The 72,089-nt window shown below is 36.2% G+C and overlaps 4 protein-coding genes across 4 annotated transcripts; 2 read left to right on the plus strand and 2 right to left on the minus strand.

The window, feature by feature from the left end:
- Positions 1-2,857: 2,857 nt before the first annotated feature.
- On the minus strand, positions 2,858-3,946 carry LOC128984393 (uncharacterized protein DDB_G0271670-like). The gene is made up of 2 exons (XM_054403710.1): positions 3,880-3,946; positions 2,858-3,483 (listed from the first exon to the last, which is right to left on the minus strand). The coding sequence occupies exons 1-2, from the start codon at positions 3,944-3,946 to the stop codon at positions 2,858-2,860; spliced, it is 693 nt and encodes a 230-aa protein (XP_054259685.1).
- Positions 3,947-9,928: 5,982 nt separating this feature from the next.
- LOC128984394 (uncharacterized) lies at positions 9,929-11,611 on the minus strand. Its single transcript, XM_054403711.1, has one exon. The coding sequence runs from the start codon at positions 11,609-11,611 to the stop codon at positions 9,929-9,931; it is 1,683 nt and encodes a 560-aa protein (XP_054259686.1).
- An 18,548-nt stretch (positions 11,612-30,159) lies between these two features.
- Positions 30,160-32,043, plus strand: LOC128984395 (uncharacterized protein K02A2.6-like). Its single transcript, XM_054403712.1, has 2 exons — positions 30,160-30,548; positions 31,413-32,043. The coding sequence occupies exons 1-2, from the start codon at positions 30,160-30,162 to the stop codon at positions 32,041-32,043; spliced, it is 1,020 nt and encodes a 339-aa protein (XP_054259687.1).
- Positions 32,040-34,360, plus strand: LOC128984396 (uncharacterized protein K02A2.6-like). Its single transcript, XM_054403714.1, has 2 exons — positions 32,040-32,128; positions 32,659-34,360. Exons 1-2 carry the CDS (start codon positions 32,040-32,042, stop codon positions 34,358-34,360), a joined length of 1,791 nt encoding a protein of 596 aa, XP_054259689.1.
- Positions 34,361-72,089: the final 37,729 nt, after the last annotated feature.

The following is a 72,089-nucleotide window of genomic DNA, read 5'->3' on the forward strand; positions in this document are numbered from 1 at the left end:
ATAAATCCCTGTTCCCATAGTCCGATCATGCTGGGCAAAACCAAAAATGAAAATAAACCCTAACCGTTTTACAAAGGTTTTACATTGGGTTTCCATGGAAACAACCCATGTTACGATAGTTAGAACTATTTATTCATGATAATGAACTGAAACACACTTGAAAAATCTATGCCAAGATGTATGACTGACTGCTGGAACATTTAGCCGTTCCCACAAAACCCCCATTTATTTTCTCAGCACAGGGATGTTGCTGGTCACCGGGTTGACTGCTATAGTGATTGTAGAAAAAAGGATGAAATACAATAAAAGAGTTGTAGATAACTTTTAACTTTGGTACGTCAAATTCAGACGAGTAGACCGTGTCCACTTGCCATAGCGAATAACGCGATGAAAGTAGAGAATTCTTACCCGTATACCTCAACACATTGTGGTCAGAAGACACACTAGTTAGTTTATTAGTGAATTTCCCCTATAGGGAATAAGTTATTACCGTATTACTCATGGTAAGACCTGGACCCGGGACCGATTTACTTTTTCGTTTTGAGGCCCCAAGAGAAAATTCATATATGTGTCCGTTAGGGCGAGAACTCGACAAAAATCATCCGATTTTGATGAAAATCGGGACAAACGTGTAAACCTACGTCTATTCGAACGAGTTCGCGACCAGCATGATCGGACTATGGGAACAGGGATTTATGGTGGGTTTTATGGGGTAAAAATTGGTTTTTTCGTATTTTTGACCCTATAAACTTAAAATTTAGCGATTTCTTTCCATACCATTTTGTAGAGCTTAAAAAAATAAATAATTTAGTATATTAAAGCGTTGTTATGCGCCTAATGGTTACGGAGAAAATTTCAAAAATCTGTAAATTTAAAATGTTCATTTTATTCTTATGGAGACTAAGTAAACTGTTGTAGTTTGCTTGTTTATGAACATATTTTGATCAAATTTGGAAAATGCATTCATTTCATACCAAATTATTACATTTTACAAAAAAAACACCTTTTTACCCTCCCTGTTGCATCAAACCTAGGTAATCGTTAAACTTTTATTTAAATGGGGAATAAATGTGATATTTCTAAGGGGACATTTTAGTATAAATCCAATCAGGGAAATGGAAATTCGCCTAGTCTGCAGGTTTGCTGTGGCGGGGGTATTTTTAAGTGTGTTTCAGTTTGTTATCATGAATAAATAGTTAAAATTATCGTAACATGGGTTGTTTCCATGGAAACCTAATGTAAAACGGCTGCATTTAGCAATGTTTTTAAATTTTTGTAATTCTGGCCTTTTTTAGTGTGCTCTAGTGGCGAAACGGTTCGTCGTAGAAACAAACAATATATAGGAAACTTGTAGTAAATTTTGTCATCTTTAATTTTACATAGCAGGATTTTCTCAAAAACCCATACTTACAGAGATTTGCCCGAAAAACCAAAAAAAGTGCCAAGATTTTAAGGTTTTTCACAAAAAAAAAAAACAATGTTCCGGGCAAAATATCTGTCAGCAAACCTCATATTCGTGTTCAGCGACCCAAAAAATATAAAGACAAGTGATGATTAGGACTGTACCTAAACTTTCCGCTAACTGCCACTTATATTCCTAATATGCCTAGCCTAAAAGTGTTACACTTAATTTATACAGAATGGCAATGAAGATCTTTGCAAAACACGAGATAAACATAATATATCTTTTAAATGTCCTTAGAATAGTTAATTTTACAATATAGAAAAATGTTGATGTAATATTGGACAACCTGAACAATCAATATGTTTTCTAAAATAACTTTGTCAAAATATTATACACGAAACTTTGGGAACACATTGTTAGGATATGACAAATTTGATTCTAATGTTTTATGAGTAAATTAGATGGAAATCTCTGATTAAAATAATCTATTTCCAAAATCTCAAGGTCACTCTTTAAATGCAAAAATTGGGAACGCATTTGTTAGGCTATAACAAATGCGTTCCCAATTTTTGCATACTAAAGGAGAATTTAGAGGATAATTAAGATCAGTTTGAAACTAAACCAATTTATAATGTTACAGATGCCCATCCCGAAGACCGATCACGAATTATATAGTATCGGTGGGTTGTATTCGGGATGGTCATGCCTCTGGGTAATTTAAGTCGGAACCTGTCATGTCCTTCTCTTAAAATGACTTCACCGTTTGGTGTCATCAGTAGAATTTCGAATTTACGGTTTTTGGGTAGCCTATCAATTCTGGTTTTTTTCGCTTGAATTTGTGGTGGACGACAGGGTCAAGCAAAGCCTGACGTTCGTGGTTGGCTAGGCAAAATCTTGTCTATCACAACAACACGTGAGGTGCTCGGTGTTGGATCAGATGTACAAGATTTTTCCTGAGCCTGGCTTTTGACGATTATTGATGGTCTTTCAAATGACTGAGGATTGGTAGCGACAGGTTTGCTGCTAATAATTTTAGGTTGAGTGGGTACCATCCTGCTTTTCCCCTTAGTGTGGAGGCTGCACACATTAGCATCAGAAAAGCAGGACTTTTCACAACGCTCACCTTTTTTCACCCCTTTTTGGAAAATATAAGAACATTGTGGCTTGGGCTTAAATGCAGCTCGTCGTTTGGCCATGAGTTTTACCAATTTTTCAGAAGGGTTTGAATGGGAGGGAAGGGATTCTTTTGAGGATTCAGTTTTAGTTAAGAGTTTTCTAACAACGGTGGGTGCAGCAGGGAGGGATTTGGGTGGGGGTTTTGGAATGGTAATTTCAGGAGAATCTATGTCAGGCATTTGGTTCGAGGAGGAATTTAAATTAGGAAGAGTTAGGCTATGTGGTTGAGGTTTTGGAGACGGCTTACGTTTGGGAGTGGATGGCTTTTCTGGAGATTTAATAGGAGATAGCAAGGAAGAGAATTATGGGAGAGAGAAGCATGGATAGAGGGGACTTAATTGTTTGATTTTTGGACGATGACGTAGAAGAAGAGGACGAGGACGATGAAGAAGACGAGGAAGATGATGACGAAGAAGAAGAAGAGGAAGACGATGAATCAGACCGTTTCTTCGACGAAGTGTTACCAGAAGAAGATTTCTTCAATCTATCTTCAAACAAAGCAGAAGAAGATCCTGGCTGCGAAAGAGTCTTGGCGGCAAGGGAAGATCCAGGCTCTTGGGAAGATTGAGTTGATATTGTAGTTGTTTTCTTTGCATCGTCAGACAAAGCAGAAGAAGAGGATCCCGGCTGCGACAGAGTCTTGGTGGCAAGGGAAGATCCAGGCTCTTGGGAAGATTGAGTAGATATTGTAGTTGTTTTCTTTGCATCGTCAGACAAAGCAGAAGAAGAGGATCCCGGCTGCGACAGAGTCTTGTTGACAAGGGTTTCAAAAGGAGTTGATGATTTCGTCTTCTTAATACCTCCAGTCAACGCCTCCTGAAGTTTAGATCTTTTGATGCCTGCCACTGGCTTCATTGGCTTGGTAGTCTTTCTTAAGCAGCGGTCCATTGCTTTTCTGCAGGCTGGCAACAGAATGATGTTATTAACCAATATGCTCTCTCATTTATACCCACCCTAAGTGGTGGGGGATATAGATAGACGTAGTGGGGGAAGATATGAGTGTGGTAAAGAGGTGGGGGAATAAGTACATCTAAAAGGAGGAGTTGCATGTGGGCAGAGAAACTATTTGGGTGCCACTTCAAAAACAACGAGTACCATTTCTCCCCAGGAATTTAGGCGACAAAATGGGTTTATCCTTTACAGGTCTTTCTCAAATTTTGTAACCGACGATATCAGTTGGTCTTTATTTACGGGAAACCCTCGGTAAGCCATCTGAGCCATCCACTGCACTATCAAATTCTCTTCTTCACTGGACAGAACATGTGGTCGACCAGACTTTGCGTGGATACCGTACTTACCTTTGATCTTATCTTGTAGTGAGGACTTGGGTATTCCAAAGGTTTTTACGGCAGCAGCAATTGACATCCCCTCCCGCAGAACCACGTCAAACAAATCAAAATATTACGTCAATCGCAAGACCCCAGAGCAGGTTCATCCAGCGCACATACACTTTCTATAGAAAACAGCCTTACAGGTAACACATTTTTACTGTGATCTTTATTTATATCCATGAGCAGATTTATAATCACGTCTAGTGAATGAAATGTTCGTGTTTGAAGAAGAATTATAAATTATTGTTACAAAATTATAAACTATCATATTATATCCTTTGTATGTAAACTATATAACCCACCTCTTTGTTGTTATCTTGTTTGTTTATAAGGCCTACTAGATCATTAATAATTTTTATACAAATAAGCTCATGCTTATTATAACTAAATTAAATTAAATAATTATATTCCATTTCGTTCATTTTACTTTATATATAATAACAAAATCACGATAAAGATTTTGTTTAATAATAACGTTCTCAAGACTTAATTAATTTATGTTTTATATTTCTAATTCAAGCACACCATGTTGACAATTAAAGTGAATGGAGGTGTTATTTCCTCTCATTTTTTGTATGTACACAAAATCTTTTCATCATAGGCTTACTTGTACCATTGGTATATGCTTCCTCTATAAACTTTGGATTTTCAGGATGTATCTGCCTATAATGTGCATTTAATCCCTAGGACTTATAAAACAAACCAGATAAAGATCATTTAATGATATCTCTCTGCCACTACAACTGGTGAAAAATATCTCGAGCTATAAAAAATACGCTTATATTCCTATGACGACATCCTTTGGTAAATATATCAACTACTGCATTTTTTTCTTCACACATCATATCATTTATAACCACAAGTGTTGGATCTTTGCCTTCAAAGTCTTCTAAATTAGGAAGTCCTTCTATGTAGTTTATTTTGGTAGCGTAAGTATTACCTGCACCGCCTCCAGTACCATAATACCAGGATATCTTAACAAATTTTGTATCGCACATTTCTCTTACATGATCGAAACAAACACTGACTTTCCACTACCTGATAGTCCTGCCACAATGGCAGAGAAAGGATGTGACCACTTCAAACTCTTAGTATTGAGATCAAACACTTTCCTTAAAACTAAAGTATAATTTTGGTTAAGGTACATGTAAATAAATACAACCGATTGCATACGTTATAATGTTACTATGTAATGCTTACAAAAACTATCAAAATGTATAAAGGCTGCATATGTCTAACAGATTCTTGCTTTACATGAAAATATTTAAAAACTCCAATGGTGTGTATCTGCTACCTCCCCGGGCTGCGTGCTTTTCACCAAGCCAAGACGGTCACCAAACCAAGACGGTCACCAAACCCGTTGTTGTAGGGGTCGATTTCTGTATTGCTCAGCGCCAGCGCAGCGTTGAATCGTCTTGGTAGATACGCACGCGGATAAAAGTCGTCTCCGGCTTGACCCTCCAGGATCACAACGACTGTCTCGCCGTATGGAGATTTTACTCCCTCAAACATGGTGATTAAATAAGGTACTTCCATCAACAAGCCGTCAACTCTGGTGTAGGTGGGGTTATTGGACTTGAAGAAGTCGAGTGCGTCTCTGAGATCCATCGGTGCGGCTGATAACATCAATGGAGTGGAAAGCATCGACTCTATAGGCCTAAGTGTATAGGCTTAAAAAAGATCTGCTGCTGCTCAATGTTCTGTGGAATGCCAGTGTCCACCTTTTCGAAGTCTGATCTAATCTGACTGGTGGACTATCCTTACTTTATGGGCATCGATTAAGGATTGAATTAACAAATCCTACCCATACTTGGTTTTCAATTTGTTAAAATTTTTAAGGATACTCAACTGGCCATCTTCACGTATAACCTGGAAGCAAACATTCTTATTGCAGCTGAAAAATGAAAATCCTGAAATACTGGTAGGCAATAATACAACCTTTAACATAAATTACAACAGTATTCCATTTAAATGACAAGTCTTTGAGAATTGGAATCGACCACTTTTAAACCCTTTTACGGGAAAACAGTAAATTTACGCAAAAATAAAACGCCATTATGCAATTTTACTTATAATAATCGATTAGGAAAACATAAAAAAGGTAATTTTCCATTAGGTAACTTAAACTGCAGTAGACTGTACTGGTATTTGTCATATTCAATAAGCTCTCATAAAAGAATGGTGTAAAATATTATCATTAGTTGATGTAGTGTAAGCCTAGGCCTATTCCTATGCTAAGTAAAAGATGAATGAAATGTAGTCCCAGTCAACTACCGATGCGAGTTCAACGAACTGTTTTATGTTGATATTTTTCAAATCTCTGTAAGACACAAATTTAATCTTTTTCTGTTTGACCATTGTATGAGGAACTTTATATGTTCTATTTTTTTGTTCTTTTTTTTCCTAATGTCTTTCGTTTTTTTTTTTTTTTATTTAACTCATTTCTTCTTTTAGTTGGGCCGATAACCAAATTATTATTCTGATAAACCTTTTTCTTTATATTTTTTTTGGAAATGCTATGTTAAAGTAGTACATAAAGCTGTCCAAAAAAATATCAAATTTTTTGTCTACTGGTGCCTGATAAACTTCCAGCCATGATTCATTTTCGAATAATGATTTCAGGGCTGTGCGAATCCAGAAATTTTGGTTCGAATCCGAATCCGAATCATAGCTGTACAGAATTTACCGAATCCGGATCGAATCCGAATACTTAAATTAGTTCCGGGTCGAATCCGAATCTAAAATTTATTGCCATTACCGAATCCGGATCGAATCCGAATCTCAAATTTACAGCTGTTATCGAACCCGGATCGAATCCGAATCTCATATTTACAGCTGTTATCGATTCTGAATATTTTAACCAGTTCCGAAAGACAATGTCTTTCGGAACTCGACAATCTTTAAGACATAATATGTCATCATTTATATTATTTAGAATTTGGTCAAGAGAGGATTCTTGAAATGTTAAGTGCTGTAAAGCAATAACTGTTTGGTTTAAGCTTTGGTTAAGCCTATATTTGAATTTTCAACTAAGGATTCCCAAAGATAGCTTATATATCTTAACTGACCTACTTTTCCAGACTGTACTGTCCACTCTTGTATTAGTTAACCCACAGTCAGCATGTCCTACTTGTTTATTCTCTTTTTAAATATGTATATAGTGGATTATATTTTGACTGTTGGAGTAAACTAATAACGTTTAACATGTAATTATTTGCTCAAGATCTCTCTTCCTTCTAAATGCTAGAGAGTGTAATGTAATTGTGAAAATAAAATACTTAATATAAAGTGTTGTAACTGGAAGACCTCCTGAACAGCTACGGAATATCCTATCTACCACTCTTGGAGAAGATTCGCCCCTTCAAAGACTGTCCGCCCCTGGTGATCTCACTCCACGCTCCAGTCTACAGCCACTCACCAGACATCTCCACCAAACCCACGGACTCAACCATAAGAAACTTTGTATATACTCACTCATCTAATAAATTGGTATTATTCTGACATGTTCCTATATTTTAAGATATATTTTGTAAATTTAAGTATTAATTTCTTTTTCACTCCATAGTAAAATTGTCTCATTCTCCCCTATGAACCCGCCCCCAACAATAACAATATCACAGAATGAGAATGACCAAGATGTTACTATGTTAATAAAATATTACTTCTTAATTGTAGTTTAATATTTTTTATTATTAGGGGTCTGATTTGTAAATAATAAAATAAAAATATAAAATGGTTTTATAATTTATTAATATTATAACATGATGAATTAGAAATATGACATATAAATGTAAAACAAAGAATAAGAATTATAAGAATTGTATGTATGTTTTGTTTTGTTTGCCCAAATCTTCCCTGGCAATTGGCAATAACTAAGATCTATTGGAATAAAAACAACTGAATGATTTATCCTGTACTAAAATGAACTCTTTTATTCATTAATTCTTAAAACAAACAAATATGAATAAGAATAAACATAACTAAAAGTAATTTCTCCTTACTTTTAATTTTACAAGACAAAACCTACTGTAGGATAATAGATTGAAATAAGAGGCTAGGCAAAAGGCCAAAACCAAAGCAAGAAAATAAAAAGTTTAAACTTAATAACATAGTAAGTTAGTAAGTAAGTTAATAACATAGTAAGTTAATAACATAGTGGTAAGTTTAAACTAACCATAGAACATTTTCACGAAGGTTTGACAAATTACATTTATGTGTTAAGTACAGTTAAATATGTTAACCAATTTAATATTAATTACTTTAAGGAGCTGAGATTATATTTCATTCAACCCTTACTTTGATGGTACCAGTACAGTTACCGTAAAACTGCGGTAAAGGACTCACCACACTTCATGTTTGCAACATATGACATATACCTTCGTACAAGTTTGTTTTAATGAAACCTCATGTTAAGATACAAATTTTCGCTGCAATACAGAGCGATAATTCATTCACATCACAAAAAAATGGTCAGTTTACAGAGAATCTATTTTTGTTGTTAATATTACTAACGTTTTATATAAGAATACTGAACAAATATTCTCCATCATATGAAAAAGTATATCATATTTACATATCAATTATTTATATATCCATACAAAACAAACAACAAAAAATTAAATATTGTACAATACAGTACATATAAACAATGTGCAAAAATAAATATAAATTCTTCAAATAAGTAATAATAATAACTGTGTTCTTTGGCAACACAATTGGTATTGGTATTTAAACCTCATGTTCAAATACGAATTTTCACTGCAATACAGAGTGATAATTCATTCACAAAATAAAAACAAAATTGGCCATTTAACAGAGAATCAATTTATGTTGTTAACACTATACTGAACAAATACTCTCCATCATATGAAAAAGTAGCCTATATCATATTTATTTACATATCAATTATTTATAAATCCAAACAAAACAAACAACAAAAATAAATGCAAACAAACAAATGAAATATTGTACAATACAGTACATATAAACAATGTGCAATATTGTTTAAATAAATAAAAAAATTTCAAATAATAATAACTGTGTTCTTTGGCAACGCAAGTGGTATTCAGTACATCGTATTATTTTGAAATAATAATAAATAAAAACTAAATTTTTGGGATCTTTATCTCAAGAGCATTTTTTGAGAGTGTAAAGTTTAGCACATTTCAAAATGTGCCAAGTGAATGAGATAATTTTACATTACTTTAAAAAAACTGTTCTTAATCCGTGTAAATGGAATATTTTAGTCTTTGTCTTTGTTCGATATGAGAGTTAATAGAGAGTAGAAAAAAACAGTGTCACATACCTTTCAATAAGAAAATCCAACACTGGAAAGTAGCAGGGGGAATGGGGATTGGGTGAGCTCACCACGCTGAGAGACACACAAGAAGATCTGGAAGTTCAGATGCACTACACACTTCGAAATGGGGAATTTAGTACTATTATTCACTGATTAAGATATAGAGGTTTTAAAGTTGGGACACTTCCACCACGAGGTGGTCAAAAGACCGAGAGATTGCCAGAAAAACGGCGCGGCGCGGCACATACGTCCGATCGAGGAAGGTTTTAGACGCTAACTGGATAAAATCATGGTGGGGAAATTTGAATTTTCCATGAGAGGGAAAGAGACAGAGATAGATCACGCCATATGACGTAGGCATCGTATGATTTTAAGGAGAATGTGGGGGAGGGGAATTGCCGTGGTGTGTGTGTGTGTGTGTGAGTAGAGTAGAGTACATTTTACAGACTTAAAATAAGTGACTAACACACAAATAAATGTTGAAAACCTATGCACACTGTTAATTAAATGTTAATAAAATTAATGATTGACGATGAGACTACTAATTAACATATTTACAAAACCATACTGAACATACCGGCCGCCTTGAAGCATTGTAGGCTTCAAAAAAAATTATTGTTTACAAGCCGGCATGTCTAAGACACTTAGTCTATAGGAAGAGGGAAGACCTTTGAGACAGGCCTTCGGTATGGTTGGTGCGCACGTAGACTACACGCACTATACCATCGTCTCTGGGATGTGTTGTGGTGATGCGTCCCAGGGGCCACTGAAGGGGGGTGATGACTCCTGAAGTAGGATGAGGTCTCCAACATGAAGATCTGAAGAAGGAGTAGTCCATGTCAAAGTCACAGAAAAACCACCAGGGTCGTAAATCCTGGTGATGTTGCTGAGTAGCTGACGCTTAGTGCAAGCGCCGGAGGGTAGGTCCAAGTGATAGGAGAAGGAATCCGTAGTAGGTGACCAGTGTAGTCCTAAGATGGAGTAATGAGGTTGCTCTGGATCTTGCAAAATGACAGGTGTCTCACGATGATCTTCTGGAACTGCTTCCAGTAGGCGAGGGGAATTTGACGACCACTTCCGGAGTTCGAATCCACCTTTCTTCAGGAGGGCGATGAGTTGACCCTGGAGTTGGAGGGCTGATTCTTCGTCAACGGAGCCTGTGATAATGTCATCAACATAGGAATGAGAGATGATGAATCTGGCTGCGTCAGGGAAAGCTTCACCTTCATCCTTCACCAGTTGTCCCAAGGTCTTTATGGCAAGATAGGGGGAACTATTTAAGCCGTAGGTCACTGTTGTCAACTTGTAGATGTCAAGCTCGTGAGAGGGGTCTTCACGCCATAGGATCAGCTGAAAATTCTGGTCTTCTGGGCGGACTCGAATTTGTCGGTACATTTGCCGTATGTCACAGGTAAAAACAACATTATGGACTCTAAAATTAAGTAAAATGTCACAAATGTCTGTTTGGAGTTTTCGTCCAGTGAGAAGGACGTCATTTAGAGAGATACCTGTGCTAGTCTGTGCACTAGCATCAAAAACTGTGCGTAGCTTTGTGGTACTGCTAGTTTCCTTTAGTACCCCATGGTGAGGGAGGAAATAATGAGGTTGAGATAAGTCAATGGTAGAAACTTTTTCCATGTGACCTGCTAAGAGGTAATCACTCATAAACTCATGATAAAGTTCCGAGAAATTAGGCTGAGATTGGAATTTGTGTTCCAGTGCGCGAAATCTACGCTCCGCAGCAAGCTTAGAAGCTCCAAGAGGGGAGTGAGCCTGTTTGAATGGAAGGCTGACAATATAACGTCCGTCTGAATCTCTAGCGTGAGTGGCGTCAAAATGTTTGTCGCAAAGTTCTTCTTCCGCTGTCCGTTTATTGCATGGAGGTAGTTCTTCCTGCAACCAGAACCTTTGCAACGAGTTATGTAACTCTGTGTCATTGACAGAGAGCATGGATACAGAATAATGTGTTGAAAGAGGAGTGATTGACGTACATGGTGCTTGTCCCATTATGATGAATCCAAAATGGCTGCCTACAGCATGAGGGAGGTTGGGACCAAGCGAATGACTTTCGTTAGTGAGTAACTGTGGGAATAAACTTCCACCTAACAAAACATCTACACTACTAGGTAAGTGGAACGTAGGGTAAGCTAGTGTGTAGGCTTTGGCTTTGTGGAACACTTCCGGGGTCAGTTTTGCTCTGGGTAAATCCTTAGAAATCCTATCTAAAATGAGGAAGGGGTGCTGAGTTACCATGGTGAGGCCTGAGAGAGTGGTTAAGGTCAGGTGTGTCAGTCCTCGGGTAGAGGTAGCCGTTTGAGCAATACCTGTTATTTGAACAGAGGAATGTGTGCGCTTGACACCCAGCAAATGAGCAGCACGCTCAGAAATAAAATTACACATACTTCCCGAGTCTAAGAGAGCCCGGAAGACGTGAGTAGTACCTTAGGGGAGAAGGGGTGCGTGGTTCGTCAATTGGATTCAAAGATTCAATAATGCTTTGAATTTTGATATAAACATCGTTGATATCATCTTGATCAGTAGAGAGTTGTGAGGTTGGAGCTTCTTCAGGGGCCAAACCTTCAAGAACTCTTTGAAGGTTACCTTCAAAGTCAGCACGTTTTTTAGTTATTTCTTTCGCATAACTACTTAAGGTTCTTAAGTTGACCTGGCTGAGAGGAGGGGGTAGATTAGATACAGCTTCTACTGCAGTGAGAATTTTCTCAAACCTTGCTTTGATTAAAGCAGTGGAGCGTTCATAAGTGGAAAACTTGATTGGTCCAGGCATTGTTTAGGTTGTGAATTACCTTACAATAAGTTAAAAAATCTACAATGATGAAACCATAAAATAAAAAAAGTTATAATAAGCATTAAACATGAATAAATGCTAAGCAATGTTGTTAACAAAGAAACGTTAGTTTTAACAATTCATTAACAATATTGGATAAATGTATTACTGTGATGGTTTGTTTTGTATTCAAACGTATTTATACACAGTGGTTAGCCTATAAAATGTTTTTACGTTAGCTTCTTCTATGTACAATCAGTGACAAATAGAAAACATAAATGAAAAATTAACAACTATTTAATATTGTTAAGTGGACACTATTTGTGTTCAAGAGCTGTCAAACGAATATTTAGAGGAGCGAAAATAAAATATCAGAGGATTTATAGAGCTGTACGGCTTTTAAATGGAATGCCGTAGTTCGAGTCGGTTCCGGATGTTCCACAATGAACACCGTCTGGCTTTGCACTAACAGCTGACTATCTGAAACAGCTGACCTAGAGAGGCTATGAACGGAAATCAGCTACGCTCATGATCTCAGTGATCGGTATTACATACATAAAGTGTGCTCTAAATAGATAGATCATAAACTACTTAAATTCAATTAACTAAATAAGTAATTTGACGATAGAACAATAATTAACAAAATATACAAATGTAAAATTAGGTCATTTACAACAGTGAAGTTAAATCAGTTGAGTCCTATTAATTAACTGTTTAACAGAACAACAAAACGCACCTAACAAACAGTATATACTATGATTACTCAGAGACAAGAGAATAAACAAAACAAACAAGAAACGTCAATAGTGAAAGGGCCACTAAATATTGTGTAATTAGCAGTCAAGGATTAAATGTATTACACGAGAGAACAACTAATAATAAACAATTGTTTAAACACAATCAGCATATATGATCACAAGAGGAGTTAGCATATTAATTTGAAATATAATTAAATGAGAAATAAAAACAAATAAAAATTTGCAAAATCAGTAACAAATTACGTTATGATCAATAAATGACAGTAGGCCTAGTATCAACAATAAATCAAAATTCACACATACACTTATAATTAATTAAACTATTGACAAAGGCATATGTGTTGTTGTTATTGTTGTGAGAGGAAGGAGAAAAAAGGAATAACGTTCACATCAATTGCACAGCTGATGCGCTTTGAGTTCGGTCGATCAGCTGATCGATCAGAGGGGGGAGAACGTTCACGATCGATACGATCACCAAACGAAGTTCGCGCAGGCGCGCATATCGTCCAATACAGTTCAAGTTGATTTGCAAAGAGGGGGAAGCGTCGTTTCCCTCGTTCATGTACAACCGACGCAACCAAGAAAAAATGGCGACTCTGCGCCAAAACGAAATAATTAATTTCAATAAGCACTTGTACTACAAAATGTTCAGAGTTTATGGACAGTAAAATTAGTGTTTACCGCACAGAAAATTGTGAGAGAGAGTGTGAGACTTGAGTTCAGTGAAATAATAACGAAAAATAAACATGTGGCTTTTCAAAGGACGCCGAGTCAAAGTTCAAAGTTGCAAAGTGGCAGGTTTCCAAAGCGTGATTCAAAGCACATCCGGCTCGAAGGACCAAAATGTTCGATATGAGGGTTAATAGAGAGTAGAAAAAAAACAGTGTCACATACCTTTCAATAAGAAAATCCAACACTGGAAAGTAGCAGGGGGAATGGGGTTTGGGTGAGCTCACCAGAGGGACACACAAGAAGATCTGGAAGTTCAGATGCACTACACACTTCGAAATGGGGAATTTAGTACTATTATTCACTGATTAAGATATAGAGGTTTTAAAGTGGGGACACTTCCACCACGAGGTGGTCAAAAGACCGAGAGATTGCCAGAAAAACCGGCGCGGCGCGGCACATACGTCCGATCGAGGAAGGTTTTAGACGCTAACTGGATAAAATCATGGTGGGGAAATTTTAATTTTCCATGAGAGGGAAAGAGACAGAGATAGATCACGCCATATGACGTAGGCATCGTATGATTTTAAGGAGAATGTGGGGGAGGGGAATTGCCGTGGTGTGTGTGTGTGTGAGTAGAGTAGAGTACATTTTACAGACTTAAAATAAGTGACTAACACACAAATAAATGTTGAAAACCTATGCACACTGTTAATTAAATGTTAATAAAATTAATGATTGACGATGAGACTACTAATTAACATATTTACAAAACCATACTGAACAGTCTTTATAAACATTAAACAAAAACAGAAACTGTTCAGCATGTTCATGTGTAAGAGATTCTCTTCTCTGCGTAATGATGTTGCCCGCTGCACTAAAGAGTCGTTCGCTACTGGCCAGGGTTGCAGGTATGGGAAGGTAATTTTGCGCCAATTTAGATAGGATGGGATATTTGGAGGAAGCTTGCTCCCACCAAACAAAAGGATTTACTGTTTTCTCAACAAGGCCGTCTTGAAAGTAAGCATTTACTTCCTGAATTCCTGGGCTGAGAGATGGTTGCATTTGTTTGGATGCTGCTTTGTTGAAAGCACTCCAAATGTCATTTTCTTTAGAGCATGAAGGCTGGGTTTCTCTGGAGACATCAGCCTGCTGCACACTTGAATGGTTCATCCGGTTCATCGATTGGTAAATGGTTTCAGCAAGCTGTGCAAGTTTTTTTACAATCAATTTCTTTTCAAGTAAAACACATTTAAACCGAGGATCTAGAGCTGTACAGATTTGATTAATACTGTTATCCTTGTATAGTGGAAATCTTGTTTTCAGGGAATTGAGAAGATTTTTTGCAAATGATACACTTTTTCTTGTACCATTTGATTTGTTGCTTGGGCCCGAAGCAATTATATTTGTTAACTTTGTTTCAATTTTATGTAATACTGGGATAATCATAGAAGACGTAGGATATTTATCGGCAGACATAATTCTTGTGACCACTTCAATTGGTTTGAGAGACTCAATGTAAGCTTCTGCTAAACCCCATTCATCTTGACTTAAAATAGATATTGAGTGATGTGACGTTGCCAGTTCCGTGTTTATCGCAATTTTGAGCTCAACAAGCCTTTCAAGCATTAAGAATTCGGAATTCCATCTGGTGTCTACCATTTGTATTACGTGTTTTGGATTCATTGACAGTTGTTGTTGAATTTTTTTTAATCTTGATGTTGCAGCATTGCTCTTATGGTAATGCCCTACAATAGACCGTGACTTTTGCAGCATTTCTTGAGCTGCTGTGTCACTGTTAACTGCAGATTCCACAACGAGCTGGAGTTTATGTGCGAAACATTCTCTATGAACCCACGAGGTTTGTTTAACCGCATTGACAATATTTTTTCCGCCATCGGTTACCATGTAAATTGGTATTACCTTTTCTCTTCTTTCAGACAATCCCCAATTATACATATCTGTTTTTAGGAAATTAGAGATGTTTTTAGGAAATTAGAGATGTTTTCACCAGTAGCCTTTTCCTCAAACAGTTTATTTCCTAGGCAGAAACTTTTACTATTAAAATCTTTATCTATGTAGTGGCATGTGAGAGAGAAATAAGAGTCACCACTCCTAGATTTCCATCCGTCCGTAGTAAACGCTAGACTTTCTAGGTAGGGTAAGTCTTCATTTATAATTGATTTTACTTTTGTCATCTCTTCGTAGTACAATTTAGGTATTATTGATCTTGAAAATGTTGTTCTGCTATGGTGATTGTATTTTGGAAAACCAGCATTTATAAGACGTTTAAAACCTGGCTCCTCAACAATCGAGTAGGGATGCAGGCCTTGCACAATAAAAGTAGAGACTAGCCCATCAACTTTCTTTTGCTCTTTACAGTCCAAAGGCCACTTAGGAATGCCAATGCCATAGTAGTTTTTGTTGAATTTTTTTGTCTGTTGGTATTTGTAGACTTTTCTTTGATTGCTCTTTATATTTTTATTTTTCGATTGTATAGCTCTCATAACTTTGTTTGTGACTTTTCAAATGTTTGATTAATGAAGATGTCGTTCCACTTGTCCCTTGTTTTAAAATTTTTTGACAAATTTTACATTTTCCTTCAAATTTGTTAGGTTTTTCAAAGTAATTCCATAGAGGATTTGTATTTCTTATCAATTGGATTGGTGGGGATGGGGATTGAATTTGTGAGGTCGATGGGAGGATTTCATTTTCATTAGTACGAGAACATTTATTGATGGAAGTAGAATTAGATTGCTTGGTTTGTGTTATAAAAATCGGAGCAACTTTTTGCTTCTTTTTTTGAAGATTTAGATTTTGTCTATCATCAGCATCTTTTCTCTTGCATTTGTTCTTATTAGAATCTTCATGGTTTTCTATATGGTCACAGTAGTCTGGATCTTCATGAATGTTGTCATAACTGTCTAGGTCTTCAGTAATGTTGTCATAGTCGTCTAGGCCTTCAGGAATGTTGATGCTGTAATAATCATCTAGGTTTTCAGCAATGTTGCCATCATCTTCAGGAATGCTGCCACCATCCATTTTCTGTAGAAAAAGAACCTATGTCAGGCAAGCCGATAAATGATTTTTTTCAAGAAAACGTTGGAAAACCAGGGAAAAGTGGGAAAAAGTTTTTTTGGCGAAATCTGTCATGTGGGAACTAGATTTAATCGGTAGAGCGAGATGAACAAGAATATGCACAAAGTTACGACCTCATAAGCGTCAATACATCAGATCAGGTCTATTTCAACGTTGGTCAGCCGACCTTTTCCTCCAAGAGGTTTACCGTCAGCTAATTTGATTTTTTTTATGTGCCTTGCGCCGTCTCAGCCTTGTACCAACTCTTTTTTGAACATGGCCTACACATTCGAATTTTGTAATGGGCACATCTTCACCATATGGCTTATCCTTCAATACTGCAGCTAAACCCTTGGAGTCGCCGTCCCCTAAGTAGCGTGTATAACGCAGGCCAAGTTTTTCAACTGATCTTGAACATAAGGCTTTAGCTCCAGCAACCTCCATCCCACCGCTAGAACCAACATAATTGCAAGAGCAGAGACCTGACTCTTTGTGCAGTATCTGTTGCTGTCGTGGTGTATTCGATTTTTGTACACAGGCAGTACAAAACTTGGATAGGCATTCGAAGTCGAGAACTTTACCAGTGTCGAATGCAGTCACTGTTACAATCCCATTCAACGAGGTGTGCCCCCGCTTCTGCCAAGAACCATCGAAGCAGGCAGCCACATCCCTGTTACCATCATTTTCTCTTATAGCTTCAACAGTAGCATTTCTAGTGAAAGCACCACAAACCTCAGTTGCAGCTCTAAGCAAGGACTTGGTATATTTCTTACAAGGCGGAGCCATATTCATTACGGCTGAAAACAATTTTCCTGCTTCCAGTCCTTTGCCAATTGATCTAAGAGCATATATATACCTTGTGTTTACCTCATATGTATTACAAATAGCTCTAGAGGTTATTGTGTGGGCATGAAACTTACAATATTTACAATTCAAGATTAGCCTATGCGCCAAACTAGATCTGAAATCGTAGTCTACGGTTATGTGTAAACTATTAGACAGCGTATCAAATATTAGTGTAAACTAGCAACAACCTTTTCAAGGCTGTTTGTTGGGTCACACTGCTTACATTTGGAGTTCAGTTGTATTAACGAAGACATTAGTTCTATATTTACAATAATATTTACATTTTTGTCACTACTTACAAAGCCTGTGGGTAGGTTTGAGTTCTTTATTTTCCTCGAGCTGGATGAGAGGTTAGCAGTAGGCCTAGGCCTAGCACTAGTCGGCGTATTCACGTTATCACTAGTTGCTGGAGTTATTCTAGTATGTTGTGTAGCCGTTGAGGGGTCATCTGATTGATGCTGATTGATTGGGGGTGTAAAACTAAATTAAGTGTGCTGATTCTGCTACCAAATTAATTAATGAAAGACGTGTTGGGGACCAGAGGACGGAGATCTTTTACCCAGACCGGAAGCTTGCATAGCCAGCTTTGATTTATGCTAATACAACTGATTTACTAAAAACTATCCTTCCAAAACTTGTGATCTAGAAAATGACTGTTAATGAAAATGATTGACTGGTAATTGAACTACTTAAATAGGAAATGCCTAACAATTTATTGAAAAGAATTATGGAAACTTCTGGTGAAAACGTGTTGCCCTAATCATGTCGAAAATGGTCCGAGCCTGAAGGGCTCGACCAGTAAATTTCCTAATTCCTACATTTCAAATGTCGGAGGACCCTTGTAGGCCTCCCCCTCGTTGCTAACTAGCCTGACATATTAATTTAGTTTCTACTACGATAATTATACTAATAACTTAGCCATTAAGATGAGTTTTCAGGGCGAGGAGCTCTTCTGTGGGAATTCTTGGTAGTCGTTGGCGGTGAAGTGGGGAGGAGGTTGGGTTGGGGAAGGTCGGTGGGAAGAAGGTTGGGAAAGGTCGGTGGGGGAAGCCGTTCGCTTGCTCGCGGTGGGCTGACGAGTTCGCCATGCAGCCCTGCCACACGAAGCGCTGACACTATAAGAAATATAGCGTGCCGCTATGCGTCACAACCACCCCCCCTTCAAGGAACGAAAAGCCCTAAAAAAAACAGTTTTGCTAAAGGTTGGAGAAGGGTATCATAGGTGTGTTTTTTTTTTTTTTTTTTTTTTTTTTTTTGTGTGAGGGAACCTTCGGATGATTTGCTTCCAAATGTGGAAGGCTGAAGGTTCAGACCATCCCGGTTGTAATTGGCACCTCGGACACCCTGAATTTCCCGAACCAACCACGGCAGAGAGCGGGATCCACCCCCCCTGCGAAAAGAGGAAGTTTTGTGGGGACGACAGTTCTTTTCCCTAGCCTACTAAATTGAGATTGTTGAGTTTGAATGCAAATTTATGAAAAGGGACGGTGTTATGAATTCCTGTCTCTAGTAATCAGCTGAGTAATCAGGAGTAATCAGGAGGATAACAAATCTCCTGGAGAAGATGGTATAGTAGCAGAATTATTTAAAAAAGGTGGCAGGACTACACTAGAAAAACTCCATGATATAATATGTAGAGTATGGAACGAAGAAAAAATGCCAAAAACATGGAAAGAATCTATAATAGTGCCAATATATAAAAAAGGAGACAAAGGAATATGTGGAAATTACAGAGGAATATCTTTGCTCAGTCATGGATATAAAGTTTTATCAAAGATTATTCAAAAGCGACTCGAGGAATACACAAGTAGTATAATAGAGGATCACCAGGCAGGATTTGTAAAAGGGAGATCTACAATGGACCAGATTCACATACTTAAACAAGTTATTAGTAAGCACTGGGAATACAATAAAGAAGTACATGGGCTTTTCATTGATTTTTCGAAGGCCTATGATAGCCTTGACAGGGGAAGAATATATCAGCAGATGGAAAAGTTTGGGATCCCCAGAAAACTAATAAAACTAGTAGAAATGTCCTTGAATGAATCAAAATGCAAAGTAAAAGTAGATGGAGAGTTATCAGAAAGCTTTGAAGTAAGAACAGGCGTAAGGCAAGGTGATGGAATGTCGCCTATACTATTTAACATAGCATTAGAAGAGGCCCTCCAACAAGTAAGACAAACAAATATAGGTTTAGAAATGGGAACAAAAATAAACATCCTAGCTTTTGCGGACGATGTAGTAATTCTGTCCAAAAACAGAAATGACCTAGAGGAGCTAACCAGACTGTTCATAAAAAAATCAGAAAAAATGGGCCTAAAGATTAATGATGAGAAGACAAAATATATACACTTCACGAGACAGCCAAATGAAGTGAGGACAAATGAAATTAGTATAGATGGACATACTTTTGAAGTTGTTGAACAATTTAAATATCTAGGGGTAATTATATCAAGCAGCAATAGTGAAGAAATGGAAATAAATTATAGGATTGCTCAGGCCAATAAATGTATGTATTCTTGTAAGAAATTGTTGACTTCAAAGATTCTCTCACATAAAACGAAAATAAAAATATATCATAGTATAATTCGACCAGTATTAACATATGGAGCTGAAACTTGGATTTTAAATAAAAAAGAAGAAAACAAAATGATTGTTTTTGAAAACAAAATTTTAAGAATGGTATATGGACCAATACAAGAAAATGGGGAATGGAGAAAAAGGCATAATAGGGAGATAAGGAATATGTACAATGATTATGATGTAGTAGCACACGTGAAAGCAAGGAGAATAAGGTGGGCAGGACACGCACTACGGAGAGAACGAGGTTCACTACTAAAAGAAGCAAGTATAGGAAAGCCAGAAGGGAAACGACCATTAGGAAGGCCCAAGAAGAGATGGTGGGATAGTGTTTCCAGGGACGTCAGAGAAGTGGGGGCAGAAGTGGAAGAGGCAGAAGATCGAGAGAGATGGAAAGCAGTTGTTGGTGCGGCCAAATCCCGCCTTGGGCATAAATGGCCATGGGAGTGAGTGAGTGAGTGAGTAATCAGCTGAAGTATTTATTTACTTGTTTGTATTAGAGATTTGTTTACATTTCCAGCTATGTAAGAATTTAAGTTTATTAAAGCCTTATTTTCTAAAAAGGTTCAGTTATTCACAACAAATTTAATAAACTTAAACTTATCAAGATAATTAAATAATCAAAATCAAAATGGAAAGACTTTTAAAACCAGACAGGTTTGATATTAATCCTGAAAATCCTTCTGCAAGTAGAGCATTCAAACATTGGTTCAGGACACTTGAAAATTTCATATCTGACTCAGAAGTTACTGAAGAGAGGAAACTTAACGTGTTGATTAATTTTCTTTCTTACAATGTCTACGAGTATATTTCTGAATGTTCCACGTTTAAGTCAGCAGTTGAAATTTTGCAAACTATTTATAATCCTAAGAAGAATGAAATTTATGCTCGACACATGCTAGCAAACCGCAAGCAGAAGAAAGAAGAAAACATAGACAAGTATCTACAAGAGCTTAAACTTCTAAGTAAGGATTGCAATTTTCGTGCCATAGATGGAAATACTTATCGAGATGAAGCCGTTAGAGATGCCTTTATAAGTGGAATTATGAACCCCCAAATTCGACAAAGACTACTAGAAAAACCGTCCTTGACATTAAAAGAAGCTGAGGACATTTCACGTTCACTTGAGTCTGCACAGAAGAGCTGTGAAGCATATAGATCTCCAAACCAAATTGAAGTTACATACTGCAACACTTCGTCAATACTACCATATCAACTGGATGAAAATATAGATCCTGAAGAGTCTCCTACTTCAGCAGCTGTAGCGAAAAACTTTAAACAGAAGTGTTTCTACTGCGGTGGCCGGCGTCATTTTACTCGAAACGACTGTCCTGCCAAAGATGCTACTTGCTCTGGTTGTAAGAAAAGGGGACATTTTGTGAAGGTATGCAGGTTGATGAAAGCTCAAGGTAAGACCTTTAATGCCTCTTCTTTGGTAGTAACCACACTTTCATGTGCAGCTGCCTCCAATGGACTGTCAAAAGCAGTTGTGCGGGGTTATGCGAATAAAATTCCTGTTGAAGTTTTGGTTGATACTGGAAGTACCGATAGTTTTATAAACCGAGCTGTGGTAATTGAAAATGGTTTTCATGTAATTCCAGAACGGAAACAGGTATCTATGGCTTCCACTAACCTTAAGTCACCTATCAAAGGTTATGTTTCTGTGAACTTAGAGTTCTCTGACCATAACTATGAGAGAGTACAACTGTTTGTTATTGACAATCTGTGCACTGACATATTGGTTGGTCATGATTGGTTGAAACTGCATTCTTCAGTGAACCTAGATTTTGGAGGAGATAAGTTACCTATGTCCATTTGTAATGTTGCCTGTGCTTCTGTAGAACCACCACGCCTTTTTCATAATCTATCACCTGACTGTAAGCCCATTGCAACTAAGTCTCGTAGGTATTCTAATGATGATGAAAAGTTCATCAACACTGAAGTGCAAAAACTCCTTCAAAGTGGTATAATTGAAGAAAGTTCATCTCCCTGGCGTGCACAAGTGCTTGTTACCAAAAGCTCAACTCATAAAAAGCGATTAGTAATAGATTATAGTCAAACTATAAATAAGTTTACCCTATTAGATGCCTACCCCTTGCCTAATATTGAAAACATAGCTAGTAAAATAGCAGAAAATAAAGTATTCAGTACTATAGATTTAAAGGAGGCTTACCATCAAATACCAATATCGGAACATGAAAAATGCTTCACAGCATTTGAGGCAGCAGGAAAACTTTATCAGTTCTGTAGGGTTCCATTTGGTGTAACAAATGGTGTGTCTGCTTTTCAGCGCACGATTGATAAGATTATTTCCACTGAAAAACTAGAAGGGGTGTGGGCTTTCATTGATGACATAACCGTAGCCGGAAAAACTCAGTCAGAACATGATGAAAGGCTGAATAAATTCTTAAAGGTAGCTAAGAAATATAATATTACTCTAAACAATGAGAAGAGCAAATTTTCTCAAGACATAATATCAATCTTAGGATATCAAATTCGCTACCAGTCTATGCAAGCAGATCCAGATCGTCTGAAACCCTTGTTAGATTTACCATTGCCAGTTAATGCATCTCAATTAAAACGTGCATTAGGAATATTTTCTCACTACTCAAAGTGGGTTCCTAAGTTCTCAAACAAGATTCGGCCTCTGATTGATTGCAAATCTTTTCCTATATTGTCCTCATCTTTGCCAGCTTTGGCTTTTCAGGAAATTAAACAAGACATAGGAAAATCAATACTCACCGTGATTGATGATAATTCTCCATTAGTTGTGGAAACAGATGCATCAGACTTCGCTATCGCTGCCACGTTAAGTCAAAAGGGTAGACCTGTCGCTTTCTTTTCAAAAACATTGACAGATTGTGAAAAACGTCATTCGTCTATTGAGAAGGAAGCCCTAGCCATAGTCGAATCTCTAAAGAAGTGGAGACATTTCCTCATTGGGCGACATTTTCTATTAATCACCGATCAGCAGGCTTTGTCGTTTGTGTTCAACAGTCGGCATACTAGTAAAATAAAGAATGAGAAAATCACTAGATGGCGTCTTGAGTTGTCACCTTATTCTTTTGACATACAGTACAGACCAGGTAAAGAAAACGTTACCGCAGATGCATTTTCACGCGTTTGTGGAGCTGTCACAAACATAAATTGTGATGACAAGCTTTTTGCACTTCACCAGTCACTCTGCCACCCTGGTATCACTAGGATGTACCACTGGGTAAAAAGTAAAAACCTTCCTTACTCGGTTGAGGATGTTAAAACAATGACAAACAAATGCCCAATGTGTGCAGAGATTAAACCTCGTTTCTATAAAACTACAAATGCTCACCTTATCAAGGCCACAAAACCTTTTGAGCGACAACACGTTCGCTACTGCAATAGTACGAAATTTTCCATTCACATGGACCAGCGACGCACATATGCGACGGCCGGTTTCCACCCATAGACTGCCGTCGCATTAACTACATTAAATCGCCATAGACTAGTCACATTAAAATAGACTGCCGACGCATATTTGCGTCGGGGTTCTAATGTTATTAAAGTGCTTATATCTTTGTAGTGGTCTATTTGAAGGCACTGAATTCCCTGCAGTGGTCTACAGAGATGTCTGACGCACAACTGCGTCGCTTGGTCTGTGGATATGATGATTGGTGACGTCATATGATAGTTGGAAAACTGGTCTTTACTTTTCTGCATCACTGTATGTATGTATGCTGCATTATCCTATGTAGCTTTTATATTTGTTCAGTTATAAACTGTTCTTGAATAATCTGTTTATTTTTTTACTTACTTTCACCTTAAAACACAAAAAAATGAACTGTCGCATATATGCGACGTTTAGTCTATTTCAAGAAAACTATGATAATTTTCACTATTGTCTTCGCTGTAGACCGGGCGTCGCAAATATGCGACATTACTAAAGTTTATAAAAAATACAAAAAAACAAGAATAATTTATTTACAAACACGATTGTAGCGTATTACAATGTAAATGATCACTGTTTTACAGGTTTTCGCCCGTGGTCTGTGTGTACTGTTATCCAAGTGACAGCCGGTCTATGTGTAAGATTCAAATGTATACCTCGGTCTGTGGCAATGACCGCGGCGTCGCATATATGCGACGCTCAGTAGCGAACGTGTTAATGTAGATTTTAAGGGTCCTTTGCCATCTTGCACACGAAATCGATATCTATTGACAATAATCGATGAATATTCACGCTTCCCTTTTGCATATCCATGCAGTGATATGTCCTCAAACACAGTAGTTCGCTGTTTAGAAAATCTATTTTCAATATTTGGAATGCCAAACTACATTCATTCAGACAGAGGGACATCTTTTCTTTCAAAAGAACTCAGAGACTACCTTCATGAAAGAGGAATAGCCACCAGTCAAACAACTCCATATAATCCAGCAGGAAATGGCCAAGTTGAAAAGTTCAATGGAACATTGTGGAAAGCAATCTTGTTAGCTCTGAAGTCCAGGTCACTAAAGGTAGAACAATGGGAAGTTGTACTCAATGATGCATTGCACTCCATAAGATCTCTTTTGTGCACTTCGACTAACAGTACACCACATGAAAGGTTTTTCATTCATCCTCGGCGATCCCTCAATGGCACCTCACTACCAGCTTGGCTCATGAAACCAGGACCGATATTCTTAAAAAGAAATGTCCGACCATCAAAATTTGATCCTTTAGTTGAGGAAGTCGAGCTGTTGGATGCTAATCCTCATTATGCCTTGGTTAAACACAATGATGGAAGAAAGTCAACTGTATCCACTCAAGCACCTATCTCCAAGGGGGGATGTAAGTCTACTAGAAAACCAAGGCCTTCCAACGCTAAAAGATAATCCTCAACTGGTGACAGATGAATCACAACCACATGTCATTCCAGAGCCGAACATCAATCCAGAACCAAATGTGAACCCAGAACAGAATGTCACTCAATTTGATATTCAAGACCATGATGATTATCCAAATGATGATAATCAACCAAACTTCATTCCTGAACAAGACTCTGAAGAAAACCAACCTATAGAAAGGCCGAAAAGATCAAGAAAACCACCAAGTTACCTCGCTGATTACATTGTTTAAATTTTGAGGGGGAGAATGTTATGAATTCCTGTCTCTAGTAATCAGCTGAAGTATTTATTTACTTGTTTGTATTAGAGATTTGTTTACATTTCCAGCTATGTAAGAATTTAAGTTTATTAAAGCCTTATTTTCTAAAAAGGTTCAGTTATTCACAACAGACGGATAACTGCACTCACCAAATATATATATATATATATATATATATATATTTTTTTATTTATTTTTTTTTTTATTGAAATGTTTGAGGGTTGAGTACTATGGGCAGATGATGGAGAAAATGGTTTTTCCTGATCAAAATTTCTTTAAAAAACACAATTTTCCTTCCGTAGCTAAGGTTGGGAGATGCAATTCTCAAACATTGGCCACCATGGTCTGATAACATGGTTACAATTCCATCCACATACATTAAATTACTGTGTCTCAAGGTAGTTCACGAATTTCTCGTTCTTCTTCTACCACATTGCCTATACCTCATCATGTGACCACCGTTATGAAAGGGCTTTTGTTGTTACCGCTTGCCGTCTTTGGATCAGCCTACCCCTACACATTAAATCCCTTGTAGTCGGGTAGATATAGGCACTTGAGACAGAACAAATTCCAACAAATGGTTTTTCAACGGTTATTGGTTGTAATAGTTGTAGAAAGTACCAGGAAAAAAGTCTACCAAAATCGGACAACCGGAACTCGGGGTTTTCCAAGATGGCCACCGCGAGGCCCTCAAATCTACAAGATGGCAAATTCGTTTATTCATTGTTTAGGATTGGCCGATTCAAGGGCAAAAAAATACTGCCCTTTTAGAGTTCCCAGATTCCGCCCTGAATCAGGGTTATCAAAACAACCAGTACGAGTGCCCATGATGCAGTTCGACCAAGCGACACCAGACGCCAAAATGCACGCCTTCAAATCCTAACCTCTTTCTTTGTGTTTGTCAGTTACACTGAACTCAGTTCAGTTTGTAATTTTGCGTCGTTTGTTACTCGCATTGTTGCAATATCAGATTTTTAGTCATAAAGTACTTCCAATTAAGTGAAATACTTATTTCAATATTCAATTGTTTTTGTCTATAGTTAATTCTATAGTGCCTGTACGATTTTAGAAAATTAATTTATAACTGCAACAAAAGTGCTTGTGAGCCAACGGAACATAACCAAAGGTGAGTTTCAACTAATCTTTTCATTCTCTTAATAATATTATTTTCCATCCTTACGATGTACCGCTCCCGTTCGTGTGTAAATGTAAATCATGACACAAATTTAAAATCTGATGTAAAATATTTCGGGAGCCTGATTTCAAAATTAAAAAAAAAACCAATGACAAAATTTTGATGAATCTTTGATAATTTAATTTCAAGATTTTTGCCTCAAGGTAGTATTACATCTTTATTGATCCTTCTGACACAGTCATTTTCGTTTTTTGCAGTAAAATGGTCATAGATTTGTAAGTCGTCAGCATACATGTGATGTTTACAGTTGGTCAAGGTCGAGTTTATGACAGGATTCTGTCATTTATTAAGTGGAAATAACTATTTAAAGTATTATCAGTAATCCAGTTTTCCCTTAGAAGTTCTTGAGTTGTTTAAATGCTGATGTAGTGTGTATCAGTCACAGAGCATAGAATAAGTGGTATCAGTCTGAGCAAAATTACATGCAGTTGTTGGCTTTACAGGATCATTAGTACTATTAGGTAATTTGGTTGAGGATAACGTGCTCTTTCCATTTATTGTAGGCCTAGAGTTACTCTTTTTATCCTTGATGTTACTCAGATGACTGGAATGAGTAACTTCCAGGTTATTTAAGCATATGTCTAACACATTCTTGCTTTACATTAGAATATTCCAAAAATTCCAATGGTCTGTACTGGTATTCAAACTTACTGCACACATTATAATACATATTATACATTATCTACATACAGTTAAGATGGCTAAGCCATGGTGGTCCGACATCGTTCATAATGCTTGTATTCTTGATTTGAGATCTTGTTTAGTGAATGGATTTTTAAGATTACTTCGAGTTGCCATTACATACAGTTTTAAAATAGCTATAATTAAAAATAACTACTGCAATGAATGTAGAATAGAATAAAAGGCATTTATATATACAATGAAGTGGGTGATAGCATAGACAAAAAGGATTCTTTTTGTCTATGGTGATAGTTTGAATGGCAGATAAAAGTTATGCAATCCACATGGTAACCAGCAGAGAATAGTCAGTCTTAAATTGTGCAATGATTATTTAGATGCAAAAATGTCTATGTGCGGTGTTATTAATAATAAAGAGTAAAAGGTCGAGGGTTTTGATATAAAAGAGGTTTAATTTATGAGAGAAATAATGAGTAGGTGTTGTTATGAGAGGTGATTCGCGATGAATGAATCCAACAATGGATAATGGTCATATGATGGGATGTTAAATACAAAGACATTTAAATTAATAGATGAAACAAAGACACTTGACGGAACATACCGCCCCCTTTGAACCAATGGGGTTCAACAAATTAAGATATTACTTTTAACAAAAACAAAAACTGAGGGGGGTATTTATGTAAAATTGATTGTCTGAGGAACACATTTAAGGGATGGGAAACACTTTTATCGCTGGTCTTGCATAGGAGGAGCTGATGTGTTTTAACAAACAGGGTCTACACATTGAGGTTTTCTTTCTTGAGGTTCCACTTGAAACAACGCTGAGGAGGGGTCTTAAAATATTCTTGGCTCCAACGGCAGCATAGGCTTTGGGTGAAGATTTGAGGTAAATTATCAATAAGAGGTGAGATCTTTGTTGGGTCAGGAAAAGTTGTCAGAGAAGAGTTGATAAGAAAATGGCCAGGAGTTACAGCTGTCAGTTTCGAAGGTTTTGAGTTTGCTATTGCTTCTTTTTGTTCTTGGTTGGAGTGATTTCTGTTATCAGCCATAGGCTTAGTAGGCTTCAAAAAATGTAGGAGTGTGTGATGAAGTTTCAAACAGGTCTTACAAGTATTAGTAGACTTGCAGCGTTTAACAAAGTGATTACCAAGACAATTTGTGCAGCGTTTTGAGTTGCGTACAACTTTAAGTCTTTCTTGAGGGGTTTTACTATTAAAGACAGGGCAACTGTATATTTTGTGATTTTTATGGCAGCAAAAACATTTCAAATCATTTGAAGTACATATCAAAGCCATAGGAGGATGTTGAAACTGAATTGATTCATCAATTTGACGTGGAACTTGGTGAGGGTTGGATATTTCGAGAGGAGCTGCTTGCTGACTGTGACATAGAGATGCATCTTCACTTTTGTTACAAAAATCTTTGAGGAATTTGATTATTTCACTAGCTTGAGGAAAATCAGAAGAATTTATGCGTTTTGATTCGAAAACTTGACAGAGATTGGAATTCATTTTTCGTAAGATCAACATACTTAGTAGGTAGTTGTCTTCCATGACATTATAGCCAAGAACACTAAGAGCTTGTTCATTTTCATTAAACTCATTTAAAAATGATCTGAGGTTTTTGATTGAGTTTTCAGTAATATTGGGCAAATCGACAATTTTACTGAGGTGGACAGAGATTAGCCTACGCTTCGAGTGATATCTTTCCCGTAAAGCATTATAGGCTACTGTATAGTTGCCGGACGAGATCGGTAGGGATTTGATTAGGTGTAAGGCTTCGCCTTCAATTGAACTTATCAAGTACTGGTGTTTTTCAACAAGGGATAAGCTACTGTTATTGTGGATAGTAGTATCAAAAAGGTTAATGTAGGATATCCATGTTTTAGTGTCACCATTGAAGGACTTCAGTTCTAGCTTGGGCAATTTTACAACGCTATGAGTAGGCCTAGAGGTTGGGTTTGATGCTACAGAGTTATTTGACAAGTGTTCATCATTAAAGTTCTGAATTAAAAGAGAAATTTCGGTTTGAATGTTTATTGAGAGTTCTGATATGTCGTTCTGGAGCTTTAAAATAGCTTCTTCATTGTCAGAAAAAACGTTATTGTCGTCATCAACATCAAGAAGCTTATCAAGGTTAGCTTCAAAATTGGCAGAAATTGTTTTAGCTTCTTGCAAATTAAGGTTAAGTTTAGTGGTTTGAGCTTCTGTTATTTCTGGTGGACATGATTGAATATACTCACTGATGGTATTTAATTTATTTAATTGCAATTTGCATCTATTGGAAAATGTTAAAATCTCATTTTGAAAGTTAGGCCTAGATCGTTCAATGAGTTAAGTAAGTAAAGATATTATAAATGGATGGAGTAATTTGAGGATGAGGACGAAGACTGAGGAGTAAGTAAGATAAAACGTTTTGTTTTATCTTACTTTATTTTACTTTAATTTGACTGACTCTACTTTACTTGCTTTGACTGTAAGGTCTATGCCTTTTAGTAAAAAATAAAAATAAAGTACTCTTATTAAATGATCACATGTAAGTTAATTGGGCTTGGGCTCTTTAATATCTCAGGGTCGTTTTATGGGTGCGTGGTGGAGCTACATATCGATAAAAAGGCGAATTGATGTTAACATTGGTTTATTAAAAGTTACTTCATTTTACAAAAAAAAAGTTTCGGACAAATTATGATTGAATTTATGATTAATAATCAAGCCTAACTTATATTATTTCAGGGATAGGAACAAAGAGGCTATCCTACACCTAACTTATATTACAGGGTAGGGTGACACAGAGGCTATTGAATTTATAGTTTCTTTTGTGTAATAAATGTTTTTAAGTCTCGTATTAAACTTCCTTGTTGTAGAAAAGCAGATTATTATTTCAAAGGGCGTAATTTAATCCCTACTCATTGACTTGCAGCATGTGGTGCAATTTCCTAGTGTACTTACAATTCTCTTATAATTCACTTATTTAATTGAACTTTATTACTGTTTCACTTTTACTATTTGAAATTATAAACATATTTTTAGTACTTCACAATCTGTAATATATAAGGCTATATTACATTGCCAGAAGATTATTGAGTTCGTGTGTGTGGTTGGCTGCACTGCTGAGTGACGTCACCGACTAGGAACGATGGCACGAAGCGGAGTGGAACGGCAGTCGGAGTTGTCATGCAATTTAGTAAGTTGTCCCAAGTATCGGGTTCCCTTTTAACTTATTTAATTAGTAATACAGTTATTACATTTGGCGACGAAATTAAATCCGCGTGTGCGTGAAATGTCTAGTATCGGTCGGATATCGGAGTTTAATCCGTACGAAGAAGATATTAGTTCGTATTTGTTACGTTTGAAACACTTTTTCAAGGCCAACGAGGTCAAGGACGTGAAGCAGGTCTCCATCTTGATTACTGTAATAGGCCCTAAAATATTAGCCGTCCTCACCGATCTTATTTCTCCTAAGAAGATTGATGAAGAATCTTACGATAATTTGAGCAAAATCTTGGAAGATCATTATTCTCCTAAACGCCTTGTGGTCGCTGAGCGTTATACTTTTTATAGTCGATGCCAGAAACAATCTGAAAGTATTGCAGAGTTCGTAGTGGCAGTGAAGCATTTGGCTTCGACGTGTGATTTTGGAACATTCTTATCGGACGCACTGAGAGACAAGTTAGTTTCGGGAATTAAAAATGAAGCAATTCGTCAAAAATTACTTTCCGAAGAAATGGATTTGAAGAAAACGTTGGCTCTTGCACTCAGGCTTGAACAGGCCGAGAAACAAACAGGTCTATTCTCGAATACAAGTGTTCAGGAAATTTCCAGGTTTCAGGTCAAGAAGAATGCACGTGTTTCCAACCGAGGTTCAAATTTTCACAGTGCGGGATCTAAATCAAATTCAAGTGATGTGAAGGGAGATATGTCTCAGATAAATAAGTGTTTTCGTTGTGGCAATCCAGAGCATAGGGCTAATAATTGCCCGTATAGTAATTACAAGTGCCATGGGTGTAAAAAGTTGGGTCACATCAGTAAGGTTTGCAGGTTCAAAAATGAAAATCCAGTGAAAAATTCCATAAAAAGTGGTAAATTTAAAATCCATCAGATGGAAGAGGAAAATAGGCCTAGGCCTAGTGGTGGTCCAGATGAAGTGGAGTTTGAAAGTTTGTCTTTGTACAGTATGAATTCTGGTGATAATGTTTCTGCCTTTAAGGTAAGCCTAGAAATAGAGAATGTATCCGTATTAATGGAAATTGATACTGGCTCGGCACTAACTGTGTGCCCTCAAGAATTGTTTAACAAATATTTCCCTCATGTACAATTGAGTACTGTAGATATCAAGTTGCTTACATATTCAGGCAATGAAGTCAATGTTATTGGACAAGCTTTAGTCAAAGTAACCTACATGGACCAGACTTATCAGTTACCTATGATAGTCGTTAAGATTGATCGTACGAATCAGCCTATGCTTCTAGGCCGTAGTTGGCTACAACATATTGCTTTTGACTGGAAATCTATTTTTACTTGTAATTTTAATAGCCTATCAGGCAGTGTTAAATCTAAAGGTGGTGAACCTAACCTAACCCTAGGTAAGGCCGATGAGCCTAAAGTCGTTTCTGGTTTGAAACAAAAGTATGCCTCTGTGTTCAAAGGAGGTCCTGGTGAAATTAAGGATGTTGAGGCACGTATTGTGCTAAAAGAGGATGCTGTGCCAAAATTTTGTAAATATCGCCCTGTTCCTTACGCGTTGCGTAAATCAGTAGAAGATGAGATTGATAGGATGATTGCTGAAGGTATTGCTTATCCCGTTACCAGCTCTCAGTGGGCTACTCATATTGTGGTGATTCAGAAGAAAAGTGGGGTGCGACTCTGCGGGGACTTTAAAGTAACTCTTAATCAAGTGATCCAGTCGGAACACTATCCCTTGCCTCAACCGGAGGACATTTTTGCTACTCTAGCAGGTTGTAGCTGGTTTTCAGTTTTGGACTTGGAGGCAGCGTATCTCCAACTTCCTGTGGCGGATGAGTCCCAACCACTCTTGACTCTAACTACGCACAAAGGCTTAGTGCGTTTGCGACGTCTGCCGTATGGTTTGTCTTCGGCTCCGGCTCTCTTTCAAGCGGCCATGGACAAAATTATTGGTGGCCTACCTGGTGGCATATTTGGATGACGTACTGGTGGGTGGATCTTCGCAAGAGGAAGCGTTGTCACGCTTGGAGAGTGTTCTTCAACGTCTTCAAAGTTATGGAGTCAAGGTAAATGATTCTAAATGTAAATTCTTACAGCCGTCAGTACAGTACCTAGGCTACTGTTTGTCGTCCAAAGGGATCAGCCCGCAGGAGGGTATTTTGGAGGCGATTCGGAATGCACCCGAGCCAACTTCAAAGGAAGAGTTAAGAGCCTATGTAGGCCTTATAAATTATTATGGGAAGTTTATTTGCAATCTTTCAGACAAACTTAGCTGTTTTTACGATCTACTTCGTAAGGATGCACCGTGGGTATGGTCATCCCAATGTTCTTCTGTTTTTCAAGAAAGTAAGACATGGGTATTGTCTTCAGATGTCTTAGTTCATTATGATGTAAATTGACCATTAGTTTTGACTTGTGACGCAAGTCCACGAGGTGTTGGTGCCGTGCTTTCGCACCTTATTGATGGAGTAGAGAGGCCTATTGCCTTCGCATCGAAATCCTTGAGTGCTAGTGAAAGAAATTATTCACAGTTGCATAGAGAAGCTTTGGCTCTTGTTTTTGGAGTAAAAAAATTCCATAAATATATTTACGGTAGGAAAAATGTCGTGTTACAGACTGACCATGCTCCTTTAGTGACAATCTTTGGAAATAAGCGGGGAGTTCCCTGTGTCGCCGCTGCGCGTCTTCAACGATGGGCCCTGATCCTCTCCGCCTACAGTTTTGAAGTAAAGTACCGCCGTGGCTTGGACTTGCCACATGCGGACGCTCTTTCGAGATTACCGTTACCTGATGACGACCAATTGGAGCTGGATTCCAACTACATCTCTCATGTTTCTTCCCTGGTAGAGGCCTTTGACTGTTTCAAATTGGTGAGTGATCTCAATCCTATTACTGCTAAGGATATCGCTCGACTTACTGATACTGATCCTGTTTTGACAAGGGTCAGAGATTTCATTTGGCATGGATGGCGTGATAGTCAAGATTCTGAGCTGGTTGCTTATTTTCGAAGAAGGGATGAGTTGTCCGTAGAGAACCAGTGTGTTTTATGGGATAGTCGAGTAGTGGTGCCAGAGAAACTGAGGAGTGCCGTTATCCAATTGCTGCATGATCAGCATCCCGGAATAAATAGGATGAAAATGTTAGCCCGAAGCTTTGTTTGGTGGCCGGGAATTGATAAAACAATTGAAGAGACTGTTCTCTCATGTCATGTGTGTCAGTGTACAAGGAATGCTGTGGCTAAGGTGCCATTATGTCAGTGGCCTAGAGCTTCAAGTAGGTGGCAGCGCATCCACGTGGATTATGCGGAAGATCCACTAACAAGACAACAAATGCTCATAGTTGTTGATAGTTTTAGCAAATGGCTAGAAGTGTTTATCATGAAATCTACTACATCGTTTAAAACCATTGAAAAACTGCGTACGCTGTTTGCGTCTTTTGGCCTACCCGAAGAATTGGTCAGTGATAATGGTCCCAATTTTGCTAGTGGGGAATTCAGAGAATTTCTGAGCAACAACGGTATTAAGTTTACGCTCTCACCTCCTTACCATCCTGCCTCGAATGGGGCTGCAGAAAGATTTGTACAGGAAGTCAAGAAGAACCTTAAAAGACAGGTTATGGCTAGTGGTTCTGAGACCATTTCTTTACAACATAAATTGGATAATTTCCTCTTTGCATTTCGCAACACACCCAGTACTGTCACTGGTGTTACCCCTGCGGAATTGTTCCTTCAATGGAAACCGAGAACTAAGTTGACAATGCTTAAACCCTGTTTATTGTCAGCCATTGATAAGAAGAGGGAGGCGCAGAAGGAAGCAGCCGATAACCATCGGGGAAGTTTCAGATCCTTTGTGGAGGGAGAAAGGGTGCTTGTGAAGTCAGTACGGCAGGAGATCATTTCTTGGATTCCTGGGAGAATTTTGGAGCGGAAAAGTCCGTCTACTTATGTGGTGAGCGTCCTGGGAGGTAAAATACGTTTCTGCCACGCAGATCATTTGAGATCTAGTAAGTTGACTGAGGAAGAGGAAGTTACAGTCAATAGGCCGGTAGTGCAATCTCCGATCAAATCCCCTGAGAACAAGTCTGCTGTGGGAATACAAACTCCGCCAGAGCGATCACCTCGTGTTATGGAAACTCGGAATACATCACCAAGACAACAACGGAGTGTAGGCCTACCAAAATCTCCAGCTACGCACACTACAGAAGAGCATCCCGAAGTGCAGCCCAGCCAGCAGTGCAGCCCGCCATCACTTCGGAGATCTCAAAGGACTGTGCAAAAGCCGAAGCGGCTCGACCTTTAAGTTAAAAGGCCGAGTTAGAGAGAGAAGATTTTATGTTTATTTTATTTGAAGAAGAAAAGTTTATTTAGTATTACTGAAGTATTTTTTGAAGCTTATAAACAAACAAAAAAAATTGTAAAAGAAGAAAAAAAAATTGTTGATTTGGCTTAGTCTAAAAGAAAAAGGTTAGGCCGTTAGAGAAGAGTTTTATTTTAAGTTTGGGCGAGTGTAATATATAAGGCTATATTACATTGCCGGAAGAATATTGAGTTTGTGTGTGTGGTTGGCTGCACTGCTGAGTGACGTCACCGACTAGGAACGATGGCACGAAGCGGAGTGGAACGGCAGTCGGAGTTGTCATGCAATTTAGTAAGTTGTCCCAAGTATCGGGTTCCCTTTTAACTTATTTAATTAGTAATACAGTTATTACACAATCAATCACTTTTAAAAGATTAATATTAATTAAATTTCATGATAATAAATCGGAGAGCAAAGTCGCAACGCGACCGCTCTGAGCCAAGTCTGGGAAGAAAGGAGACCGATCGAGGCGTCCCCTCTCATGATTTCACGTAATGGCCATCTCCGTCCCTTCCAAAACTCAGAATTTTGGTTTCATTTAATTTTCTATTTTGCTATTGGCTGAGAGCTAACCACGTGACATGGAAAAATCGTCATAGAGGTCAAAATTCATCTTTGCACCTAATCAAAACTCTATGTTTTACATATTTTTCGTCTTCTCTGTACTTTTTTTTTTTTTACTGAAAGATAGCCCCAGATACCTCAGCCATCTTGTATCTAGATATTGATTTTGTTTTGACATTTCAGGTTATGTTTATTACAATTATTATTATTATTGATTTTGATGTTAAAAACTGTTTATTATTTATTAAAAAGTGATTCTAAAACCTTTTTATTCTTGAGAAATTTCGATTTTATTGGTTATTTATTGAGTTACGACGTATTTCATGATCGGTTATTATCCATTGTGCAATGGTGACTTATTATTAGTTTCGAAGTTATTACCGGCGTTTAAGTGCGTTGATTTATCGTTTAATTAAATATATATTTGTATTTACCCCTATTTTCCTTTAGATTTATTGTTTTTATGAGAATCTCAGATCGTAATATGCCATCGTACTAGGCTTAGGCCAAGACTGTCTAGGCTAGTTACTTAAAATTAGTAGGCCTATAGCCTAACTAATTCTTTTCCTTTTTCAATTACATAGCCTAAACAAATCCTTTGTAACTCTGGGTGTTATCATCATAAGACCCGTTACAGATACCCCCCTAATTTTAAACAAATTTAAAAAAATTGTTTACATTTTTTTTTTTATATTTTTTTTATAAATTACCTATACTGTCAGAGGATTTGTTTGTTTCCTCATCTTAAAACCACCTACCTAACGCTAAACCCTTTTACAAAATTATAAAACATCTTAAAGCTAACATATGATAAGACAATTTGAATGACACAACTTTTGATTATACACACCTTAAATCTACAAAGCACCCAATATTCCTTAAAATCTAACAAAATAATCTCTTAACATTAGAGTCCACATGTCCATTTTCGGGTATTAAAATTGTAAATTGATTAAGTGTCCGAGCTTCACTGTGCATTTTTCTTTTTCTGAGTGAAAGTGACTTTCATTGTTTTGCAGACTGCATTATTATAAAACTATTCATGGTAAAATGCTTCAATTATAGTGACTATTTGGGGAATCTTCTTGGTGATGTAAATTCTAACTTTTAATAAAAAGTCCGGATCAATTTCTTCTTTATGTATAAATATACGTAACCAACAACTCATTACTGTTCATTATTATTGACAATTTTTTATTCTTCTTCCTTCTTCTTTATCAGAGCTCATAATATTAAATTTAAACAATGGAGGCCAGATGATTTCAAGACTTTATTTATATTTGAGTAAATATATAAAACATACCTTTCATGATGGTTGTTCCTTACTCTACATTGATGTCCATTCATCTGGTGTCCTTCAGCTCTTTTTCTTCTCCTTCTCAACATTATTTGTCAAAATATATTTATATATTCTTCAATGAGTTATCCTGTTGGTTATTATTTCCACATTGATCCTTTGACGCACTTTTACACCACTTTTGTATTCCTGGGTCACTATTCACTTTCTATTTTGCATTTACCATAAATTCACGGTTTATTACTTTTTCACTACTTTCTCACTTTCACTCTGCATGTTTTATGCACAGATTTTTTTCTTCTTTCATTCGCACTTTTAATACTTTTTCCTACAGTCACCCGATAAAGTTGGCTTCCTTGTACTGTTTATAGTACAGAAAGCTGCTAATTGCTGCATATTTATACTTTGCCGTACGGTTTATAATTTGCCGTACGGTTTATACTTTGCCGCACATCAGGATTCCAACGAAACAACACAAAACAGCGTGGTTCTATTATGCACGTAATTTGTGTACGCTTGGAAATAGGTTGGCAGCACTTAAAGATAATAATACTATGAGCAGCTGATTGACTATTATAACTACGATTTAACCTGTCATTTCGTGTTTATAGTTTCGGTATTTCTGAACTTTCTGGACTTTTCTTTTAAACGTTTTTAAAACATTCCTACGATCTTAATAAACAAGAAAATACCTTTAAAGCATTTTTTATGCGCGGAAACCACTTCAAATTACAAAAACATACGGAACTATATTCTCAAAACGCGGAGCACATTTCTTGCCGAGGAAAAATAGCGGAGTGATACGGACCGCGGGTACTACTTTCTCTAGGGCACCTATTTGTGTTGCCAGCTGAACCTAAAAACGTGTTATATAGTGTTTGAAAGACTAATTATGTATATGCTTTATAGTGACTGTAGAAAAAATATAATGTGTAACACGAGTGAAAAGGGCCTTTGCTGCACTCGAGATCATTCCGCACTCGCCTGCGGCTCGTGCGTAAACATTGCTCTCGTGTGCAGCAAAGTGCCACTTTCACCACTAGTTACACAAATAACTATTTCACTCCCTAATTTACAATTCAAGACTTAAACCCTCTTAAAACTACCTTATACAATTCAAAAAATATTAATAGAACAAATAGAAAATGTTGATTTTCATTGTCATCGGTTTCTTTATTTAAAACCGACTACAATAACAAAACTTAGGTTGTCTCTTTTTTAAACGTAAGTTTTGCTACTCTAACCTGTTTATGCAATCAGACCTTTATTTATTTATTTATTTATTTATTTTTATATGACACAGAGTGGTAACACTATTTTGAGGAGTACCAATGAGTACCTGCTTCTTCGTTTTTTCTAACCCTTTTTATATACAATTTACCCCTACTGTGTTGTTTTTGTATGTTTTTTGTATTATGTACCTACTTAACTAAAGTTTGTTTGTCATAAATTATGTTTTTCCAATATTGTTTTTCTTTTATTCAAATCATTTACTATCATTACTATTACAACAGAATAATATTATCAAACAAAATTTACTTTTACTTTGTGACTTTATAAATAATTATTTATAAAGTTTCATTGGAATAACATGCTTTATAGGTGTATCTTTTCTTGTTTTTTTTTGCATTATAAGGGCCCAAGCTATTGTAGATCATTCATAGAACTTTTTCAGCTGTGTGACATTGTAAGTCCCTATTATTTTATCTGAATTTAACTCTTTCACTTTATAGGCATTTTCCATTTTGACTTCAACAATGACATATGGTCCAGTAAAAAGCAAGAAGAACTTCTTGATTTTCTTATCCAATTTATTTGACAAGTTATGAGTTTTCACTAATACTTTATCTCCTATATTGAATGTTACTGCTTTGATTTTCTTGTCAAACTTTGCCTTTCTCTTTTGAGCTTTATTCAACAATTTATCCCTTACTAATGTGACACACTGAACATGATCAAACTCTCTTTCAGTAGGAAACTTTATTACCTTTTCTAAAAAGTGAGCATTAACCTTGCCTAACATAACTTCTGCGGGTTCGTTCACCTCCTCTGTGTTCATTTTTGTTGATTGATTTAGGCCTAGGCCTATCTTACACAATTTTATTGATTATGCAGCCCCACGTTGCTGGTCGCCAATTGTAACGTTTTGTTTTATCTTACTTTATTTTACTTTAATTTGACTGACTCTACTTTACTTGCTTTGACTGTAAGGTCTATGCCTTTTAGTAAAAAATAAAAATAAAGTACTCTTATTAAATGATCACATGTAAGTTAATTGGGCTTGGGCTCTTTCATATATCTCAGGGTCGTTTTATGGGTGCGTGGTGGAGCTACATATCAATAAAAAGGCGAATTGATGTTAACATTGGTTTATTAAAAGTTACTTCATTTTACAAAAAAAAAGTTTCGGACAAATTATGATTGAATTTATGATTAATAATCAAGCCTAACTTATATTATTTCAGGGATAGGAACAAAGAGGCTATCCTACACCTAACTTATATTACAGGGTAGGGTGACACAGAGGCTATTGAATTTATAGTTTCTTTTGTGTAATAAATGTTTTTAAGTCTCGTATTAAACTTCCTTGTTGTAGAAAAGCAGATTATTATTTCAAAGGGCGTAATTTAATCCCTACTCATTGACTTGCAGCATGTGGTGCAATTTCCTAGTGTACTTACAATTCTCTTATAATTCACTTATTTAATTGAACTTTATTACTGTTTCACTTTTACTATTTGAAATTATAAACATATTTTTAGTACTTCACAATCAATCACTTTTAAAAGATTAATATTAATTAAATTTCATGATAATAAATCGGAGAGCAAAGTCGCAACGCGACCGCTCTGAGCCAAGTCTGGGAAGAAAGGAGACCGATCGAGGCGTCCCCTCTCATGATTTCACGTAATGGCCATCTCCGTCCCTTCCAAAACTCAGAATTTTGGTTTCATTTAATTTTCTATTTTGCTATTGGCTGAGAGCTAACCACGTGACATGGAAAAATCGTCATAGAGGTCAAAATTCATCTTTGCACCCAATCAAAACTCTATGTTTTACATATTTTTCGTCTTCTCTGTACTTTTTTTTTTACTGAAAGATAGCCCCAGATACCTCAGCCATCTTGTATCTAGATATTGATTTTGTTTTGACATTTCAGGTTATGTTTATTACAATTATTATTATTATTGATTTTGATGTTAAAAACTGTTTATTATTTATTAAAAAGTGATTCTAAAACCTTTTTATTCTTGAGAAATTTCGATTTTATTGGTTATTTATTGAGTTACGACGTATTTCATGATCGGTTATTATCCATTGTGCAATGGTGACTTATTATTAATTTCGAAGTTATTACCGGCGTTTAAGTGAGTTGATTTATCGTTTAATTAAATATATATTTGTATTTACCCCTATTTTCCTTTAGATTTATTGTTTTTATGAGAATCTCAGATCGTAATATGCCATCGTACTAGGCTTAGGCCAAGACTGTCTAGGCTAGTTACTTAAAATTAGTAGGCCTATAGCCTAACTAATTCTTTTCCTTTTTCAATTACATAGCCTAAACAAATCCTTTGTAACTCTGGGTGTTATCATCATAAGACCCGTTACAAATAAAATCAGGGTTTCTTTATTATTTCAGTTGATATTAATTTATTTTGATAACTTACGATGAGATGCGGTGCATTGTCTTCGAAGTACAAACAAACATAACCTTACTTTTCAATTTCTTGACGTTTGAAGTTGAAGTTGCAGACGAAGACGAAATGAAGTGAAGTGATGAATGCGGAGCGGAACTAGCAGAACGATGACGATGTTGAACACTTGGAATGAGAGGAGTGTGGACTGTATCGTGACGTAGACGAAAAGTTCAAAATGGCGATGCGGTATTGTCCTTGGCGGCTTCACGTTGGATGAAATACGTTCAACCGAGACATTTAAAATAAACTGAGAAAAAGTCGCACTAATGTTCGTAGATATAATCCGCGGCTCGATAGGACCAAAAATGTGCGGTGTTATTAATAATAAAGAGTAAAAGGTCGAGGGTTTTGATATAAAAGAGGTTTAATTTATGAGAGAAATAATGAGTAGGTGTTGTTATGAGAGGTGATTCGCGATGAATGAATCCAACAATGGATAATGGTCATATGATGGGATGTTAAATACAAAGACATTTAAATTAATAGATGAAACAAAGACACTTGACGGAACAGTCTATTATGATGGAAATGCGGACTATACAAGTGATGACTATTACAATGAAATACTGACTATACTAGGGAGGTCTATTACAATGAAATACTGTACATTGAAGTCTATTATACAAGTCTTGAACTATCTAAAAAACCCAAAATATACAAATCTGGAAGCTTTTGTTTTTAAATTAGCCTTTATACAAAAGCAACCAATGTCTGCTGGCAATCAACTTGGTTAAGATGTTTTAAATGTTCCTTCTCTGATAACAATACAGATTATCCATGGGGTACTTTGTAAGGCACGTGAAAAATACCTTAAACACTCATAAATCTGAAAAATTACTTATATACTGAAAAATAAAAATAAAATGTGAAATTCGCCCATTGAAAATTCTCAGCTGCTGTATATTCCAGCCACTCCAGTCCAGTCCCAGTGGTCTTTTCACATTGTCATTGTATCATTTTCTACTCCCTTTGACTAGTTTGTTATGGATTTTCCAAGTATTACAAATGTCACAATCTTCAACCAAATTTTCCTTATTGTGGTTGTGCAAATTAAAGTTTTCACATACCTCACATTCTTCATGTCCTAGCTGTGCAAATGAAATTCTCTGTTCTTTCAAGAGTCCATACAGCTCATAGGAAATGCCAGCCTTAAATTTTGGTTGTTTGTTAATGAAGTCTTCATACATAAGTATAATATTTGAATCACTCGGTAAATATCTAGTTTTGGGTGTATGTTCTCCCCTGTAATTTGCTACTTCAGGATGGAAGGTTTTAATGTGATTGATTATAGCTAGGTGAGGTCCTCTTGCTCTTTATTGGCGTTGTTGCATTTATATCCGTTGAAAATAAAGTGGTATAAAACTTATCATTTTTCTTGTTAAAGCCTAGGGTGGTTAAAAAATGTATTGCAAACTTTTTGCTTTTGGCCGTTTGAATTCGGCCGGTAGTAGTTCGTCCTTTCACATCATACCTTTCACATTGATTAAAAACAATAGTCCTCCTTTCTACTAAATCTTCGATGTTCCAAAAAGACTCATTGATAGTCTATCTTCGTTAACTTTTGTTGTATAGTTATATTTAAAAAACTCATTACAAGGAGGTTGAACTGTATGACATTTCTTTTCTTTCTCTAATTTTAGTTTCTTCCGTTCAATAGTTGTGAATTCTCTCTTTTTACTCTAACGTTTCAAATCTACAACAGGGTTTGTAGTACTTTCTGGTGGTTCATCACAGTTGATACTAATGATATTTGACAATAAAGAAGTTTCAAACAGTTGTCTAAAGTAGTAGTAGGTAAGCTTGAACTTGAATCAGATGATGCAGTGGAATCTTCTAGACAGCAATCACAAGTATGTCAGTCTGGCTTCAGTGACAAATGGAAAAAAAAATTATGAAACAGTTAAAAACCACGAATCCAGTGCTTACCATTTGAAACACTACATCCAGTGGAAAGACCTGCGCCTTTCTCTTCAGGGGCAGGAGGAATCGATGCAGCTATGCAAAAGAGCAATAAAAAATAAGAGTAAAAATGGAGAAAGATCTTAAAAGCTGTGGTCTCCTTTTTTGCAAAAAGAAACTTGCCCTTAAGAACGAACAATCGACAATCGCACAAGACGATCACACTCGACAAGAAGATCACACTCGACAATCGACTGTTATGACAGTGGTATTTTTCTTGCTACCCTGCAGTTGAACACATAATACACCATGCAGTGCACATAGCCTAAATCTTTGTGGTACTCATGCAATAAAAACGAGTACAGAGATAAAACTGTACAACATATTTTCATCAAGTCCTGTAAGATGGAAAATTCTTCATAATAAAGCTGGTGTTTCTCTTCACTCAACTTCAAAAACAAGATAGACTGTGAGGATTAAAGCAATCAATCCATTTGTTCAACCAATTGTTTTACAATCCGGCTCGTGGGACCGAATGTTCAATGGGGGGATAAAATATAGTAATTACAAAACCAGAGAGTGACAAATAAGTAAAAATCCGAAGGACCACCCGATTAGGTCGGGAACCATAGAGCTTGGAAAACACTTAATTAAATGAATGAAGAAAAAGAGAGTCACTCACCAATTTTTATGGTTATGTTAGGCTAGGGGAAGGCGTCGTGTCCAAGCTCGGGTGTTGCACAGAGGGATAAGTAAATAGGGAGAGAGGGATCTTGATCTTGACTGAATTGAGCGTTCACGCCAAAACGAATGTCTTTCAATAAAAATATCTTCTGTTGAAGTAGATCGTTAACGATACGATTACTTTTGAAAAAATGTTGGTGCACCAAAAAAAATACAGAAGGTAGAATGTCCTCGGCCCCAGCTGGAAAGCAGCTGACATGCTCATAAAAGAATTTTTATATGATACTAGCAGAGTACCCGTCCTTCGTCCGGGGTTGATGTATGTTTAAATGGTGCTTTTTGAAATCTGAAATGAAAAACGGTGTAAAATAAGATTAAATTCCAATAAATGTACCTATCAAAAACTTTTAACTAACTAATTAAATAAAAAAAAAACATTTCAATGATAAAATCAAACATAGGCAAACAATAATTTACAACATATCGTTAATATTACGGTTTGAATTAAAAGAAACATGTGATCCTGCTTCTAAAAAGCATTGTTCACTTAGCATTGATTATAAAAATATCTCATTATATACTATGTGAACAAACAAAACTCTTACTACTAAAACAAACAGAAATATACTTAGCCCTGCTATTTATAGCACCTACTATTCATGCACCAAAGGCAAGTGCATATACAACTTATTTTTTTATTGTTGTTTTTAAATTGAAATATTTGTATATCAGCGTAGAATTATTAAATTTAACGTCATTCAAACTATGTTTATGTCGAGGGTAGGTTAAGGTAAGAGGATTGGTTGAAAATATACATGTAATTACCATGAAACGCTCGTAAACAGTTATTCATTATTAGAATAGAATGTTAACTTATCTTTCACCAAAATCTTTCAATACAATTATTCACATTATCGACATTTTAAATAATGAATTAAGGTTAGATACAGCAACAGATATACAATCTCACTTATTAAATCAAATCAATAATCAATGAACCATCAGATATCTATCTATCTATCTATATATTAATAGGCAAGCATGTTTCTTTAAAACCTTTTTTCTCAGCTCGTGTGTATCGTAGGGAAAATCTACGCATACCGTTAGAAAGCTATTTTCCTGTAGGTGTGCAGAATCCCTTTATAAATTAAAATAGGCTCAAAAATAAGCACAAAAAATGAATTTTAAATTTTAAAAAATTAACATGGGTCATATGGGTTGCTATGGTGATGACGAAATAACAACAAAATATAAACAGAAAATCAAAACAAATGGAAGACATTCCAATCACATGTTTTATTTACAGTGTGGGGTGAAAATAGAGAAGTTTGCACAAAACATACTTTTGGTCGATTTTTCGACCACGGGGCGTGCTCTCGTACTTATTTAATACGCAAGCAGGATTTTTGTGACAATTACTCCTCTGAAACTACTGAACCGATTGACATGTTTTTGGTGTCATTGGAAAGAGCGTAACGTGAAGTTGTGCAGGAAACGTTCTTTTTAGGGAAATAATTAGAGAGTGAGGCCCTGGGGCCCTTTAAAGTTTTGTATTTCTCCATAAGATTAACATGGGAAACAAACATTGTTTTGAAACTTCAGCTGTTTTTAGAAATTAAATATTAAAAATCGGTCTCCATGGAAGCATAAGAAAATTCACAATGTTTACATTTGCTTTGACATTTAAATGTAAACAACCAGAACTGTCAAAAATGCCTATTTCACAATTTCAGACAGCTGATCCAAAAAAATAAAACAACTATGTAGGTAGTTCAAAGGTAGTAGGTTTATTTAATCTTAAACTTTATGATGGATTATATATTATAAATCTATTTCAATGATTATGAAACAGATTTTTGCCGCTGCGAACCAAAAATTAAAAGTGAGAAGAAGAACATGTGTTAATTGTAAACAGTCAATGTGCAAATTATCTAATGTTGTATTAAAAATGGGTATAGTTTTGGATGTTCATTTCAGAGTTCTGCCAGTTTTTGCCTAACTCTGTTCTGTAGAGTTAGGTAAAGGTAGAGTTGTAAAGTAGCCTACACCTTATTGTCTACAAATTGGCTAAATAACTTAGGTACGGTATATTATAAAAGCTGACAGCCTTTTTACGTTGACTTAAATTGTGAGCTTACCATTTCCCGTCCATGGGCAGTTTAATAGTTCAAAATTAACCCTTTAAACTGGAATGGGACTGTTATGTAAATTGTGAGTATTTCAATTAGTTAATAACCTTTTAGTCGACTCTTTTAAAATAATCGGAAATTATGACTCTTATTAGTTTTTAAGCAAGTCATTTGTTTATAGATAACTCCTGTACTTCTTTGCAATTGCTCGATTTCGAGCAACATGTACACTAGTAAGAATAAATAAACATGTCACATGATTGTAGAGAATATTTTATGCCTATTTATAAACTAGCTGTGGAATTGTGAATTAATGTGGTTTGACAGTTCAGCTTGTTTACATTTTGGGTGGCATAGCAAAATGCAATTATTGTATGTGTTCTCATTGCAGCCATGGAGACCAATCAATATTTACTTTTAAACTCCTCACCTCAGAACTTTTAAAGCCAAAGGGGCAAAGCCCACGGTCAGTATCAAAGTGAGAATATTCCTATAAAGGTCCTTGGTATGGTAGCTATATTTTTGTATAATTTAAGCCCTGTCAGTTCAGTAATTTATGCGCCTATTAGTAACAAACATCCAGACAGATACCACTATACTTGTATATAATAGTATAGATTTGGGGTCATTTTTTTACTTATTGTTGTATATCGTTGGAAACGGGGAATTTCAGGCAAAAAAATTTGATATATAATAATTGTTGGTGTATTGCCCCCGTCAAGGCTTAATTTGTTGAAATTTACACTCTCTCTTTCTTTTTGTTTATCAAATTTAGCAATTAGTGGGAGTATTTTAAGACTAGTCACTAATTATGTAGTGTTATTATTATTATTATTATTATTATTATTATTATTATTATTATTATTATTGATTCCAATAAATAGGATAATTTGGATCATACCCGTTACACAGATCAAGTTCGGCTCTTCATAAACAACAAGGACGTATTGGGGTTTGGAGAAGAAAACAAGTTGGGAACTTGACATGATCTAGTTTCTCTTGACAAGTAAAACCGACTTGTAAAACGGCACATTGATCAATTATCAATTACGGTCTACTTTGATAGCAAAACAAAAAACTGTACGGGCCATCCCACACATTTGATGTTCCACCGGCTTCTAACACACTACCAAAGAAAGCACCACAGCTGTTTCTCCTTATAATCTATTAGCTAATCCTGAAAGACTGTCAACTCCTGGAAGACTTTCAACTCCGGTAAGACCATCAAGTCCCAAAAGACTGTCAATTCCTGAAAGACCGCCAACCTCCGAAGCAAACAATTAAGAGGTTCCTGTTGTTCAGGAAACAGAAATAATGCCGTGCCGCTACAAGGACTTTGTGCTTTCATGATTCCACTGCAAGTTTAAGACTCTACAATATTTAATTTTTAACTATTTTTATTATCATATATATTTTTTAATTGCTTATGTTTAGTAAACATTCATAAATTAGAATTTGTGTTTAGTTAACATGCGTGCTTAATTATTTTATTATTAAAAAACACATTGAGGAAACATTAGAATAGCTATGAAAAGTAGGTTCGTTTTTAAGTGTTTACAGAAACCTAGTAGTATAAATATCCATTCCCAGTAAACTTGGGAACTTTTAAATACAATTGAGCTGGCATGGGTCTTCTTGGGAAGTATCTGCACTTACATTTTAACTATCACCCTGTTCCCCAGTACCTACTCCTGCTTCAACCAGATATTTGTAAAATTCTGATGTTCCTTCCAACCATCTCCGAAATGTTCCTTCAATAATGTTTAACGTTTGTCAACTTAGATTGATTTATTATCCTTTTAGGAACTATGACTGCTGGATCCATTGCTTGGTAGGACTGCCCACTTTATAAAACCGAGCCAAATTTGTTGAGGGCAGTTTAGTTCACTTCTCCATGAAATAAACCGTTGTATTGACTCCTGTTAATTTTAAGCATAAATCTTTTGAGAGTATGGAACTAATTCGCTTGTTTCTTTTGAATTGGAGTTACAGCTTTTTCCAGTTAAAGTTTTGACAATTTTCACTTCCCAATCGAATTTCTGTGTTATTCTCTTCAAATATCTTAATGTCCTTTTCAGGATTGATGATTTCACTATTTTTCCTTGCAGTCTTTTCAATCTAGCAAATACTCTGCCAGGTGGTAAAAAAGAGTGTCCTACTACTGGGAAGTACAATTTCAGAGTAGGTACCTGTATTGGAGCATGAATCAGAAGCCCTTTTGAACCCATTCAAACCACGCGGGTTTTTTATTTTGGCCCCCACAGCCGTCACCAAAGAGACTCACGTTAGTGATATTTGGGGCAATCGGCACTGTTAGTAAATTGTGAAAAACACAACTTGCAATCTCGTTAAAGCCCATTGGGAATTGATTTTCGATCCAGTTATTAATGTAGACGCTATACTTATTTAGCGACAGGACCCCCTGCACACAGCGAAGTTATAAATGTATAATTGTCTACTGTAATATATCTTCAGCTCATTTCTTCAGCCGTTTCTTCAGTTTCCTCATCTTTTTTCATTCAATTCTTTCTTCCTTTTGTATTACTCTTAGATGATTTTTCTCATTGATGATAAATATATTGAAATAGTTGAAAGTACGGTATGAAAAGTCAAAGTGTTGACACAGGCAGTCCACGATTTCTTCTTCGCTAAGAGGCGGTGTTAATGATTGTAAAGTGAACACACGTTCGATACAAATCTGAAAAACTATGTAATAAATATGAGCAAAGTTTTTATACATACAGTATAACCAGGTATAACCAGAACCTCAATAACAAGACTCTCATGGGGCTTATTAAAGTAAGACTTGTTATCAAGGTTGACTTCTCATCGAGGTTTGCAATAACATATTGGTACAGTCAATCCGTATCCAACGTGGACAAAAATGGCGTCCAAGGTATTTTGTCTGAAATTTCTGTTTTTAGGGCGCTGAATCCGAATCTGAAGTAGTCCAACAGATGTTTCTTGAACTTTCCGAGATATTCGCAAACAATTGCGAAATTTTAGCACTCTTTTAAGTTTTCATGTTATAAGTCAAAAACTATGAATTCTAGCGACTTCTACCCCTATACAAAATGGAAGTTGACAAAATTTCCTTCAAAATGCGCTATTCACACTTGAAAATCCATTAAAAATAACCTCCGCTAGAGTGCATTGAAAATTGGTTATTTTTCTGAATTTAAAAAAATTAAGGTTTTGGTCTGATTTTAATATTACTCAGCCAACCCCTTCACCCTTCAACCCTATAACTATCTCAACCCACTTTGCCCCATCCAACCCCCCCCCCCCCACCCAATGTACTATACCAGTCTTCTTCCCCCATTCTACAGCGTTCTTTCTACTTTTCTTTTGTAGAATGTGATAAATAATGTTAGAGAGGTAGGTTTCCATGGTTATTATTAATATGACAATGCAGTTTTTATCATTGACCCAACGACACTACACCAAAGAATGACTATTATAAAGCAGTCTGAAAACGAGCCAAAGGAATCCTTGAAATTCAAGCTAAGTCCGTATCCTTCGTCATTATTTCAAGAAGGGTCCACAAGGAAAGGAAAGAAATCGAGCCTCTACAAATCTTCCCACCATTTGCCTGGTTCTGAAATACCAAAAGACACCCAAAATGTTATATATGGAGGGTTTCTACTGCACAAGATGGTTTGGGAGAGTAACCTGATTCAATTTATACAGAGTTCTTGAAAATTACTGTCTTGTATACCTTGTACCTTAGGTCTTCCAGGTGTCTGCCGGTTTTCCCGTATAAGGGTAAAAACACAGTGGAGCAGGGCAGGTAGCTGGTAGCCTGGCTGGTCGCTTACTCGCTTAACTGCTGGTTACCTGGAGGGTAGCTGGGACATACACACAGTGGCGCTCAGTACAGTCGCTTGTCAGCCGCCGATACTAATATTATCACTTATAATATTAGTGGTATAGGATAAACTTTTGTTTGAATCCTAGTTCATTCGCTATTTCATTCTACAGATCGTTGAATACGTGACGTTTGTGCTTGTCCGGTGGGCTTGGTTCCACAAAGGCACACGGATAATAACCTCTGATATTAATTTGTCTACGTCCATTATTTTATTTCATGTAAAAAAAACAACATCCAAATAAATCAACTAAAACAAAGAATGCGCAGTGAAAGATCCCGCGTGGAACTTGCGAACAAGTGGCTGTTAAGTTCTGCTATTTGCGCATGCCCCAGTCGAACCTTCCCCGCTTGCAGCTCTCAAACAATCGACTTGGCAATTCTTCTAGCTTGCCGCCTAGCTTATTGCTACCATGTCGGCTACCTGCTAGGCGCGACTGTGTGCGTACCCATAACAACGCGTGCTTTAATTCTACATCGCAGTAAGCGAGTAAGCGACCGGCCAGGCTACCAGCTACCTGCCCTCCTCCACTGTGTTTTTACCCTTAGGCTGCTAAGAAAGACTCTTCTGCCTCTAACATGGAGTCCTGGTTAAAGGTGAAGTCATGGGAAGGTGTCCTAAAAAGGGCTAGCTGGGAAGACAACTGGGGGTGTTTGTCCAGCACCTTCAAACCCTTAGCCTTCCGCACTAGATTAGATGTTTAGCCCACTGGTAGCACCAGAAGGTCGATACCTTCTCCGACAACAGTGACTTAATTGCTTTGAGCAGACTGATCGATGGCTGTAGTGATGTACACGTGCATGTACATGTGGCGTGATAAGTAGATATAGGAAAGATTTTTATTCCGATCATTCCCCAAGAAATGTCATTGAGAAACATCTGGTTTCATTCCTTTTTCAAACGGCACTTCCATAGAGTGGTTTTTGGTGACACCTGGAAGACCTAAGGTACAAGGTATACAAGACAGTAATTTTCAAGAACTCTGTATAAATTGAATCAGGTTACTCTCCCAAACCATCTTGTGCAGTAAAAACCCTTCATATACAACGTCGTAGTGGTAGTATTTAATAATATGTAATTTCAGATGATGTAGGCAAATCCAATATGTCATTCATTCCATCATTAATTATTCGTCATTAATTCAAATGTTAGTTCACGTTGTGTCCAGTTGACTTATATACTAATTATTTCATATGTTGAACAATCAAGATATTTCTGAGATATAAATGCATTAATTAATCAAACAATCATCAAAGCTGGCTCTTAGGGCCTGTGAATTGCGGTAAATTGTCTCCTCTGTATTAATAAATGTGTTCAGTTAACGTATCCAACAAGAACGATTTGGTCAGGAACTTGATTCACATGACCAGGTCACCAAAATGTGGCACCATTATGCCACAGTTGTAAAGTAAATGACATAAACTATAAAAACATAAATTACAGCCCAACAAAAATAAATTAACATACTGTCAGTTTCAACTAAAAGCTTTATTGATACAACAATGTATTATATCTATGAAGAGAACACATTACTTAACTATCAAATAAAATACACAGGTAAGCCTCGGTAACGGAACTACGTCACTCAATGGTTTTATATCACAGTCTTTGACTCGATAGAATTTCTACACCCGGTACAATGGTAAGGTTGTAAGTAACTCGGGGGCTTGTGTCGTACAAATCGGACAATTTTATTTAACAGAGTTTGAGGCTGTTTGAGGGATGAGGCACTTGAGAAACAAAGTAAGACAAATCAACGATTAAAACTACAACAAATATACATTCAATCTTACACTTAGAAATATTGCAACAATGCACACCTAGTAAGTGCTTACAATCACAATGGCACTGAAATAACATACTCATAAGACACTAATTTTTTATTTTACTTTTATGGTTACCTCGAGTGGCGATCTTAACACCTGAGTTTAAGGTTGTGACATTCAAACAGTGGTCTAAACTACATGAAAATGATAATACAGTACATTTTGGGAATATCTAGTTTAAAAGGGTTAACACTGTTTTAGCGAGTAGATTTGTGAGAAATCTAACGTACTGAGTGAATTAAGATTAAATCTAAAACAGAGAATAAAATATATGAGAGTGGGGAGAAACTCCGCAGCATAAATAACAATAAAACTCAAACTAAAATAATATAATAAACATATCAAATACTACTTTGAGACAACATCAGTCTTGGGGGAATCTTTGATATATAAATATTTAAACACACAAAACGCAGGAATGCTGACTTGGAATATACAGACCTGCGACCGCCCGCACATTTACCAACGCTCCTAGGAACAACATTAACATTACGAATCTCAAATCTTTCTCGAATAAATAAAAGCCACAAGACTAACATAACAACAAACTAAGTATTTCATACGCTCTATTGCCATCTTGGAAAATGGCGGCCAATTTTCACTTTTTTGACAATATTTCACAAACCATTGGTATTAGAGAATTTTTGTAAATGCAAAAGTTAAAGAACGTCTAAAAATACATCTTTTTTATATTGCAAGGTTTGCTCTATCTCTAACGGTTATTGAGATAAATAATAAAAGTAAGTATTAAATTTAAAATTCCCATGTTATCCTTATGGAGGAAAATAAAATTGTTGCAGTTTGCCTATTTATGGATATATTTTGATCAAACTTGGCAAATTTATTTATTTCATACTAAGCTAATGATATTTAACATAAATGCACGCTTTATTACTCTCCCCATAGCAGTAAACCTAGTACTTGTTAAATTTAACCGTTTTTAAATAGGGAATCTATGTTACATTTTATTTAGGATATACAGGGTGAATTTTAAATGAGTTCCCCCCCTACTTTTTTCTACATTTTTAAGATATCAACTTCGGACCACGTCAGATCATTGTAGTGTAGTAAGTACTTCATTTTGACTGGGTAAAAATTTTTGGCCGCCATCTTGGATCCGCTATATTGGATACAAATTTTTTTTTTCAAATATAAAGGTAGGGTTGTGACCCATTGTTTCAAACTAGAATTTTACGCTGATTACAATGCCGCAATTAGTTTTTAAAAATCTTTATCTGTTCTAAAGTTATGAGGACTTTTTATAACTTTATTTTTAGCCCATTTTAACATTGTGCATTTACAAACTAAGACCATAATCTCAAAATAGTGCTAGATAAAGATAAGTATACACCACCATTCATTGTCGACCTATTATCACTTGGTTATGACGGATGTATTTTTTTCGGCCGCCATCTTGGATCTGCCATTTTGAAATGTGACAAATTAATTTAAATATGAAGGTGGTGTTGTGACCCATCATTTCAGACTACTTTTTTATGCTGAATTTAATACCGCAATCCGTTTATATTTTCATATTTTTTTTTTAATATTGGAAATTTAAGTAAGATAATTTTAATATTTCATCAAGAAAGCCTGAAAAACGAAAACGGATTGCGGCATTGAGTTCAGCATAAAAAAGTAGTCTGAAATGATGGGTCACAACACCACCTTCATATTTAAATTAATTTGTCACATTTCAAAATGGCAGATCCAAGATGGCGGCCGAAAAAAATACATCCGTTAATTTTAAACTTACTACTAACTTTTATTATTTATCTCAATAACCGTTAGAGATAGAGCAAACCTTGTAATATAAAAAGATGTATTTTTAGACGTTCTTTAACTTTTGTATTTACAAAAATTCTCTAATACCAATAGTTTGTGAAATATTGTCAAAAAAGTGAAAATTGGCCGCCATTTTCCAAGATGGCGGCTGAAGCACAGTCGGGATTTATGGGGACTTTTGATATTTTATTTATTTAGGCTTACTAAACAACTGTACAAAGTTTCCACTTAGTCCGAATTTGTTAGGTCGAATGGCACTTTTATCCCTAAATTTCTTGGACTATTATCACATTCTGCAAAAGAAAAGTAGAAAGAACGCTGTAGAATGGGGGAAAAAGAGTGGTATTGGGTGGGGGGGGGGAGTTGGATGGGGCGAAGTAAGTTGAGATATTTATAGGGTTGAAGGGTGAAGGGGTTGGCTGAATAATATTAAAATCAGACCATACCCTTAATTTTTTTAAATTAAGAAAAATAACCAATATTCAATGCACTCTAGCGGAGGTTATTTTTAATGGATTTTCAAGTGTGAATAGTGCATTTTGAAGGAAATTTTGCCAACTTCCATTTTGTATAGGGGTAAAAGTCGCTAGAATTCATAGTTTTTGACTTATAACATGAAAACTTTAAAAAGTGCTAAAATTTCACTATTTTTTGCGAATATCTCAAGAAATATTTGTTGGACTTCAGATTCGGATTCAGCGCCCCAAAAAACACAAATTTCAGAAAAAATTCCTAGGACGCTATTTTTGTCCACTTATGGTTGATTTTTACAACGGATTGACTGGACTATATGACTAAGGGTAAAATAATAGATTAGAATGGCTGCATTTTACATGTTAAATTATTTCACTATCAGGAGCTATTGATTTTAAGAGGGATGACAAATAGAGCTTAATTATGTTCAGCTAAATAAGCACAGAGTTTATTTAGTACATTTCTGCTTCGGCTATTCTATTAGTTAGTGGTCGCTCATCATCAATATTAGTAAATAAAGAGATTATATTGAATTTTAGCCTCCTGATCGCATTTAAATACTATAAATTGGTGTAAAATACCTGCATTTATGCGATCTTGTGTTGTAGCTGAGTTGCTACCGGTTTCAACTCACATTGGAGTCATCTTCAGGCAGTTATAAGATGTCTTCTCGCTTCATTCGAAGGTCGTCAAATGGATAATAAATAAACAAAACACAAACACGTACACGGACATAAAAAAGAACATTTAAAGCTGTAAAATTACTGAAAACGGTAGGCCTACGGGACACGAAACGACGTGATCGGGCGAAAGTTATGTCTAGACTGCCGGTCAGGATCAACGTGGTTAGTGATGACGTCATGCCTGGATTTCCCGATCAGCTGATAGTTCCATTCACAACTGTCCCTAGCTCCATTATCTTAATAGCAGTGTCGTATATGTAATTCGATTGGAATGAAATCTTGTCGTTGATCAATTGTAGTGATTGTCCAAAATATTACATAGGCCAGACATCCCGATCTTTAAGTAAACGGTTTAAAGAACATCTACCGAAAAGGACTACAACTGCACAAACTTCGACCTTCGCAGAACACTTGGTTTCTCTCAACCACAATTACAATAGTATTGACAGTAATATGAAAATCCTACACCTATCGAACGACCGATTCAATAGAAACACATTGGAAGAATTCGAAATCTATAGGGCTGTTAAATTTGACAGCCAAAACATCATCAACGACAAGATTTCATTCCAATCGAATTACATATACGATACTGCTATTAAGATAATGGAGCTAGGGACAGTTAGGAATGGAACTATCAGCTGATCGGGAAATCCAGGCATGACGTCATCACTGACCACGTTGATCCTGACCGGCAGTCTAGTCTAGACATAACTTTCGCCCGATCACGTCGTGTCGTGTCCCGTAGGCCTGCCGTTTTCAGTAATTTTACAGCTTTAAATGTTCTTTTTTATGTCCGTGTACGTGTTTGTGTTTTGTTTATTTATTATCCATTTGACGACCTTCGAATGAAGCGAGAAGACATCTTATAACTGCCTGAAGATGACTCCAATGTGAGTTGAAACCGGTAGCAACTCAGCTACAACACAAGATCGCATAAATGCAGGTATTTTACACCAATTTATAGTAAATAAAGAGAGTTTTAGAGAGATGAGTCTTTGTCTTTGTGTCTTGGGTTTTCTTATGTTTACTGTTTTCAGCGTGTCTCGGCATTTGGGTTTAAACTCCACTGATATTTACATCACAAAATATGCAATACCCAGCATACATTTTAAATTTACTACCCCCTGGAACTGGACCTGGTGTTGCTGTTGACAGGCCTACTGATGTTAGAGACGATGATAGCGACAAGTTCACTAGTTTGTTTTTTTTTCTGCGCCTGGAACACTCCGGTTTACTTCCCTAATGAACAATGCCATGTCATCTCAGTTCCAATCGCTTGGGTTTATGGTTAAAAACCATGTAGCTGGTCCATAATGCTGAGCCATGCAATTGACATCATTTCTAGGCTGTATCCAGTACTGGCTAGTGTTCCTGAATTTGGAGAATACTGATGTCAGGTTCCCCTCTAATTCTCCCGATGCAAGGTTGTTCAAACAGTCTCTAGCAATAAGAGAGCCACTGAATCCAGTGACGTTGAGCTTGTGGAATACTCCTTGTCTTAACTGCCGAAGGTTTGCATCATGCAGCAAATAAAAAAGGAACTGCTGATTCAGTCTGAACTGAGAATGCTTTGAAAGCAACCGACATTTGATAAATTCAGCAGAAGTGAGTCTGGTTTCTCTGGAATGGAACTGGCCAAATTTATCTTCGGGATATAAATCAGGGAAACCAAGCACGTCAATCTCTTTGTTTTCATGACTAATCGGAGGGTCATTCACTTTCAGCATCTTATGGAGCTCGGTGTCATCACTATAAGATTTTGACTCATGAAGACTGTGGATTGTATAGTGAGAATCTTCTGAATCCCATTCCTCGTGAGTTACCTGAGTTAATATAGCACGTCTATGTAGTATTTGACAGTTCGTTTTCTGAGGTGGCAGTTCGTTTTGATGGGTAGATTGAAACAAATTTGTGTCATCATTAAGGTTGAAGAGTCCTTCTGGATCTGTAGGTAGTACGATGCTACCATAATGAGCGTTGTTTTTCTTTAAGAAAAGTAAGGCTGCGTGTACCTTATCCACACTAAGCAACATTTGCCAAACATTCTTTGCTTTGGTTGGTACCCCTCTGACCAAAACGTACAGCTCGTGGTTTGGATTCAGAGGGTCACTTGGTTTGGGTAATTTTTGCAGGGTTTCTTGAAGGGGTAGTGGCAAATGAAAACTTCTTCCCACGACTTTGGAAATTTGCTCCTGAGCTCGACTTGTTCTATTCCCAACTGTGTTCATTTTTGTAAAAACCTGAAATGCTTTGGCTCTCTGAATTAAAACTTTTTCATAACTGTTAAGGTAAGTTAGCTCTTTCGGCTGCGCACAAACATAGAGATTGTTAAGAATACAAGTAGGAGGCGTCTGACCTTTACTTAGTTTTTCGAGGCAGCCTCGACAGATCCATCCCGTTTTGCACTCTTCTTTCTTTATGTCTTTTATTCTTTTCCATGTATGTCATACAATTTGACTTTTATGGTTTTCAACAGGCTTACTTGCTGCTTCTGAACAACTTATCGCATGAGACACAGGGAAACACTGGCGTTTCAGAAGAACGCTTCTCCAATGCCTCAAATGCTTTGTGATATTTTTCGAACAACTGAGACTCAGATTCAGGGACCTTGCTTTCACTTGTGCCATCTGTAAGAAAGGCTTTTGTTTGCTCTTTAAATTCCCTTTCTATCGAAAACAACAAGTTCACATGCACGTTAAGAATACCATTTCTAATTAGCATAATCTGCTTAGCTATTTTCAACAGTCGGTAAATTTTGGAGTCAAGACTACGAATTGCAGGAAAGTGAGGATAGATTGTTCTCAGAAAGGAAGTTTCGAAACACATGCTCCTCAGTAACAGTCCAAAGAGTGATGATGAACACCTACAAGAGATGATACACCACTTTGACATGAGTGATCTCCCATGCTGACAATAAGCTTAGAACCTTTAGCGAGAGAGCTTGCAACTATTTCATTGTAAAGAGTTTTAAGTTGCTCTAAGTGGTCAGGCTCAATGAAGCAAATATCTGAGTTGCATTTCCACTTTTTCTTTGGTGAACTATGAGCTGTGCTGGGCTCGTTACCAACAGTTATTTGTTTACCAGAAAACACTGTATAGGTAAACTCCCAGAAATAAGGCTCCGACGTGGAAACATGAAGACTGTGCCCACACAATGTCTCAACATTGTCTTCAAACGTGCTTGTTGCAGATAGCTTAGCAAGAGACTCTTTAGCACGATTTTGCAGGCTAACAAATAGCTTAAGGAAATCGTTTTTGTAATTTTTATAAGCATGCAACACCCATTTCAGGAGCTCTTTAGCCCTTAGAAATCTTTTAGTATAACCTTGCTCAGGTATTTTCTTAGCTATAAGTCTGGCTATTTTTTTACAATTTATTCTCCCAAAGAAAATGTGTGAAGCTGCAACACTTTTTTTAGTTTTCCTTTTTGCATTATTTACTGATTTTCTTTTCCCATCAGATCTATTTCTCAAAAAAGCGTCGGCTTTGATAGGCTGCACACTTTCGTACCCTTTCGTGAAGAACCTTAAGTTTATATCGCAAGCGAAAGTGGCTAGGGTGTTTTGCAAGAAGTACTTTGTAACGTCTCCTGCGATTAGATTGTTTCATTTCTTGTTTTGCACCGTAGTTTAAAAGATTTTAGCTTTATAATATTCTGGATCAGTAGAGTATTCTGACGCACTCTAGCCTTGTGTGGCTCAGGATCAGTAGAATACTGATGACGCACGCTAGCTTTGTGTGGCTCAGGATCAGTAGAATACTGCTGACGCACGCTAGCCTTGTGTGGCTCAGGATCAGTAGAATACTGCTGACGCACTCTAGCCTTGTGTGGCTCATGATCAGTAGAATACTGCTGACGCTTCCTAGCCTTGTGTGGCTCAGGATCAGTAGAATACTGCTGACGCACTCTAGCCTTGTGTGGCTCAGGATCAGTAGAATACTGATGACGCACGCTAGCTTTGTGTGGCTCAGGATCAGTAGAATACTGCTGACGCTTCCTAGCCTTGTGTGGCTCAGGATTAGCAGAATATTGCTGCCGCAACCTAGCTCTGCGAGGTTCAGGATTAGCACTGTACTGCACACTTTTTCTTAACCTCTCAGTTTCAATATTAGCTAGATAACGTTTTCTCGCTTTGGATTTTTCTCCTTTAGCATGTTCAAGGTACCAAGCTTTAGAAGTAGAACTCTTATTTGTGGATTGTATGCTACCTTCTTCTGTTTTTCTTTTTCTTGCCAGTCTTTCTTTAGAAGGCATACTGATGTTAGATTATAGAGAAAGTTAATGCAATTAAAACATGGCCATGGTATCTTACCAAATGATCCTAAGAAATGTTCTCAATTTCTTGAACTAGATCTCTTCACTACACATAAACAATGCTGCTCTTTTTGTAAACATAAACAAGGCAACAAACACTTTTTATTTACAGCTGGTTAAATTAATACAATGTTAAAATGCTTAGTTTGATAATTTAGCTAGTATATAAATAAATAAAAAAAAATATGTATAAAATATGTTTGCATCTGGTGGCCTACTTAGCACCAATTTATTAGTGTATAATCTTGCCAATATCGTTTATAAACAGATTAAAGAGAATATAAGTCAAATGTGAACCTTGTGGGATTCCAGATAGCACAGGAAAAGGCTGAGATATGGCACTATCACATGTAACCATTAGCTGTCTTCCAATAAGGTAACTTTCTAGCAGTCCGAGCAGGGCTCCACCAACTCCATAACCAGAGCCTTCAACTCTGAGAGCCTTCTCCTCCATAAAGAGAGCTTGGCAACTAAAAGACCATTGTTGACTTTGTCAAAGGCTTTTGAAAAGTAGACACAATAAATTTATTTCGATGCGGTAAGGGCGGCCATAGTGAACTCTTGGAGTACAAGAAGGTTGGAGATTGTAGATCGTCCGTGAAGAAAACCATGCTGCTCATCGACTATGTATTTCTTCAAATCGAAGTAGAGGAGGTCCAGAAGTAAGCTCTCAAAACCCTTTTTCAGTGTAAACTTAATAACAATAGGTCTATAGTTTGAAACATTCGATCTGTCTCCAGACTTGAAAATTGGGTCAACAAAGGTCTTTTTGAGGCCATCTAGAGCTTCAGCTCCACAGACCTTTGCAGAAGCTTCGGTCACCAACTTCATGCATCTCTCCGCTGCTTGGGTGTGGACAGGCAGCTTCTCTGATAAGACATCCCACTTCAGAACTTCTTCTGTTTTGATGTAGGTTTTTATTTGATCATCAGTAACATCTTTTAGAAGAGGTGGGGAAAGTAATTGGCAGTTTCTCCAGTCAATCGACTCTGTGTAGTCTGTTGCAGAAAAGTTAAACTTTGGTGCCACGTATGCACGAACTGATTTTCTCTTTTCATCATTTTATCTTCCCTTTATAATACGGTGAAGGTCCAGTTCCCTTACGTGCTTTCTTAGGTCTTTCGTCATTGTTATCATCTAGATGTTCGGAATGGGTGAAGAAACTATTTCTCTCGATAACAGGATCCACTATAGCTTTAAGTTTATTTTAAACATTTTTGCCACCAAGACTGATATTCGAATATATAATAGGTTAACGTACCTTGGTCCGTCTTCAGTCTTATTTTAGTCAATGGATGACTAGTTTCGGGTACAAAGACCCATTGTCAAATCCTTTTCAAAACATCATGTAGAAGCTAGTCAAAAATCCGACGGAAGTCTTCATCATTATATAAATACAAGTTGACACATAAAGTTCATTATTTAAAAAAACACAAGTTACGGAACATATAAGACGATTGATAGGCCGGCCACATTTAACACGGGACAAACCGACACAGGTTACACGGCGGACACGACAGAACTATCCATTGTCCAGTTGGTGACATTGACCTTGGGGGAGGGGGTACGTCAGCTGATAAAGACTTGTATAAGCCGGGGCGCTCTTACTGCGCCAGAGGGTCTAGGTAGAAGGCCCTCACTGCGCCAGCACTTAAATCTACCCCCTAAAATCAGAACTGTACTGCGCCAGAGCGGTGTTTTCTTTGTAATAATAGTTCTGAGAGAAACTGTCGTAATAATGAGTTATTCAGTGTGATACCGTATACCTAAATTCAGTGTGTTAATCAAATCAAACTTATTTATCCACTTATTTATAAACACTCTGTGACTTATACAATCATAATACCTACTGTATTTTGTGCTAAAACCTATTACTACAATACTCAATCTACTTTATGAAATAAAAACTTGAGTAACAATGCTGATCCAAATATTAATATCTGCTTCTAGTTGTTGGTATAATAAAATATAATTGAATAAAATTTTAATTATGATTTTTGAAGTGAATAATTCTGTCACAATCATAATAGAAATAATAATATGTCGAAATTCAGTTTGTATTTTCTATAAGTATACTATATATAGGCTAACATTAATGGGAAGGCGAATGATATTCCAGAATACATTTAAACATTAAAAAAGTGTATTAGTTCCCAATATACAATTTTCCAAAAAGATTTATAATAAAACAACACTACAAACACACTACAAACTTTCGGTCGAGTTTTCAAACACGGGGCTCTAGCTCTCGTTTAATTTAATTTATGCCGGATAATCGATTAAAAACATTAATAATTATTATTTATTCTTGGGTTAGTAAAGTATGTCCATTGCCTTGAATGCGTTCAACATTTTGGACCGCAAACATTTAATCTTTAATATTTATGGATTATCCTAGTTAACCTAAGTGATCAAATTAGTAGTATTCGTCTTAGTACTATAGAATCAATCCAAGTATGTATGATCAAGGTTTAGTATTCAAATAGAAATGGACTAAATAATTTTTCAACGCCTGTTATTTTATGAATTGAACTGTGAGTGGTCTTAATATTTAAATATTACTGTTTTTCTAGTAAAAAAACTTTCATTACTTAATATGCCCTCTGCCATCTCCATAGCCACAGGTCTTATGACTAATTATATGCTAAAACAATACCTAGTAAGAAATCAAATTCTATGTACTTGCAGCTTTAAATGAAATAAGAAAAATGGTAATAACAATTACATATTATATGCCACCAATTTTTCATAACTTTTGTTAATCTCTGCAGCAACTATTTCATTTCAACATAACAAACCATACCGCAAAATTAATGTAAATGTCCCTGACTTTAAACTAATTTCAACAATTTTTCCTGACTTAAGAGCATTAAAAAAATTTTCTTAACTTTGTATGTATATGGAGACTTTAAATAAATAACTAAAAAAACTAACAAAGAGCTAGGCAAGTATAAAGAAAATACAATAAGTTGTTATTTGGACATCTCCACCGTTCCTCTAGGGTGATCTTTGACGTAACTATATACGTTTTCAACTATATAACTAACAAGGTTTTCCCCGTTCACTCAAAATTTTCTTCATGATTAAAAACTAAACACTTTAATTCAAATAAATAAATAGAACGCTAACAAAACGAAACTCAACAACTAAAAACACATTGAAACAAAATAACAACTACAACTCCTCACGTTGAAAACTAACTAACAACTGAAATTATTTCAGGAGGGGGATCAAATACGACAATATAAAAATATGTGACCAATAATAAGTGGGGAAAACAAAGTTGAAAATATGAATTCCAAATAACGAAAGCTGTGATGTTTGTTTACATTCGCAATACCAATGGGTAGATTAACCAGAAGGCGCCCCTCGCCTACCTGGACTAGTGCTGGCGCAGTACGGGTGTTTGCTAGAGAGGGATTATTTAGTCCTGGCGCAGTAAGGGTCTACCCGTCTACATTATCTACTGTCTGTTTTTAGGTGTGAAGTCCGTTTTAACGTCACGGCTCAACCAAGACCCGTTGGAAAATGAGTTTTCTATTGCACGCCAAAGAGGTGGTTACAATAGAAACCCCACAGCACGGCTCTTTCGGCAAGGCTTGAAACATCGGATGAAGTGTGCCCTTCTTCAACGACCTACAGGTATACAGTAGCTATGTTATATTTTGAATTAAGCGTTGAGCTAAACAAAGCTGTTAGAATACATTGAAATATGATTGATGAAAGATTCAGAAACATTAATAAGCCTAAGTAAACCGAATGCTTAACTTATTAATTGACAGAATAATATATAATGGATAGCCAATATCCAATAACTTAACTTTTTCTTCATCATCACATATTTAACAACTAGCAGAGTACCCGTCGAAGCAAACAATTTACCTTGAACTTGATCTTATTATGCTGTAAAAATTCATTAAACCTTGTCCCTCAAGTTTTGAGTCAGTAGCATGGCAACTTTTGAAACCCGTAATAATAAAAAGGGAAATTTAGTTTTGGACCACTGATGTACAGTTGACAGCCTGGATGTTTGTTTTTCTGAAGACAATGTGCATTACTGGTGGAATCAACAGTGATTTTTGCTAACAAAGTGTTTTCTCCACAGAAGTAGGTAAGTGTACTTATTGTAAGTCAGTAGTATGGATATCTTCCTAGCCAATTAAAAACTGCTAACTATGCGAACATAATTTTATTTCACTTTACCTGGGTACTTTCAAACATGTATAGATTATAACCTGGAACCTAACCTATAAATTCTCATCCACTTAATGTTAATTTGTCATGGATTTTAAAACTGTCAGTAGCATGGATGTTAAGATCCATGCTACTGACAATATTGCCATGCTATTGAACTTTTAATTAACCTATTGATTTTATTATTATGATTATATTTAATTTTGTTTGAATATATAGGCCTTTGCTATTTTTATTAGACTTAACACAAGAAATATTATTTTTTATTGTAATAAGCTCAATCAATGGTCAATGGTACACATCCCACTAAAACCCTTAATGCAGGTACTCGATAAGTTAATTGTAATTTAAGCAAGTGTATGTAAATTTTAAAACTATCTATTTTAAAAATCTAACAGCAAATTTCAGTTTAAATTACTTTGTTGCAGATGATTGATTTACTTGTTTGAAAGAATGGCTAGGAGTAAAACATTATCAAAAGAAGAAAAACTAAAAAGAAAAAGGGAATGTGAGAAGAGAAGAAGAGATGCGATCAAACAAAATCCTGAAAAGTTAAAAGCTCTAAAAGATAAGAAACATGAAATTTACATAAGAGCTAAAGCAGAGGGAAGAAGAAAATCTATTACAGAAATTCAGAGTAAAAGAGAAAAAAAGAAGAATAAGCTCACAGTGGAGGGAAAGTACAAGACGAAGAAGAATCAAAATTAAAAAAGCAGCAGAGCTAGAAAAAATATTCTGGATTCCACTCCACCAGAAAGTGACACTGAAGACAATGTCAGTAATGAATTACCCCCTCAGGCCCCGTCCGCTAATTTACCAGGAAGTAGACAAAAGCAAATAGGGAGAAAAATAGTGAGACGCAACAGATCAGCAGCATATCGAACAATTGATAAGTTGAAAAATGAAAACTTGAGACTTCAAAGGTTGTGCGAAAAGTACAGAAAAAGAGTAACTAGAGCATCGGCAGAAAAAATCAGATTGCTGTAACTACTAAATCTAAAGTAAACAAATTATTGAAAATTGTTAATGTGCCTAAAGATATCAGGAAACGCTTATTGTTTTTCGAGGCCATAACTCAACAACTGAGTGAAACTAATAGAGATTTGAAATCTTCAAAAGAGAAACAAATCTTTACAAAGGTGTTAGGTTGCAAATTAATCAAAAGGTATCGCTTGCTCTCTCAAACCAAGCCCTTTATGCCAAAAAAGCTGTTTTGTCAAACAGTAAACGTTTGGATAGATTTGCCTATGAACGCCTGACATCAAAAACTAAATCCCAGATTTTAAATGTTGTCTAGAATTTCTGGAAAAGTGGTGAACATACCAATACATGTCCTGGCAAAAAAGATTTTGTGAAAAAGAATGGAGTAAAAAAACAAAAAAAAACAAAAATACATGACTAATACTTTGAAAAACATTCATGCTGAGTTTCTTAAAATGAGCGCTACACCTATAAGTACTCTTTATTTTGCAAACTTAGGCCATTTTGGGTTGTGATCCTAAAATCAGTGATCGAGACACTTGCCTTTGTTTACGACATGAGAATTTCAAGATCTATACTCAAAAGTTGAACATAATCAAAGAGACAACATCAAGTGATGTTCTCAAGACTTTAACGTGTGAAAATAAATCAGAATTATGTTTCAAAAGAACTTGTGCAAAATGTGTACATAACACAGTTCTATACAGTCACTTTGATTTCGACACACCCACAGAAGTATCAAGATGGATAAATAAAAAAGAAAACCGAGTAAGCTTCAAAACGAAAGAAGAAATAGAAGTTAAGTCGACAGTTAAAGAAACATTGAAATGTTCTGTAGGTGAGCTTGTCAAAACTTATGAGGTCATGCAGGAACCTTTTTTGCTACACACTATGAACATCAAAAATAATAATAATAATAATGTCTTTATTTAGCAAGCGTTTTTCAGATACAATATTTCTGCTTTTCAAAACAACTCTTGTCCTTAATACTAATAAACTATTCATAAAAACTAACTATAAAACAATATATAAAAAATCTCCAATCACCAATACAAAGAAATAAAGTCTTTGAAAACATCATTATCTGATAAGGATATTTTTTCCATGTGGACTTTTCGGAAAACTACTGCTGCAAATATTCTGCAGAACCCCAATCAGTTCACTTTAGTGCTTCGAGACAGCAGATCAGTATGCACACTGGGATGATGTATACTAAAGATCATAAAGAGGGTATTTGTACATTGTCGCCTTTACTGTCACACAAGGCAGAGGTAGTTATTGCCCACATGAAGCCTGTTGTACAGTATTACTTGTATAATTTTCCAAATGTTAAGAACATGCATGTACTATCTGATGGACCAAGCAGCAAGTATAGGAACAAATCCATGTTCCAACTAATTTTTTGCAGAGTTCCAGAACTATTCCCTTCTCTGGCAACGTTTACATGGAACTACAGTGAAGCCGGGCATGGAAAAGGCGCGCCGGATGGGATAGGCGGTGTTTTAAAACGTACAGCTGTGAGAGTAGTTGCAGAAGGAACCGACATCTCAAACTTTGAATGTTTTATTGAAACCCTGGAGAAGAAAACTACTATCGTAAAAATCATGAAAGTTGATGATGCCAACATTAAAGAAGAATCTGTTTGGTTAAAAACTAATGAAAGCTCAAACCAATTTGCAGTCAAGGGCTGCATGAGAGTACATCAGGTTTGTTGGGCTAAGACCGCTGAAAAAGTAATGTTGAGCTGTTTTGCATGTGAACCAGGAGCAGTATGCAATCATTACCATTTCACCAGCAAAATCAATTTTGATAATTAAGATGCTGAAATCAACCAACTGTTACATAGTCTTGATGGCTACATGGATATAAGCCTAGGTAAGCAAGTTATTTATTTCCCTTGTATTCATTGCCCTAACAGTTGTAACTTGTAAGTGTAGCGAGCGATGTAGCGTAGCAGTGTAGCAGTGTCGGTCACGTGGTCGGTGGGGAAGCGAGTCAAAGAGAGAAGGAATGTGCGAGTCAGAGCGATGCAGAGCAGGCCGTGGGGAGAGGGGGGAATGTGGGGGAGAGAGAGCAGATAGAAAAAAATCCTACTATCGCGCGCCTACCGGCAGCTTACATCAAATACTTGCTCCCGAGACCTGGCTCACACTACTACCGGCCCATAAGCGTGGGTTGTCTTCTGTAGGTTTATATTGTCAATGCTCTAACCATTTTCAATTCTAACTAGAGTATTACACTAAAGCCAAAGTTAGTTACAGTTCCACAATTATTTACTCACAAAAGGTGTTTTGAAGAAGATAAATATGGAGAATAAGTCTCGCAGAAACACTTGCAACAAGTCTTCATACTAATGAAAGTCTGTAGAAGCAGTATTAGGATTAATTCACTGGAGCGAAGTGGACCTCCAACTAAACAAGCAAACAGCGTTGCCATCCAACAATGCTTCCAACATAATGTCCGCTGTTGCAAACTTCCTAAAACTAAATCATTGGCCCTGTTATGCTCACACCCTTAACCTGACAGAGCAAGACTAGTTAAAAAGTGTATCTGTTGTTGTAGATAAATGCAAAAAATTATTACCTTTTCCAACAGAAGTAAAAACAGTAACAGAGAAAATTCCTAAATATCAAAATATTTGTGACATCAAAAATCTTAGAAAACTTTTGCATGATGTATCGACACGTTGGAACGTGACGTTTTTCATGCTAACCAACCAGTTTTGTCAAGGTACAAGAAGCTATTCGAAGTCCTATCGCTCTCATTGGAGTAGAATTATCGACCATGACAAATGACGACTGGAACCTTTGTTCAGATATCTGCATAGTGTTAAAAACATTTGAGCAGGTAACGTGTAAAATGAGCGGAGATAAATACTTCACATGAAGTCAGATTGTAGTATCAACAGTTGGCTTTTAAGACGTTAGCTCAAAACTCTTATCAATTGATCTACACGACACAGTTAAAGGAGTTGTCTCAGATTTACTAGTTGGCCTTCTTGAACAGTTCAATAACATCGAACAAAGAAAAACTTGTATCATTAAACTCGCTTTTGGACCCAAGGTTTAAGCTATATCCTTTTCAAGTAATGTTTACAAAGATTTTACCAAGAAAATTGTCACTAAACTAGTAGCATCAAAATCGCCCAATCCACCACACAGTGAATACCATATATAATGATGATGTCACTCCAACTTGAATAACAGACGAACTACAAACAGATATTTCCGAATTTTATTTTTACTCATTTATCGGCAATGTGAGTAAAGAATCGAACAAAGGTTCTCCACAGGCGATGGCAATAATCGAAATAGACAGGTACTTTGCAGAAATTGCCCTTGAGAGATAAGGTAACCCGTTTTCATGGTGAAAAAACAATGATCGGTTCTACCCTAAGTGTTTCAGTTAAAGAGTATGTGAACTTTGTTGCGACTTCAGTTTCCTGTGAACGACTATTTTCAAAAACGTGACTTGTCCTTTCATTACAAGGGTTCATTACAAAGAACTACTAGATGGCATGGACGATGGCAATCCATCTATATTAATTGCAAGTTCAATTTTCTTAATCGAGCCTAATTCATACCGATATTGACTTAAGCTGCTTAAAACTATTTTCCAAACCAGCATGCCTATATAATCCTGACTTGACTTCTCTAATGAGTGTTCTTCTAGGAGTACCCAACAGAGTACGGCCATCAGAGGGCTATTCAACATGCCCTTGATATTTAGGACTTTATTTAAGGAGACCTGAGAGGGCAGACTGGGTTACATTGTGTTGTATGGTTCAAGAGGCTTTCGCGTTTTCATTTGAGATAGCCAAGGCCCTATCAATGATAATAATAATATCAGTCAGTCAGCTAGGCCTTAAAAGTAACAATATTCTTGAAGATTTTGTATCGGAAGTTATAGAAAAGCTATAGAGTTTGGAGTACGTGATAAAAAAATATGAATCGCCATAAAATTCTTTGTTTTTGATGTTCCACCAAAATCATTTGTTCTAAATACGAAAGGACATGGGGGCTACTCTAGTTGTACATAGTGCACAGTCAAAGTGCACTAGTGCACTACCTCAACAATAGAATGTGTTTAACCGATCTTGACGCTCCCAAACGAACCGATAATGATTTTTGAAATAAGACAGTTGAAGATTATAATCTTGGCTCTATCATTTAAAAACAAATCCAAATGTAGGATTTGTCACTAATGTTCCCTTAGACTACATGCACTTGGTGTGTTTAGGAGTTGAAAGACAACTTTTGTACAGTAAAACCTTTATAACAAGCCCCTCAATAACAAGTCACCCTTTATAACAAGTGTCATTTTCTAATCCCCTTGAATTTTATCTTACCACTAATCACATGTTATCGTAAACCTCGATAAGAAGTCGACCTATAATCCCCGTGAGAGTCTTGTTATAGAGGTTCTACAGTATTTATGGGTTGGCGGGGATTTGCAATTTAGGCTACAAAGTAGTTAAGTCAATCAAGTATCTAACAATCTTGGGGTGTTAAAAGAATGGATAGCCATATAATTTGTACGAAAACCCAGGAGCCTTACTTTTGTGAGACAGTGGAAAGCCACAGAACATCGGCAGTTCCTCTTGTATACAGGGCCGGTTGCCTTAAAAGATGTTTGTCCAAAAAATCCTTCCAACACTTCATGACACTCTCAGTGGCGATTAGATTACTGTGCAGTGTAAATTACCTTGACTTAGTAAGCTATGCCAATGAAAGATCTGTTGAAACATTTTGTCCAGTCTTTTACTATCATGTATGGGGAACACCAAGTTCCACACAATGTTTACGGGCTTATACATTTAGCAGATGATGTGGACAATTTTGACGTGTTAGAAAAATTCTCAGCATTTCGCTTTGAAAATTACCTAAAAAAGCTTAAAAAAACACCCGCAAGTCACACAATCCACTTGAACAGCTTAGTAGGCGCTATGCTGAGTTTGAAAGGAATTTCTCCCAATGTTCAGAATTGAATCAGCATTCCAAGTTAACCTCTATTCATCATGATGGACCGTGATGAAGTCCGAGATTGTGAAAATCCTCAGTATAAACATCTTACTATGCCGTCTCAAAATAGGCAGTAGCTCCATTGCTATTTGACCTAAGCTGCTGCCAGTGTAATGAAGAGTCTATTGTATTAATCAAAAATATTGCCACATCTGCAAACTCAAATGAAACTGTTGTTATAGGACACAAATTTCAAGTCAAAGAAGACTACTTCAATAAACCTCGAAAAAACTTCACTTGTCGATATCTTTAAATTTAGACATTTATCTTCAATACTTACTCATTGGTCCATCAAAGAAAATGCATTTAAAATTTTCCCACTGCAAAATGGGGATTACGTGACTTTTCCTTTAGTTCATGTTGAAATTTAGCTTGGTAAGTTACTTTCCTGTTAAAGGAAAGTACCAATAATTATAATTCATTATCATGGATGATTTTTTTATGTCGACCTTTTTTTTAAATTCAATTTATCCAATTTAACGATTTGAAACATAGACTATCAGCTGAAAACTACGATAAATAAAATATTGTAAAGAATCAAAAAACAACATTCAGGAAAAGGGTTGAGGGGCTCCTTTTGGCAAACCCATTAAGTACAGGGTTAAGAATTTTTTTATCTAAAAGAAGAATATGTAAGTAGATTTATTAATTTTTAAACCGAGTGATGTGTGCTGTTTTGTTTCTCTGCATGGATAGTTTCAGGAAAATGTGTTATATTGGTAAGAAACCCTGTACTTTTAATTATTTTAGTTTTCATTTTAGTTGACATTTTCTAGTAGTGTAACCATTGTATTTTGTAGAAATAAAAATTCTTGATTCTTGATTCTCTGTAAAACCTAATACCATTGACTACATATCCTCTTCATTTTGCTATTCAAAATCCTGAGGTCTTTCAAATTCCTGACCTTGAGCCGTTCCTTGGACATAACCAACCATTCATAAGTTGTATTTAAAAAAAGGTAAAACTGGTGCCAAGGAACTGGATAGTTCAAGAAACTTTCAGTGCTATTGGCCAGACGTCTCCAATCCTAGGAGTTATGATCGACAAGTGGAAAGTATGGAACCACCTAAAGATACGTGGCTACTGTTTAACCTCAAGAAAATAATTGCAAGAGCAAGTAAATCTCTCAATTTACTCAATACTTTTAGATAAACGTTTCTAAAATATTTGTGCTCGCTGCCCACCTAATATAATATGACCTTACTTATTTTCCCTTTTAATTATATTTTTATCTTTGTTTTATGTTAGCCTACTTATTTCCTCTGCTCCCTTTTTGCACGTTCTGTTTTTCAGAATCATTCCAAAGAGGAAAAGAAAAATTAAGAGAAGCCGGAAGCCGATCAGATCTTTCAACAGATGTTGATGGTTGAAAAAAAATCAGGGCACTCTAGGGCTAAAAAAGGTTGCACTGCCCCTCAAAGTGATGATGTTGACAACATTATGCCGTTTACAAAACCGCCATCAACATTTGAGGCACAAACAAAACGCGTAAAATGAGTTGCAATCGGAACCTTTACTGGTACCCAATGTGTCAGCAGTGGTCAAACACTCCCTACAAGACAAGAAGTGAGAACACCACCACCACCTAAAACGGTGCAAATTGAATTGAAGTGGTGTGTTCTTAATAACAATAATAAAACTAATAGTAAAAAAACGTTATTAAAGAATCTACAAGAGTCGTGGAACTCACGAATTACTCAGGTGCGCCTTGCCGTTAGATTCAATGCGGTTGGTCACGAGACATAGTTATTGGCTAAAGTTATTGCATTATTGTATTCTTGTTATTGTTTCTTATTCTATAATTATTCATGAGGGTGTCGGGGGAAGATTTGATTACGCCATCAAACTCATGCATTTACATATAAAATATTCCCCAATATCCATTAGATTGTCCCATTTAATGATTAAAGATTTGTTTCAACGTTTCAAGCTATAGCTGTTTACTAGTTAAAGACATCGTTTACCTACAAAAAAATTAAGAAGTAGCGAACAGGTAAGTTTTGAGTATGAATATGATAGACCTTTTGTGTGTAATTTTACTATAAAACACTCTAATTTTAACATGTTTCCCATATCTTCTTCCCCAACTAGAAATTTTTTTGTGTTGTTGAGTAGACGTGTCTACCCATTCTACTTTCACTCGAGCCTTTTAGCACGTTTTACTGCCCGCGCCCAGCTACCCCCAGTTGTAGTGCGGAGAGCGATGTGTGCGGGTGACTTTAACGATTCCAGTTTGTTATTTTGTTAAAAATATACTTAGAATATTTATATTAGCAGTAAGTGTTTTTTTAGGTTTTATTATTAGTAGTCGTTAGTGTGATCTGATATATTATTGTGAGTATTTTCGTTGAACTGTGAACAATGGAAAATCCTAATTCCAACAAAAGACAACATAGGTGTTGTTTTGCTGGCTGCAGCAACACGAAAGGTCACAATCCTTCCCTGCGTTTTTTCAGATTTCCTATTAAAAGGGAAGAAATTTGTGAACAATGGATTGTTAACTGTGCAAATGACAACCTATCATGCTTGGCTCCTACGACGCTAAACCGGAAAGTGTTGTGTGAACTGCACATTGCAGACAAATGTTTTACAGGTTCCTTAAAAACTTACATCAGACCAGCCTCCCGTAGAAGTAAGCCCCATAACAACACCACTTTTCAAAAAGCTTAAACCAATTAAAGGACGCAAGCCAACTCCAGGTAAAATGACTCCCAATAAAAGGCGAATGTACAGAAAACTTTAAAGTCAGATAAAACTTAGAAAAAGGTACCAACAAGCTGCTAGACTTTTGAAAGCTAAAAAACCGAATATAAGCAAATCGGAGCAACTCGAAGCCATCCAAGATTATTTGCCGGAAAAGGTTTCTGATTTTTTTGCTATGCAGATAAACCACTGCAATCAGACAACAAAACCGTATACGGACAAAGAGAAACCGCAAGCTCTTTCGTACAGGTACCGGTATGTAATCTAAGCTAATTGCATTACATACTTAAAATATAATACAATATTAATTGTAATATGATTACATAATATTTGGTTAATTGTGTCATTCTTAGCTAAAAATGTTGGAAAAATTCAAACAAATGATTAATTTCAAAATATTGGTGGTTCAAAATGAACATGTTATAACATAACGGTTATAACAAAAGGTATGAGTCAACTATCTAAGTCGAAGACAGTATACACAGACAGTATATATTTACGTACTAATCTGCTTTATTTAATTATTAAGAAGAGATACTTAAATTAAATTTTTTAAACTGTACTACATTAATCAACATTTTTTTTTTGTACAAATTGATAAAATTGTTGAGGGACCCGTGCGTAAATTGTTCATTTTAATTGGTTAAAAAATCTTTTCCCGAGGCAAAACAAATGTAATCCAATGCACTTATTTTTTTAAATATTATGTTTGTTTAAGATAGTTAATTTTCGCTAAAATTAATTATTTATATTTTCGAACTATAACATAAAGTGGGATTTAACTACTTTAATTAGGTTACAATTAATTACCAATATCTTTAGCCTTTTTACACTCAATATAAACGGTTTCGTCTCGTTATTTTACAATATCACTACGGTTAAAATTCCAATTTGATGATCTGATCGATAATCACAACAATCCTTTAAGTAGAACGACTGAAAAATAACTCCGAGAAACTCCTTACCAGTACAAAAATGAAAAATATAAGCTTAGTAATTGTGGGCCAAATTATTTGATTACGATTGGCATGAGTATGCAGTGCTGGCCAAACTTAAATAACTTTTGAAACAATTTTTTATAGTTTAAAAACGTACATTTTATTTCATTGAAAATTTGTGTACGCTTATTAATGTTTACGGGGGAAACATAAAAATGTACATTTAAAATTGTCTTGTTAATGTTTAACCTTATTGTTAAAAAGTCAAGTGTTTGTTTACATATTAATATATTTTTGTCAAATTTTGTTTGGATGAATTTATCTCATAATGATAACTTAAAATAAATCTGTACATGGATAATGACAAAAATCTATGTATGGGTTGTTGCGGCGCGTGTGATGCGCCAATTTTATGGAAATAATAAAAGAAAACTAACACTTTAAATGAACTATGAATTTATTGATGTGAAATAGATATTAAGTGGACTGTATAAATGATGAACTAAACTAATGATATACGTGGAGGGATTTGCCTCACACGTCCTATAGAGGAAAACGAAAACTAACTTGATAATGCGATGCTAGTCGAGACACTGAATGAATAA

Source organism: Macrosteles quadrilineatus, unplaced genomic scaffold (genome assembly GCF_028750875.1).
Source record: "Macrosteles quadrilineatus isolate MER2022 unplaced genomic scaffold, UCM_ALF_1.0 Scaffold_2__2_contigs__length_208266976, whole genome shotgun sequence".
Classification (NCBI taxonomy): domain Eukaryota; kingdom Metazoa; phylum Arthropoda; class Insecta; order Hemiptera; family Cicadellidae; genus Macrosteles; species Macrosteles quadrilineatus.

What these genes read in the sequence shown, in the direction of transcription:
- LOC128984396 (XM_054403714.1), top strand. Translation starts at nt 32,040, where the DNA reads ATGACGTACTGGTGGGTGGATCTTCGCAAGAGGAAGCGTTGTCACGCT. An exon ending in TTCAAAGTTATGGAGTCAAG is followed by an intron (nt 32,129 to 32,658) that starts GTAAATGATTCT and finishes TATTTACGGTAG; the next exon opens with GAAAAATGTCGTGTTACAGA.
- LOC128984394 (XM_054403711.1), bottom strand. Translation starts at nt 11,611, where the DNA reads ATGTGTAATTTTATTTCTGAGCGTGCTGCTCATTTGCTGGGTGTCAAG.
- LOC128984395 (XM_054403712.1), top strand. Translation starts at nt 30,160, where the DNA reads ATGTCTAGTATCGGTCGGATATCGGAGTTTAATCCGTACGAAGAAGAT. An exon ending in TCGGACGCACTGAGAGACAA is followed by an intron (nt 30,549 to 31,412) that starts GTTAGTTTCGGG and finishes TAATTTTAATAG; the next exon opens with CCTATCAGGCAGTGTTAAAT.
- LOC128984393 (XM_054403710.1), bottom strand. Translation starts at nt 3,946, where the DNA reads ATGTCAATTGCTGCTGCCGTAAAAACCTTTGGAATACCCAAGTCCTCA. An exon ending in ACTACAAGATAAGATCAAAG is followed by an intron (nt 3,484 to 3,879) that starts GTAAGTACGGTA and finishes TTCTGTTGCCAG; the next exon opens with CCTGCAGAAAAGCAATGGAC.